The sequence below is a fragment of the Cavia porcellus genome, unplaced genomic scaffold (genome assembly GCF_034190915.1).
Source record: "Cavia porcellus strain 051 isolate PalLab524CR breed Dunkin Hartley unplaced genomic scaffold, mCavPor4.1 scaffold_2, whole genome shotgun sequence".
Taxonomy (NCBI): Eukaryota; Metazoa; Chordata; class Mammalia; order Rodentia; family Caviidae; genus Cavia; species Cavia porcellus.
The window spans coordinates 146,226,888-146,298,976 of record NW_026947485.1 but is presented as its reverse complement, the minus strand read 5'-3'; the positions used below and the strand labels follow the sequence as shown (position 1 = coordinate 146,298,976).

At 39.6% G+C, this 72,089-nt stretch overlaps 1 protein-coding gene across 10 annotated transcripts; it reads left to right on the top strand.

Moving 5' to 3' along the window:
* The first annotated feature begins 16,911 nt into the window (after positions 1 to 16,911).
* Macir (macrophage immunometabolism regulator) lies at positions 16,912 to 34,983 on the top strand. Of its 10 annotated transcripts, none has more exons than XM_063245490.1 (4): positions 16,912 to 17,062; positions 23,695 to 23,784; positions 29,869 to 30,041; positions 32,514 to 34,983. In XM_063245490.1, exons 3-4 carry the CDS (start codon positions 30,035 to 30,037, stop codon positions 33,158 to 33,160), a joined length of 654 nt encoding a protein of 217 aa, XP_063101560.1. In that variant the 5' UTR covers positions 16,912 to 17,062; positions 23,695 to 23,784; positions 29,869 to 30,034; the 3' UTR covers positions 33,161 to 34,983. The 10 variants fall into 10 exon arrangements, with proteins under 10 accessions (XP_063101560.1, XP_063101564.1, XP_063101565.1 ...); XM_063245492.1 differs by lacking the exon at positions 16,912 to 17,062 and adding an exon at positions 17,388 to 17,524; XM_063245491.1 differs by lacking the exon at positions 16,912 to 17,062 and adding an exon at positions 17,983 to 18,127.
* Positions 34,984 to 72,089: the final 37,106 nt, after the last annotated feature.

The following is a 72,089-nucleotide window of genomic DNA, read 5'->3' as shown; positions in this document are numbered from 1 at the left end:
CATCAGTGCAGACTCTGTTGTCTGCTGACACAGACCTGCAGTGAGGTTCCAGGTCTCTAACCTTTGACTGCACCTGGTTCCTTTGGCTCTGCACTGGTTACACAGATGGTCATTTTGGACTCTTTACAGTCTGATCTCATAGACGGCCATTGTGACTCTCCTGCTTCTGATCCTGTAGGTATACCTAATGAATCACTTTGTAGAATTATACATATACACATTGGTTCACTAACTTCATTGTTCCATGATTATGTTCATGCTTGTGTGGGAAAGATGACAATAGCCACATTTGTCTCCCCATGCAGATTCCCAAATGAAAACAAAATTTTACCAAACTCTTCTGTTTGCAAACTGAGGGGCCACTTTATTTCATAAACATCCTATTTCTCTAGAGATCTCTAATTGATAGAGATTTTAGTGCTGTTAGTGATTCTAGAGAAACAGAAAAGTGGGGATTAATTTCTCTAATCAGTGTAGAGGCTCCTGGACTTGGCTAATTCAATGAGACCAGAAGCTGCCATGGTCTCTTTCCCTGACAACACAGAGTACTGACAACCTCTTCTGGAAACTACTACTCAAAGCAATGCACAGCGTAGATCCATTTGGTTATCCTAATTTACCACTTGTGAGATGTAAAACATTTAGTAATGCTTTAGACAATACTTCTGAACATTTTTGTAAGAATGAGAAATACAGTGATGTTGGATGGTTGCTCTTAGCATCCCTGAACAAACTACTAAAGGAAAACAAGGAGCTCTAGAAATACAGAAACTACCAAAAGGCTTTTAAATGCCAAGTCAAAGAATAAAGCAAAATAAGAAGCTCAGAATTGCAAATTGCCAGCTCTAGACACTCATGAAGAATCTAAAGTTTTCTCAAGGTGTCCTGGAGGAAAATCTACTACTCTGAAGTTGCAGAAGTCCAAACAGCAGCCTTCATGGTTCAATCAGCAGAATTACAGTGCTTATCACTGCTTACTCAGCCTTAGTGACTATCTGAGGTTGAAGTGAAGGTGCTGATTGGAACAGGACAGGATCCTGTGAATTCAGACGGAGATGTGGGGGAGGAAGCAAGCGAGACTGGGGGCACGGAGCTCCTAAATCTTGAGAATTATTTTGCTAAAAGAAGGACTTTTCTCACTCTCAGTGCACAGACAGTCCCTGCGTGCTGTGGTTCTGGCCTCTCCTTCTACATCTGAGGCAGCTAATTCTGTGCTGCCTTTGGGAACAGTTACACTCCTGAGGTCCCATCCTCACCGCCCACTTTTCTCTCTAGAGGGCTCCTAACGGTAAGGTACACAGTATGACCCGTGAGGGGGTCCACCACACTGCCTAAAAGAGACTCCTTTTGTTTCCTAATTCTTACAAGCAGAAATCTGAGGAAAAAGCATGAGAATAGATTTTAAGGGAGTAGGATAATTGTGGAAGAAACAGATCAGGCTGAGTTTTTTGATATGGGCCAATTAAACAGAGATTCTAAATTTAATGTCACAGCTTATGTAGTTAAGAAAGGTGTTAATCGTTTATTCACTAGGTTGGCTGAAGTATAGATCAAAAGATGGCTTATTGTGAATGAACTGAAGACGCCTGATAGCCTTTGATTTATTATTAACGAGGCTATTCAAAGGCTCAGGGAGATGGAAAGCCTGGAGGTGAAACTCATTTCTCCACACTCGGAGGCTCCAGAAAAAGTACCCTGCCGTGAATACCTTGAGAAATAGATTGGTGAGGTGAGCACCAGCATCCTTAAAAAGCCCAGTCATTGTTCTTTCCTCTTTCTAAGCCTTATCTTGTGGACCACTGCCCCTCAATTAGGAAACTTAAATGTGATAGGATTAATTGGATCCCAGAATGACAAAGGCTAAGGGGCAGCGTTCAATTGCCAAAGGCAAGATGGATACATTTGCCATGATAGCAGAAGCAAAGCAGTGATGATATTGGTCTGATTCACGTAGGCTATGGTGTTGGCTAGTTAACAATAGTGTTCCCAGAAAGGAAGTAATGTGAAGCCTCCTCAGTTTTTACTGGATTTATATACACCTTTACTGCCCTACCTCTGGGCTGTCTTAACTCTCCAGTCTTGCGTCACAACTTAGTTCCCAGGGATCTTAACTACCCTTGTCTTTCACAAGGTATCACACTGTTCCACTACACTGATGGAATATGCTGATTGGACCAAGTGAGCAAAAAGGTAGCAAGCAATCTGAAATCATTTGTGTGCATGTGTATGTCAGAAAATGAGAAACAAGTTCAAACAAAATTCACAGTCCTAACTCAGTGAATTTTCCAAGAGTCGTGGCATGGGAATGAAGATATAGGACTTCTAAGGTGAAGGTAAATCATTGCGTCAGGCTCTCATATAACCAAAATGAGGTAACAACACATAGTGAGTCTTATTTGGATTTTGGAAGCATCACATGCTTTATTTGGATGTGTTACTTTGGCTCATTTACTGAGTGACTCCAAAAGCTGCTAGTTTTGGTGGGTCTTAGGACAAGAGATGGCTGGCTCTACAATGGATCCAGGCTGCCGTGCCACTGGTGCCATATGATCCAGCAAATTCTATGGTACTTCAGGTATCAGTGGCAAATAGGCATGAGATTTGGAGCCTGTTATGGTTGGTTCATTGTTTCAAGTTTAGAAGTTTAGAAGTTTAACTAAGAGACTCAGCAGGGAGCTAGGATCTTTACTTTGTAAGTATCTTCATTCTGTGCAAGAGGAGGGCACAGAGATTTTTTTGAGTGATGCATCTGCCCTGGGAGGTGGCCTGCATACAACATAAGGGTGGAAAAGAGGCTTGCTCCCCACTCCATCTTTTGCTTTGACTGTTTTTTCTGGCTGCTGCTTTGAAGTGCTCCCCAGTTCCATGTCACTCTGCCTTGGAACCAACTGATTATGGACTGAAACTTCCACAAAATGTGAGCTAAACACACCTTTCCTTCCTTCATTTTGGGTGTCAGGTATTTTGTCCCAGAAATGAGAGAAAAGTAACCAATACAGAGCCTCTGACAGGACCCCTTAGGTGAATAACAGTGGAGGCTTTTAGAATTTTGGAGCAAGGTTCTGCTACCATCTGGAGACACTCACCTTTTGAGAAACAGCTCCTGGCCTGAGTGGAAACTTAATGCTTGATCACAGGACACAGACATGGGACTAAATGTGCCTATCACGAACAGAGGCTATTTATGACTCACCATGTCATAAATCTGGATGTGCACAGCAACTGTCCATTATCAAGTGGAACTGTACGTACATGATCAGGCCTGAGCAGGTCTAGAAGATATAAGTTACATGAAGGAGTGCCCAAATGTCCATGATTTATATTCCTACTATACTGCCCCTTGTCCCCTAGCATGAACCCATTACCTCATGGGTGTACCCTTTGATGAGCTGAAGGAGGAAGAGAAGACCAGGGCTTGATTTATGGGTGATTCCTCATGTTATGCAAGCTCCACCTGGAAGTACATAAAGTGAAGGACTACAGCCCCTTTTCTGGGTTATCCCTGATGAACAGTGTTCTAGGAAATCTTTACAGTGAGCAGAACTCCAGGCAGCACACCTGATCATACACTTTGGTTAGAAGAAAAATAATGGCCAGATGTGTGACCACATACCAATTAGTGAGCTGTAACCAGTGTTCTAACTGGATGTCAGGGACTTGGAAGGAGCATAAATGCAAAATTGGTGAGCACAGTAAATGAGGAGGAGGTATGTGGATAGGCCTCTCCACGTGGGTAAAGGATGTGAAGATATTTGCCCCATATTATTGCTTCCCAAAAAGGCGACCTCAGCATGAGAGGACTCTAATAATCACATGGATAAGATGGCCTGTCTTGTGAATAGCAGTCAATTGATTTCCTCAGTCACCCCTATCACTGCTCATGAACAAAGTTGTCAAGGTGGCAAGGGTGGTGGTTATGCACAGGTTCAGCAACATTTGACTTGTGTTTACCAAAGCTGACCTGGCTGCTGAATACCTGGTCTGCTGACATCAGAAACCAACAATGAGTCCCATGTATGATGCCATTTCCTGGAGTGTTCATTCAGCCCACAACCTGGTGGGCAGCTGGCTATATTGGACCACTTCTGTCACAGAAAGGGCAATGCAATTCCTGTATGGATTTGGCTTCCTTGCACATAAATCAGGATTCTCCAGAGGGTTTTATATGCCCTGAATCAACATCAAAATTATGGTACTGTTTCTCTCATAGCTAGAATTCATGGATCCAGAAATCTTTGTGTACTTGAGAATTGTGCTGCTCACCATTATCCTAATGACCCACCTGCAATATTTTTGCTTTCTGTTCCCAAGACCTTATGCTCTGCTGGTCTAGAGTCTTAGATCCAAAGAAGGGAAATGATTGTACCAGGTGGCACAACAATAATTGAGCTAGAAATTAAGAGTCCCCCTTGTCATTTTGAACTCTTGGTGCCTTTAAGGCTAAAAAAAGGAGTTTAGGTACTTGTATGGCTGATAGATCCAGACCACCGAGGGAAAGTTGACTTTTACTCTAAAAGGAGTGAAACAAAGAACATATTTGGAGGGCAGGAGTTTTATTAGGTTACCGTCTAGTATTACCATACCCTGTTATTAAGGTGCGTGGAAAACTACAACACTCTGATCCAGACAGGATGACAAATATCCCAGAACCTTCAGGAATGAAGATGTTGATCAACTGATCAGGAAAAGAACAAGGACCAGGTGACTGTTGAAGACCAAAGGCCTACAGACTGCATAATACAAGAAGGTAGCTATAAATATCAACCATAACCATATGACCAGTTACAGAAATAAGATTTCTAATTATCATGAGTATTTTTTAATATTTTGGTAATGTACATGCTTATATTAATATATATATATACTGTATATATATTATATCTATAGTAACCATGTTTCTCTATTTTCTTTGTTTTATAACAAAACAGATTCATTTAATGTAAGTATGTAAGTATTGTTAAAATTGCATTATAATATTTAAGCTATGGATTATCAGAAGAGTAAGCATTGCCTAAAGAAATCTTTTGCCTTGTATTCTGGGGAGCTCCAGTCTTCACCATTACCTATGGACATTGGTCTTCAGTTTCATCAGCTTTCCAGTGAAAATGATCTAGTCTTTCAATTCAGACTCATAGTCCTGATTCTGTAATAAGACTGCAACCTTTGATTGCTGTCAAATCCTCTGGCTTTGCAGTGCACAGATGGCCATTTTTATATTCTTCCCCATTTGAACTCACAGACAACCATTATGACTCTTCTGCTTCTAACCCTGAAAGACTACCTAATAACTCCATCATGTAATTACATATATATTGTGTATTGATCCTGTTCCTCTGGAGAACTCTAACCAATATGATCACCTATTCCAAAAATCAGTTTGGATTGGGATGCTTGCTTTCCTTCAGGTAACCACCACGGTTAGGGAGAAACAGCCAGATATGCCCCCATGGGACTGAAGGCTGTCATTGGAGATGCTTGCTTCCCACAGGCTGCCAGCATGGATTGGGAGAATGAGACAAACACGCCCCTGTGGACATGCTGCCATCAGAGGAGTCCTGGTGTAGCCACACAGGCTAAAAGAAGAAGTAGCATCACTACCACATACCCATTGCCATTAGGGAGGCCTCAGTGTATCCGCCTGGGTCTGGAGCAGCTTTCCTCACACCCCAGTGTCTTCCTGCAGATCTGGGTCTGGAGAAACCCAGCTCCTGGCCCATTTCCTTGCACTGCAGCTAATGTGGGAAGCACCTGGGACCCCAGAATCGGTTTGTTGGGAGGAACCCAGGAGAATGTCAAGACAAAGGAGCAGAAGGCAGTCTCAGACCTCCAGCCCACAAAGAAAAGTCTGGGAGATATAGACATAGAAGAGAACGAAGTCACACACTTGAAGTCTCTGAAGGACAGCAACTGAAGTAAACAAATAACTTCATGAAGCGTAAAAGTAATGAGATCAGAAATAATATCTGAGGTGAAAGAAGACATCAGATACATAATGAATTGCTGATCTGAAGAAGACATTGATAAAAAAGAGAAGCATAGGAAAATGATGGAAACCTTAAATGAACAATATAGGAAGAAATTACAAAGCATAAAACAGATTCAAAAAGATATCCAGGAAATTAAAAACTCTATCAAAAGCTGGCAAAACCACTTGAAAGAGACTGATGATAAACCTTTAGATCTTGAAGATAGGATTGTAGTTAGCAATTGAGAAAGGAAAGATCTCTTCAAAATAACAAGTAACCAGGAAATAACAATTCAATGGCTACAAGATGATGCAAAGAAAAACAATTCAAGAATGATACATGTCAGTAAAAAAAGCAGGGATCCAAAAGATGACATAAAAAAGTTATCTACAGAATAAATAGCAGAAAACTTCCCAAACATGGGAAAAAGACCTGGCATGGAGATAAGCGAGGCATGCAGAAGTCCAGTTAGCCATAACCAAAATCAATATATCCTCAGATATATAATAATCAGGATTCCAGAAATTCAGCACAAGAATAGAGTATTAAAGGCTGTTAGAGAAAAGAAACAGATCACCTATAAAGAAAAACTCAGAATCATGGCAGACTTGTCAACACAAACCATCAAGTCAAAAAGTGTTTGGAGTGAAGTGTTTCAAATCCTGAAAGAAAGAAAAATGATGTACTGGGCAAAAACCTTTCAAAGTTGAGGGAAAAATAAGATACTTCCAAGCATAGAACAACTGAGAAATTCATGACCACTAAAACAATTCTACAGAGAGTGCTGAAGGATATTCTAGAGAGAGATAAAGATGACCATAGTTTGAGGAACACAGCAGAGGGAGATTGACAGACAGGGCAGACAACTGAAAGGAGGGGGAAAGTTGGGGGCCAACAGCAGAGCAGAGATGAGCCAATGCACACCGATTGTAACCATTAGTGTAGATGGCCTCAATTCACCAATAAAAAAGAAACACAGGAAAAGTGGATCAAAAACAAAATTCATCAATATGCTGTACAAAAGAAACACTTTTAACTCAAAAGGAAATTCATAGACGAAAACAGGAGTAGCTTGCCCATCATCTACAGAATGGATAAGAAAGATATGGTATTTTTATACAATGGAAAGCTACTCAGCTATAAAGAAGGATAATACAGAAACTCTTGTAGCTAAATGGATGCAGCTTGAGATTGTGTTCACGAGTGAAATGATTTGTACTCAGATGGGTGAACATTGTATCATATTCCTAGCATAAAAATGGAAGGAATTAATGGGATCCAAACTGTACAATAGATATTGTAAAAGTCTTGGAGGAGGAAACATCTAAAAAGGGAAGGTGATAACCACTGCTCAGTTCCTATTATCTTGTTTTGAATTCCTGCATCATTTTCATAGTTGTGTTGGGTTTGATTTTACTTGGTCTTCTTTTTTTTTGTTTTACTATGTCTGGTGGCATGGGCAGCTATTTTGAAGATAACAAATATATTACAGTAGCCATTGTTGATTTCCTATTATCTGATTTTGAAGTACTGTAATGCTTCATTGCTTTGTTTTGATTGGTTTTATTCCATTTTGTTTTGTTTGGTTTTATTATGTGTGACGGTATGGACAGCTATTTTGAAGAACATGAGAGATGTATGGTAGCCCTTGCTGATTTCCTGTTATCTTGTTTTGAAGTCCTGTGTCACTTCTATTGTTCTATTCTTATTGACTTTTACAATTTTGTTTGGTTTTGTTGCCTTTAAAAGATAAAAAATCAATTTGGCATATTTGTGTGATATGTCTGATTGTGTGTTGCTTCCTCCAGTCATATCACACTGTTTGATTATGATGATTATGTATAGGTCTTGAAATAGTAGTGACCTCTCCCACTTTATTTTTCTTCGTAAACATGGTAGGGGTTGTATCTTTCTAGAGTAATTCAAGATCTGACATATTTGGTAATCAAGCCTCCCAATTCATGAACAGGATATACCTGTAAAGTTTTAGATCTTTTAAAATTTCTTTCTATCAAAGCTTTGTAGTTTTCAGCACCCAAGTACCATCACTGATTAGATTTATACCTGAGTAATTATGTTTCTTGTAAGTTATTGGAGATGATAAAGTGTATTTGATTTTTGTATGCTTATCTTGTATCTTGCAACTTTACTGCTCAACAGCTCTATAATTCTTTTTAGATTTCTTCAGATTTTTATAAATAATCCTATCATCTGAAAATTGGAGCAATTTTATTTCTTCTATCCCAATCAACATCACTTCTTTTATTAGTATGTGAGTATAGTATACAATGTTCTCATTCCTGGTGGAGAATTGGTACATGTAAATAACACATCTTAGTTCCTTTTTTAATTCTCTTTCCCATATCTCCCTCCCCTTCCCTTCCATTTCTTGTTTTCCATCTTTCTTTTTTTCTTCCTTTATTTGTACATGTTTGCAGTACACAATGTGTATATTTCTTGTGTGGATTTGGTTACACACACACACACACACACACACACACACACACACACACACACTCCTTTTTACATCCCTTCTCCCTCTGGTCACTTCTCTTCCTCCATCTCTTGTTCCTCTTCTGATTTAAGAAAGATCTGTCCCCTACTTCCTATTGTATAATTTTCATTTTGCTCTTTATGCTTTGAGTTTCTCATACTGGAGACACCATGCAATATTTAAATGTGTGTCTGACTTATTTCACTTAATTTCACAAGGTGCAAACATTTTGCTACAAAGTTTATGATTCTTTACGACAGGGTTGTACTCCAGTGTGTGTAAATTCCACATTTTCTTTATCCATTCATCTGTTGACATTTTTATTTCGCTTTCTTGCTTTAGTGCACTGAGTAGGCTTTCCAATGCTATGTTAAGAATGAACAAGCAGTGCTTGCTTTTTCTCAGTTTTAAGGGAAAGCGTTTTACTCTTTTGTCATCAGTATTATTTTTATAGCTGTTTTTGGTGATTCTCTTCATCAAATGGAGATGCTTCTTTATTCTTATTTTTCTATGAGAGTTTTAATGTTATGAATGAATGTTAAACTTTGCAAAATTATCCCCTATATTATTTATAAAAGCATGTGATTTTCTGTTTTATTATATTATGAAAGTGAGTTATAAAAATTGATTTTTGCCTTATGAACTGGCTTTGTATTCCTGGAATAAACTCTACTTGATCATGCTATGTATGTCTTTGTTATATACTGATGAATCCTGTTTGCTAAAATTTTCAGTTTTAGACTTATATTCATGACAAATAGTGATATGTGTAAATCAATACTGAGCAGTATATCTTTTATATATTGTATTTTTTGACTTTGATAGCAGATTAATATTAGCTTTATAAAATGATTTGGGAAGTGTTCATATCACTTCTCTTCTTTGGAAAAGATTTTCAGAATTACTGTTAATTCTTTAGATGCATGGGAGAATTTTCCTTGGTTGATAGTTTCTAATGTAGTCTCCATATTGGTTATTTGGTTTTCTTCTTTCTTAGTTTTGATACAGTTTTGACAATTGTATTGATTTTTTTCTGAAAGCAATCTTTATGTTTTATTCATTTGCTCATTGTTTTCCTTTGTCAGTTTCATTGACTTCTGCACACTTTTTTATTATGCCTTTTATTTTTGTACCAGGGATGGAACTCAAGACTTCGCCTTCGCCAAGCAGGCACTTGGGCTGCTGAGCTAACCACCTGGCCCTATTCTGTCTTTTTTTCTCTGCTTGTTTTGTGTTTATTTTCTTCTCTTTCTTCCCCTCCTCCTACTCCTCTTCCTCCTCTCCACTTTCCCTCCCTTTTATCCCATCCCATTCCTTGCTACCTCTTTCTTCCTCTTCTTTTCCTTCCCCTTCTTTTTCCAATTTCTTAAAATAGGAATGTAGACTATTGACGTGAGATTTTTATTCTAATTATGCATTTATTCATACTAATTTTTCTCTCAGCACTGCTTCACATGTATCAAACATATTTGACATATCGCATTTTCAGTTGTAATTAAAATCCTAAATTTCTTTTGAAACACACTCTTTGAGTTATAGGTTACTTAGAAATTTGTTGTTTTGTTTCCAAGTATTTGGACATTTTCCTGCTGCCATTTTGTTACTGACTTCTGGCTATAGTAGTCAGATAAACAGCCTGTAAGATTTAAATTATTTTATATTTTTTGAAACTTGTCTTCATTTTTCCTTCAGTCTTGAAATATATTTTAGCTGAATATAGGATTCTAAAATAGTAGCTCTTTCCCTTCAGGATTTCAGATCTGTGCTACCATCATGGCGTCATGGCTTCTGATAAAACAGTCACGTCACTTGGTCATTCTTCTGTTACACATGAGCTATCACTCCTCTCCTACTGTTTTTAAGGTTTCTTCATTTCCTGTTTTCAGAAGTTTGAGCTCAATCTGTTTTGGTAAGTATTTTGATGGGTCTTTCCTCTTTGGGATTTCTCAGCTTTTTGAGTCTGTAGGTTTGTGTATTTTGGTAAGGATTCAGCCATTATTTCAAGTGCTTGTTCAATACTATCCCCTTTCTTATCAGTCAACACTATGATATGAAACCTATTTCATTTGTCCTAGTCTCAGGGGTCCCTAAGACTTCAGTGTGTGTATGTATGTATGTATGTACATATTTGTATTTCAGTGTTTCTCTGTTATTTACATTATGTAACTTCTACTGATTTGTATTCTAATTCCGCAATTAGTTTTTGACATCTCTATTATGCTGCTAAGCCCAGCTATTAAGATTTTTGTTCAGTATTATATTTTCAGTTCTAAAATTTTCTTTTATTCTTCCCAATGGTTTTATTCTTATATTTCCTATTTTTATTTCTTCATTGAATTTTTCTGGTTTTCTTTTTTTGTTCTTTTTCTTTCCTTACTTTTCTTGGGAGGGGGGTAGACAAGGGTTGGGGCATATCATCTTATTATGTTGCCCAGTATTTAAGGTCCTAAGACTTCAAGATCAGAAACTTTAAATAAGGTCCAGTTTCACAATCTAATATACAAAAGTTTCAAGTTTAAAATTACATAGCAAATGGGTAGCCAACTACTGCTAATTAAGTTTCTGATCTTGCTGACTTTTGTGGGCACCACTCTGGCAGAGGCAGGAAAAGTGCAAATGGCATTCAACATCCGGGTTATTTACTCAGTCTCTGTTGGCACAGCAGTGAGCAATCTCCTCCTTACTGCTGGGAGTGGGGTGGATAGGATCCTTTTGGTTCTCTACTACCTCTGCCTTGATATACGGAGCAGGAATGCTTTGTCATTGCTCTCAAGAGGTTTCTACTAACACTACTGGGCTTCAATTCAAGCCACCCTAAAGAGGAGCGAAATGAATGCCCACTACTGCCCCATGCAGTAGAAATACAGGCTCCATGTTGCTTCCACAGACATTGTACAGAGTTGGAAATTTTCTGTTCTTCACTTAATCTCTGATTATCTACTAGGTTGTAGGGTTACAGAGTCCACAGGCCAGCAAGGATAAAGCTCAGGTTTGCCAGTTGGTCACTACTGGTATACTTGCTGGCCACATTTTTTAAGACCAATCAATCATTTTTTCATGTTTTATTGGAATACAGTAATTATTGTCTAAAAGTTTCTGTCTCGCTGGTCTGACTTCTTTCCTTGTCCTTTGGCCAGAGAGGGAATCTGAAAGCGAGGGAAGAGGGTAGCTTTCTTTTTTACTGTCTGTATTCATTAGTGATTTTCAGGCTGCTATTTTCTCTGACATCACTACTGTGATGTATGAGGTGAAAGGAAAATCCAAGAAATTCACATCCGTGACATTTGAGGGAATTCTAATCCAGTGTTCCTCCCTACCTCATCCGTCTCCTTCTCATTACCTTTTCCATCTTATGTTTGTTTTCTATATAGTGTCTGAGTTTTGGATTTGTCTTTTGTGGGAGGAATAGGGAACAGTATGTCTACTCTATCTTCACAGAAAGAGAAATATCCTCATTTAACTTGGACAGAGCGAACTATTTTTGTCATAGTTTTTTTACAATAATTTGTTACAAACACATTGTTTTTTATTTTCTATTACATTTTGGGAGTCATTTTATGTCAGTTTGTTTGGAGCTTTTTATTCCCGTTTGCACAGTATTTTATCTTTCTTCATATTAGCCCAACATTTCATTAAGTAGATGTATCACTATGTCTCCAATCAGCCTCTTATTAATGAACTTTTAGGTTGTTGTTATCACAATAATGTTGCAACAATAATCGTGCACCTATTATCTGGTGCAATGATTTCAATAAAGGGTTTAGAACATTGCACATATCATTACCCTATGGTACAATAAAGCAATTCAACTGTACAAAGTATTCCTTTTTGGGGTCCATTAAAATTACTACATTTTGTTCTTTTCTTTGTGACAAGAAAAAGGACATTAAAGAACTTATATTAACTGAGCCTGAGATTTAGTCCCATTTCAGGCTTCTGGGACTTTTAAAGTCTTTAATTCTTTAAATAGTTGTGGTTTGACTCATAGACAGAGTTGATGCTCATCCTGACTTAGGTCCTGCCTGTTTTGGATTTTTTTAATGCCTAATTTGAAATCTCTCTGTGGTGGTGTGTGATATGTTTTATTGAAGAGAAGTTTGGAAGTGGATGGTGCTGACCTTTTAAAAAAAAAATTTTCCAGGGAAGAAATTGTAGATCAGTGCTGACACAAACACCATTTCCAACTTTGGTTAATACACTGCAGAATAAATCTGTATTAGAATTACAAACGAAACAAAACAAAACAAAACAACACATATCTAGACATGTTTTCTTGAAGATATTTGGGAACTTTTTGGAAGGGGCCAGAGATCTTGGCATGTATTGATTAAGAACAACTAATATTGATATTTTGTGAATTTCATTTACGTCCGTGATAGAAACATGGCAACTTGGAAACGACAGTGTATTCTCGGGTGTTATGAGGGGAAATTAACCAAATTCTTCTCAGATGAGCATGGGACTGAATTTTTCAGGTTTCCAAGTCAGCTGCTTGGAGTTTTAGCCCTTGTTTCCCATATGAAACACTTGTAGAAAGTCACAGAAAGAATAATATAATATTATGACACCAAATGTGTCTTCTGCCTTTGTATTCCCAGTACCAGGTGCCAGGTATGACACACAGTAAGTCAAAATTAAAAGGGATCCTGAAGACTATGGAACTCTCTCTGTTGCTGAGGGAAGACATTGTCCTAGTCCCAATGTTTCCGCTCAATGAGATTCTCTCTTCCCTGGGGAAGGATCGAGTAAGATATTAGAGACAGACCAGAGAAGACATCACCAATGCAGTACCTCTAGTAAGATGCTTACCTGGAGGTTAGACGTACTCTATGCCTTCATGGATCCTGCAGTCTAGTGGGGAGACAGCCTACTTTAGCACCTTGTGGGAAGTGTTAGGGTAATGAAGGCACTGACAGTGATGGAAATCAGCATACCCTTCCCTCCCTCCGGGAAGGGGTGACACCTGCCCGAGACTGAGGAATGGGTAGGCATGGTGCAAGGCAGGAGTGAGGAATGCTATATGATTACAGGATGATCACAGACAGGCTGAGTGATGACAAGCGGCATGTGAGTGTGGAATTGTACATGGCCCAGTGGCAGGCGAAGGGCACTCTGTGCCTCCCTCCTCGGTGCCCACTGGTATTTCCAGTGTCCTGCTTAACAGCTCCATATGGATGTGCCGCAGCCACAAAATCCATCATGTTCCAAAGTCTAGCTCAGTGTACCCATTGTCTCCTACGGTTGGATAATATTTTGAGACGTTAATTTATAATTCTTTTTTCATTTTGTACTTACTTTTTTGTTGCCTCAGGAGAAATATATGGCAGGGTGAAAAGGAGTTCTTTCCTTACTGTCAAAACCTTATGCCCTAGACAGGAGACAGAAGAGCCGGTCAAAGAAGATGTTTGCTGAAAAAAGCAGAAGAAAGAAGAAGCCTAACTCTAAGAAGAGCTGCTCTTGTTATCTGGAAAGAAAAGCATGTCCAGTGAGACCCTAAGTACAGATGACTGAGGACGGTGAAGCTTAGCAGGATGCTCTTGAGACTCGGTTTTCTTCAGACTCTAGTAGAAGAGTTGGAACAGGAAAGAGCTCAAAGTAGAGAGCAAGTGTGCACAGCAGGGCCATCTCCTCTGCGGCGACTGGACACCAAGGACTTGCCCCCACTTCCTGTCACCACCACTCACTCAGGGCAGGGAACAGCATATGCTTTTGTAACTTTGTCCCTACTCAAAGAATGTGGCAAAACCTTAAGAAAGACAAAGACCTTGAAAGTGAAACAAAATGATGTGCTAACTGCTGCAAGCTCACACTGAGGGTTTCCCTCTGTTCTCTTTTGTGTCTCCAGGGCTGAGTGACCTTTGCACCTTCTTCCTCTGGCTTTCCTAGCAGTGGCTTGCTGGTGGGAAACACAACACTGGCACAGAGGTAGAGGGCAGGAGGAGCCAAGGGGAGGAGAATCTAGGCAGGGTACTCCCCCGATTTTTCCCAGGTGCTTTGGCAGCTGGCCCTGCTTCCTGGCCCTCGCTCTGGCAGCCTGCACTCTGCCTCCTCACTTACCTCCCCAGGTAGAAACTGAGGTGGCTGATTTCTGGGTTACTTCACTATGTCCCAGTTAGTTTCTGAGGTTTTTCATCTCTGCCTTACCAATTCCCTGCATTCAATGATCTGTGTGTCTTTTAAATAGTCTCCATTTTCGTGGTTAGACTCTGTGCGAAGGCTCTGTGTGAAATAAGTTAGTTTCTAGGAAAGGTGATATTGTGTTTCTTCCACACCTACCTTGGTAGTTTGTTTCTTGGTGTTAGGTTGTTACCAAGTTTGCCTATCCTGTTCTCTCAAGCTGGTTGTCTGCTAGGCGACAGTATTTATGTTGATATATAATCCTATACAGACCACTAACATTTTAAAGTGATTGTTTTGGGGAAAGGATACATTGAGACAAAGATAAAACCACAAAAGATGCATTTGCGATGCAACACTGGAATTCCTAGGTTCAGAATGCCTTTCAAATCACAAGTTCAATTCTACTTCCATGAAGTATGTCATTTTTAATAGAGTGAAAATAGATTATCAATGAGCACAAAAAACCTCTGGGAAGGACTTTGACACCATTTCCACCTCTTGAATCCCCTGTACCCACAGCCCTTGCAGCCTACACCCAATGTGATTAAGACAGTACCAAGTCAGAACCCATGGGTGGCACATATGCACCCCCGAATGGGTCACATAAAGCTATTACCACCTATTACCAAGTGGTGAAGTGGTTTATTGGGTGTTCTTTGGGACACTCAAGGATGGACCCATGTTTGGTTGGGTGAAGAGTTGGGAGATGGATGCATGAAGCACCTCCTAGAAAGGAAGGTAATTTGGAAACAATATTTTCTCAAGAGGACCAGCCTTGAGCCTGATGAACTAAGTGGGCAAATCAGAACGTTATTGCTTTTGGCCGAAGATCACTGGCAAACTTTCAGAACAAAGGGCAAGTACAAGGCATTCTTCTAAAAAGGTTGTAAGGGCAGGAGGACAAATGATATTCAGTTTCTGAAAATAAACTATATAATGGTTTACAGGTGCTCTTACAAGAAGGATCATCAGAACAACTGTGTCAAAAAGATCAAAATCTGAAGTAACTGTATTCTTCCCAAGTACAGATAAAAAAAAAAAAAAAAAAAAGACCAAAAGAAGGGGAAAATCCTTTCCCTTATTCAAAGTATGTTGTTCTAGGTTCCTTATTTGATAAATTATATGAAAAATTAAATTGGAAAAAAAGTAAATGATGTTGTTCAAAATTGTTTGGAGAATCTTCACGAAAATTTCATCTTTCCTTTACTCTCCTACATATTTAAGGGTACATGAAAAGCAGTAGGATAAAATTTTCTGTAGCGGAAAACTGCCAGGAATCATCCCTTGGACTGAAGTGGTGGTCGTGGTGGTGTTGTATTTATTGACTTTTGTATTGTCAAGAACATATCCAATTTGAATCAAGAATTGTTTAAATTTGTGTTGATGTCCACCGAATTTATACTTTTTATGTTCATATAAAGCATTAAAAAAACAAAATGAAACAACAAACTGTTGGCTTGACACTGCTAAATTTACATGTATAAATGCTAAGGTTCTCTGGGCGTATTCACACCCATCTCTGCCAATCAATGACTAGCTATGTGACCTTGAAGTTCCTTACATTTTTTGCAGTAAAAAAAACATGGATCACCATGTTGAGAGATAAATTTGGCAATGCATGCAAAAAGGCCTGGCACACAGTAATATCTGAATCAATGTCAGTAAACCGTTTATCCCTGAGCTTAATCAGGTTGGCAGAAATGTATACGAATTGAGGGGGAAAAAAAGATATTGATGAAAGAAACAATTTCTTACAAGATTGTAAAAGATCAAAGAAAACAATTTCTTGCAAGAATAGAAAAGATCAAGCCTGTAGATTCAAAACTAGGTAATCCAATCAAAATGTGAATTTGAACTTCACCTTCCGCACACATTCACTGAAAATTTAGTAAGACTGACACTACAATTTGTAAATTCATGGGCAGACTCCAGTCTTCTCTACGCCTGCTCAGTGCCTTCAAGCACAGACTGGAAAATGACACACAGGAGCACACCACTGCGCTGGGGAAGCCTGCCTGCGCCTCCCCAGGCCTGCAAACCCGAGCTCTGCAGTTGCAGTGCAGGGTCTGGGCTGGGGAGGGTGTGTTTACCCTCCACCCCGGCCCCCCCCTCCGCAGCCCCCTGGGCCCTGCCAACTTCTCAGGCCTCCAGGCGCCTCCACCGCCCGCTGCCCGCCGCCCGCCCTTCCTCCCGGGGCGTGAGCCGGGCGCGGGAGGCGGGCCCAGCGCTGACGGGCTGCGCCTCTGCAGCGCGAGGGAGGCGCGGGAAGGCGGGCGGCGGCGGCGGAGGCGGAGAGGAGGTGGAGGAGGCGGGGACTGCGCCGGGCGGTAGCTGGCGCCCAGAGCGGTGGGAGAGGAGCGGGTACCCGCGGGCTCGGTTGCGGCCTCTGCCCGCATCTCGGCGCCGCAGCCCCGCGCCTCTCCGCCCTTGTCTGGGGTCAGCGGCCCGGGCCCGGAGGAGGCGGTGGAGCGCTGAGCCGCTGGTAGGTTGCACGGGGACCGCGGCTCCGTCTGCAACCTTTTGTGCCGCAGAATAGGTGGTAGTGATGGGTGGGGGTGGAGAAGGTGCCCCTTTCCCGAGCCGGGTGCCAGTGCCGATCCGGCGCCTCCCTTTCCTCTTCGCCTCGTGTCCGGGCGAGGCGCGCGGTGGCGGCAGCCCCGGCCGGGCAGGCTTCGGGATGCGAGCTGCTGCGGCCTCAGTGTCCCTGGCCTCGGCCGCTGGGTCCCGCCCGCGCTGGGGGCTGCGGGCTGGGACCTGGGTGGGGCGCGCAGGGTGGGCAGAGCCCGCAGCGCCCTGACACGGGGTGGGGCCGGAGCCGCCGCGAGTGTGCGGCGCGTGTGAGTGCGGGGGCGTGCGCCCTGGGCGCGCGCGGCGTGCGCTCGGCGGGAAGGTGCGGGACTCAGGTCCGGATCGCCTCGCCCGGGGCCGCGGCGTGGAAGTCGGGGTGCGTTGGCGCGCGGCGCGGGCCCGCGGGCCCCGGGGCTTGGGGGTGCATTGAGAAGTAGCTTTTCCTGGGCCTGCTGCGCCCTTGGCCAGAGGCCCGCCCAGGAGCAGGATGCAAGTGCCCGGGCCAGATAGCGCCCGCCCGGGCCGGTCTCCGTGGCCTTATCGCGCTCGCCGCGTCCGACCGCGGTGCAGCCTGGTGGCCCGGCCGTCGGCGTGGCTGGCCGTTCGGGCTGGCGGTGGCCGCGCGCGTGTGCGGATCGGGCTCTAGGCCGGCCCGAAGCGAAAGCGGCAGATGTGGCCGAGCATCGCCGCCCTTGCCCCACCTGTCGCGGGTGGAGTTGGGGCTGCTGGGAAGCGCAGAGAGAGGGTTTCGAGGAGGGCAGCACTAAGACCTGAAGTAGCGGCCCCATTGTGAAGCTGCCAAACTCTAGTGGAATCCGCAAATCTGTGCAGGAAGAAGCCTAGAACGCAGAGAACAGTGGCCCCGTCCTTTTCCCTCCAGAGCATTCCGCATCCTCAGGGACTCCCAGCTTCTCTACCCACGCCGCCCAGCACCGGCTGGGTCGGAGATCTGTGCAAGCGTGTGCGTGGATTTCTGCAAGTGAGTGTCTGTGGCCGTGGTGCACAGGGGGAACCGGTGCTGGGGCTTGTTAGTCTTTTGGAGAGGAGGAAGAATGGAGGCAGCCGCCTTTTACAGTGAGCTTGCCACTCCTGTCCAGAGAACAGTTCTTGCGCTACATTTCTGCCTTTAGTGAAACTCCTCATTTTATATTGTTTTCTCAAAAAGCTGCCATTCAGTTTAGATTTTTAGAACATTTTTTTTTTTCTAATCTCGTGGAACAGGGAAGACCCTTCCCAAAGTTTATTTTCCCCGCTCATCTGAAAATACAGTATGGGTTATTACTGCAGAAGCTTTGGCTGCTTCATTAATATAAGGCCAAGATTTATGCCTACATTGTGATGTTTAAGGAATGTTTCACATAGTTTGGTATTATGTAACTGTGTACTATATAAACTTTAAAATGAGCAGGGTCTAATATAAAGAAAAAGCAGTGACCTTTCAATGTGGTAAGAACCGATGATGTCCAGCATATTTTCGCGAAAGTTTTGGGTTACTTAATTGCAAATGAAATTGTTAATACTAGTTCAGGCTAGAACATAGTTTTATTGACTTTGCGTAATGAATTTGTATATTATTTTCTCTGTGCATTTTTGTATATTTTGGAGAGCTGTTTTAATGATAATTCTTTAAAAGCAGAGTAGTGGGAATAATAAAGCTTTATGCATGTGATTTAAATTTCCTTGCTGATTTGTAGCCTGAGGTGGTAAGTCAGTTCTCTTCCAGCTGAGAGAAGCTTGAATTCTGTCACCAGCTTGTCAAAATGAGTACCTGATTTTAAGCTTTCTTTGGAAGGTTAGTCATTTCCACCGTGTACACCTGTACTGTTGTGTTTTGCTTCCTAAGAAGTAAATTTCTCATAAAAACTGCGTGTAGACCTTCAGTTCCGGTTACCGTCAGTCATATTTGCAGTGAAACTGGAGTATTTTTTCTAAAAGTAGAAGGGCAACTTCGTATGAGACTATATTAGTAACTTAGGTTTAATTTCTAATAGCAGAAGTGGAAAGAAATGAATGCTGCGCTTTTTAAGGGGTTACTATTAAAAGATCTGATGCTCGAAAGAGAAACACGTTATTTTCTTACTGAGCCAGTTATGGGTTGTCTCTTACCGTGTTGGTGAGGTTATTGGTTTGTAAGACCAAAGATGGTTTTGGAAAGGTCATACCCTACCTAATTCTTTCACAAAACTATTGATGATTTAATTTTTACAATTTGCAAATGATGAAGCAAGATTATTGGAAAGTAACTTGTACAAAGAGAATGAGGTACAGTTAAGCTTTCTTTTCTTCATTGTGTGTGGTACCTCCACATTAAACCGTTTTATTTCTGCCCAGTGTTTTGTTAATTGAGAGATGTTTTGGTTCACCTCTCTAACTTGTTTTTAGAGTAGACTTTGAGACTAGTGATGACTAGTTTGAATGGAATAAAAAAAATCTATTTTTTCCAAGTCCTTTTTAAAATTATTGGTCTCCTTAAAATGTCTCTCAGAAATACTGTCTGCTCTCTTTCTGTCTGTCTGACTCTCTCTCTAATCATGTTTTGGGAATAAGAATTCAAAGTTACAACTTCTACTTTACTAATTTACTTAACTTACCTTCCTATCCTTAATGATTAGTGGGATTGATTTACCGAAACTCAGAAGGACTATGTACTGGCTTTCATGTTTATAACTTTACAGTTTATTCCGTGATAAATCTTGCTAATATGTTCCTTGTTATTTTGCTGGTGTACCTGCTGAAACCTTAGATTTAAAGATATGTGTGTGTGTGTGTGTGTGTGTGTGTGTGTATTTTATGTGGACCTAAACATTTCTAAATGGAGTTTTCTATAGTTTACAAAGACCGTGCCCTCTTCTGGGCTTCCCCTCTGGCCTGGTCTTAAACATTTTGCATTTGTCCCAGTGCCTGTACATTGTCTAGACATTTGCTGTGACTCAAGAAACCTTGTTGAATGATTGGCTGGTGAACAGTTGAGCAGTTGAGTAGATACAGCCAAAAAAAAGTATTCCTGAAATCAGTGTGCAAACCATTATGTAACAGAAGTCTGTTTCTTCCATTTAAGATATTCATTGCTTTTCCATGATTATATATTACTTTTGAGTAGGACAACAGTACAGTTGCCATCTGGGGACATTTTTGTGAGTTAATGGGGGTACTGTAAATAGTTATTTCAGGGTATTGACTGAACTGTGACTAAGGTCACCCTACTTTGAAGGACTTTTCTTTAATGTTGATAGTGTGTATGGTCTTTCCACACACTTACTAGTTAAGGTTTGCAAATTTTGTTATTTGTGGAAGCCTAATTTGCAATCAGTTGGTGGGTGTCTTTTGCTGAGTAACCCAGAGAGGCCCATAGGTAGCTCATGGCTGACCTTAATTTTGTTTTTCTTGTTTGCAGGGTAATGTCCTTGGGCCTTCTGTTTGATTAGCTTCTTGGAGCTTAAACTTTGTATTCTGTAGCGTCCACTGTATTTACTTCCTCTGGGTTGCTGTGTGTCATATAGAATGTGTCTAAGAGTTGCATGGGATCCCTGTGCTGCTGAGTGAAGAGGAAATCCATTGGTGGGTCCCAGCCCCAGCCAGCCTGAAGACTTAGTCAGTTGCAAGCATTAGACACTTGCAGATTTTCAGCTGTTCAGAATGGGTGTTCATCTTGGAAAGCTACATGTTTTGGGTGGCTTTTACATTATAGTCTTTACCTGCTGTTTATGGGAGCTGGAAGGGAGGTAAAACCCTTCTTATAATTTTGTAGTAGCTTTGTCTACAGGTAGGTTTTTAAAGCATTTTTAATGCAGTTTCTTGTTTCATTCTTTATTTTGTTCCCTTGTTTTCATCACTTTTGCCCATGCGCAGACAGGAGCATTCAGTTCAGGTGCACACAAGCAGTAAGCCACATGTCAGCAGCGGGTAAAAGTCGGAAATGGAACAGAGCTCCTGCTCCATGGGTCTGCCTTCTGTTGCCCTGGCCTCTGTTTGTATTCTATTTTTGACTTGGCACTGGCATAACAGAGATAATCAGTTACTACACTTTGTTTACTGTGAAATTGCCGACCATTTCCTGGACCGCCCATCAGCTCCAGTGCAAGAGTTGGATAATTACTTCAAGGCTCCACTGCCTTCAAATCCAGGTGGAGGTTTTAAGCTTGATTTCTTTCTTTTGGTGTTGGAAAAAAAGTTCAAAAGTATAAATGGTGTTCCAGGGAATTCAAAAGTTTGACAAGAAAAATGCAGCATCGAATACATGGAATAAAATATGAAGGTTTAAATGGAGTTAGGACTTTTAAAATTGTATTTACAACTAAGACATTCAGATGTTTCAAAGGTTTCTTGATTTTTAAACCAAGTTATGTAAAGTCTGAGATTTCTCACTGTGTCATAGATGTCCTGAAAAATAAAGGTAGACATCTGTATTTGGTTCCCAGCTGTATAATCACCAACTATTAGTTGAAACTTTTCCTTTGCCTTATAATTTATGATTTAAAACATAACTTAGAAGCCTGTAGGAGACAGTCTATGAATTAGCAGGATTTTATATAAAACTTTCTAGTCGGTACCTTAAAATCCTAGTTATTTTTAAATTGGAAATAATCTCAGAAATACTAGCAAAATCTTAACTTCCTGCATCCATTTCGCAAATGAGAAAATAAAACTTTTAAATAAAGTGCTTCCCCAGGTATTTAAAGTAGGATTCCATTTACAGGTACTAACTAGTGTATTTTTCAAAAACATGATGCTATTAAGACTGTGCTTATCACTGACCATAGACCAAATGAATATAAAGACAAATAATAAGTTTGACCCAGACCATTTAGGGTTCAGATTCTTGCCCTGTTTCTCAAATGGTATCATTTGGGTGAATATTTGAAATGGTGGTAAAAATACTTTCCTTATGGAGTAAAGGTGAAATGACTGTGTATAGCAGATACTAAAAAATATCAGTTTTTGTTCACTCCCATTTTCCCTGAAAAATCTGCTTGTTTAAGATACCAATGTGAGGGGCTGGGGATTTAGCTCAGCGGCATAAGTACCTGCCTTGCAAGCAGGCAGTCGTGAGTTCGATCCCTGGTACCGATAAAAATGAAAAAAATAAAAATAAAAAGATACCAATGTGAGCTTTAGAACAATAGTATTGGGAATATTTTTGAGGACAACTTTATGAAATACAAAAAAACCCCAGGTGATAGTTTTTGTTACATTGTAGTACATTTTATGATACAACCAGAGACTTTGTTGTTGAAGAAAAAACTACTTTTCATTATCTAGATTTTTTGGTTAGCCAATTTAAAAGTCGTTAATGGTGCAATAAATGGAAAGGGGCCATGTCTGTTATACACACTGAAAGTTCTGAGGGCTGGTAACCATGCTAGTTTCTCTGAAGATCATTGTGCTATGCATGATCTCCTAGTTTCTCAAGCTGGGGGAGCAGATACCTTTAACTTAGTAAATTGTCAATTTCCTTTTGCTGAAACTCAGAAAGATGTGACAGATGTCTTGCTTTTTAGAAAGGCTTTAGTTTGAGAACTTATTGCATGGCACTCTTGCCATTTTTTTTTTTTTTTTTTAGGTTCTGTGCATCTCTGTAGCTAAAATCAACCCCTTCAGCTCATTTGAGCTTTGCCCCCTCCATAAATTGACCACCACAATGGAATACTCAACAGCCCAAGCTCTTTACAAGTAGAGAAAAGCTTTGGAGAGTTTTCTTGGTTTCAACAAATTAACCCAATTAACTGGGGAGGCTGGAGATAAAGATAGATTCTCTTGCACATTAATTCCCCAGGTAAGCAGGCAAGGCACAGAGAAGATGCCAGAAACCTTAAATAAGGTGGCAGCTAAAGAGAAGTATTTTTCTGCCTTTTAAATAATATTTTCCAAGAACCTTTCGATTGTTTTCCTCCCAGCAGTCTTACAAAGAATTTTTATTGTTACTCTCTTACTGGTTCAAATGAGTAGACACCAAAAATTAATTGCATAATAATAATAATATCACGTCTGAAGAGGGCTTTGCGGTATGCAGAACACGTCCACCTACCTCATCTCATTTGATCCACATAACAGTTGTATTAGGGAGGAAGGAGGGAATTATTGACCTTATTTTAGAGACTGCTATTTATGCAAGGTCAGGAAGCAGAGACCTTGGCAAGTCTTGAGCAAAGATCTGTCCTTTTTTTTCCAGCCACATCATTCTTTTTTTCCATAAAATAGTGTGAACCTGTTGAATTCAGAAGAGGACTAGATGGCAGAACCATCACTGAAGTCCCTTCTCTTTCTTTTCCTCTGTTTAGCCTAGTTAGATATTCTTAGTCTCTACATACAATTCAAGAAACAGAATATAGCGGCACAGTGTGGTGAGATGTTTGAGGGTTCATTTAGCTGAGTGCACTCAAAATTAATTTTTAATTAAATTAATTAATTTTGTATTCTTTATAACCTATACCAGGTATCAGTACCTCCTGCTGGTTTCATCCTGTTTTGCAGTTACAGTTGATATAATTGCCTTATAGATTCTGTTATTTGTTAAATTACTCGTTTATTTTTGTATTTCATGTTTAGTATCTGGAGTAGAACAGAAAAATTATTATGCTTGTGCCCCCTTGGGACCCTTTGGAGATTGTATGGTGACATCTTCTGGGACATAGTCTGGTGAGTTATATTTTGCTTTTTGTGTGTTGTTAGCTAGTTACATGAAACATACAATGCATTTTAAGAATTGCATAAATTTGGTGCGTATGAAATGTCAATGTATCATTGCAGGTATATTTAGTATGAGATTTTTAGTAGTTAAAACTAAAATCATGATTGCAATATAGTAACTTTTTGAAGTATTTGACTTTTTGAATATATATTTTTTAAAATTTCTGTATGGTAAAGGAGTTTGTATACAATAACACTGTAGGATATATAGTAATTAGAGAAGTTGCTCTAACTTGGGAAATTTTAGTAAAAATATTAATCTCCAAAATTTGGTGAAATAATTTGCAGAAAGTTCTAATTGTGTGTAATACATAAAGCAAGGCCAACAGGTGGCTGAATGGAGAATCATTTTCATTTAGTTGAATAGCAAATTGCTGAGAGAGCGACATTCCTTTTATCCTCCTATGAATTTAATCTGTTAAACATATGCAGTGCTGTTGCTTCCTTTAGCTGTCTTTATTTTCAGGGTGTCACGTGTCTGTGGTGACAGAGTTGTCTGCATGACCTCAAGTCTTTGAAAGGAACGTAATTAATAACGGTCTTTGTAACACTTTTGCATTTTAAAAACTATATTATTGTGAGTCCTGCTTTGATATGTCAGTCTACGTGGCCAATACCTTTGTAAGTCCTTGCTTTGAATGACGTAGAGAGGTCACGGTCCTTGGAAAATGCAGCTTCATGCTAAGCATTTTCTAAATTAATGTCCAACAGCAGAATGATTCATGATTCGAAGGAGTGATGGACAAAATAAATGCTGCTATTGTTAAGTAGATGGTGCTTCTCAGCTTTATAAAAAATGCATTTTAGAACACTGAAAAAATGGAAACACTGCTAAAACTTCTGGTTTAGGGAAAAACAGCAGCAAGTTTGAAAGCAGCCTCAAGTGTAAAAGCACATTTAGGGGATTCGGTAAGAAACCGTGTAGCTGAGTGACTAACTCACCTAAAGCTAGGAGCAGCTGGTGGAAATTGCGGGAATGTGTGTGGCAGTCTAAATCTGTCTACATCTGTGTTCATTTATATTTGTATGCATAGGTTCTGTTTGTAAGCAAAATGCCATTCTAGCAGAGCAGTAAAAGGGGAAGTGAATCAACTTGAGAGAAAGTCAGCTGCCTGTCCTAGAAGGTGGTCACATATACAGTGGTAACCATTAGGATTCCTCTGACTCTTCAGACTATGCAGGCCAAAAAATTGTAAAGTTGAGACTATGTTACAAAGACTTTATTTTTGACATCAGGCTTGTTGAAGTCCAGCACGTCTGTATATAGTAAAATTCAACCTGGCATTGAACCCCAGATTGCTGCCTGGAGCGACCCACTTTTTAATTTTTTATCTTGAGACAGGGTCTCTTTAGGTTGCTAAATTGCCCAGGTTGACCTTGCACCGGATCCACCTGAGTGCTTGGATTACAGACCTGTGCCACCACGCCAGCCAGAGTTGGTTCTGAGGTATATAGTTTGATGTGTTTGGACCAGTGTATCCAGTCATGTACTGACTGATAGAGTCAGTATATCCAGTATTCACATCAACCCCAGATCCCCTCTGTAATCTGTTTCCTCTCACCACGTCAGGTCCCGGCAATCGTTGGTTGATAGTTTGCTTTGTCTAGAATGTCACATAAATGGAGTCACTAGCATTTTTCTGCCTGTTTCTTTTGCTTGGTATATTCCTACTTTGTACCTCTTTATTGCTGAATGGTACTCCATTGTGTGGATGGACCACGGTTTGTTCATTTGTTTCCCTGAGATCGGTGTTTGGCTTGCTTCAGGTTTATGGTCACTAGGAATCACACTGTTACAAGCAGTCATCTTCAGGTCTTTCTGTGAACATATATTTTTATTTTTCTTGGGTAAATACAGGAGTGGAGTGGCTGGTTTATTTAATAAGTATGTATTCAACTGTGTAAGTTGCCAAATTGTTTACCAAAGAAGCTGCACCTGCACAGGCTTGTGAGTAGCTAATAGGCTGAAGTGTGTGCAGATGAAGTTTCTTAAATTTCATTCAGCACAGATTTATTTTTATTTTATATCCAGTTTTAATAAGTTTGGTTAGTAAATATTTTCATCTCACTGTGGTTTAGAAACACTAAATTAAAAAGCCTTAGGGGTAAGTGGTTAGTGGTTATAGGGCGACAAATTATGTTCACCAACATAACTAAACAAGAGTAGGAACTTAAAAGAGTGAAATTCCTCTTGATAAATTCTGTCTGGCAAGTTTCCAAGCCTCTATGCATATTAAAATCAGTTGGAGTTCTTTTAAAAATTTCTAAACCCAAGCTCCACCCTAGTTCAGTTAAATTACAAATCTGGAGTGGAACGCAGATAATCTGTATTTTATGAAGCTCCTTGAATAATTGCGTTGTATAGACAAGTTTGGAGCTGTGTACTGGAATCACAATACAGTGAAATAAAAGGAGCACTGGACGTGGAGCCAGGAGACTGGGGTTTAGTTAAGGTCACTAAGTACCTGTGGACTCAGGCACACCCTTGCCTTTCTGGCTTTAGTGTCTTCTATTCAGGTAGGTGAACTTCCAAGAAAATTCTGGCATTGAAACTAGGTGATTCTAGCCATCAGTAATACATTAGAGACCCCATCTCATAAAAAGTTAATTATCAGTTATGCATTAACCCTAACTCCATCTCATAAAAAAGATGTTCTATTCTGAAAGGTTCATTTGAGGTGCTTCTTAGAAAAGATTGTGTTAACATGAGGATGTTTTTCTTTTGGATATTTGAGGTGATTACATTGTATCTCTTTTCACCTATGTGGTAATATGAGTGAGGAATAGAAAATTTAAATACAGTTAAAGCATATAAACAGTGCTTTGCTTACTGGAGGTAAGTTTTTTTTTAAAAATCAACTTGGTTTTTAAAACATTTGCAGATCTCAGTACTTTCTAAAAAAGAAGACCTTGTATCGCAGTTGTGAAACATATCAGCTATTCTCAGAGCTGGCCTAAAGAGCTGAGGTAGCGAACGTTATATTTTCAGAATATCATTTTTGATGCCAAATGTGTGGGAGGCTCGGCCTCTAAGAGAGCGTTAGAGCTGTGTACATGGCACGTAGGCTGTAGCCTCTGACTGTTTGGTGGATGGAGATCTGTGTGTGCTGGGGTTTGGGCCTGTTTGCTTTAGTCGCAGGCATAATATTCACATTGGGGTATTGCATACCCTGGTACTTTAAAAGTGCACATTGTGTTTTTCATATATATGTGTGTTATTTTCCCTTTTCTTGAAGGAAATGCGACATTTAGTTTGTAAATTTCTTTCAAGAGATAGTGAAGTCTTACAGGTGAAAAATGCAGAGACTTGAGGTCAAAGAATGGGTGTGATGCTTTTTTCATTTATCTTTTCCTTTTGAGAAAATTAGACACAGTGTCCTGGCCACATCATCTTTTTTTGTTTGTTTGTTTGTTTTGTTTTGTCTTTTTATCCGTACTGGGGATCGAACTCATGACTGCCTGCTTGCAAAGCAGGTGCTTATGCCGCTGAGCTAAATCCCCAGCCCCCACATCATCTTTTCTTTTCAGAAAAAAGATGTTTGGAAACAGTACAAATAGCCTGCTAATGAATGTGTAGATTATACTTTTTAAAAACATTTACATTAATTTTTAGTTATTGGAATTGTAAATTCATTCTCTTTGTAAAAGTGGAAATCTTTTACATAAAACTGTGATGCACCGCTATAAAAATTTAAAAAGCGTATATTGTCTCGCTTACCATTTATGCTTTTGGAATTCCTTGTGGAAATGTTCCTATGGGTGTACGCACGCGCGTGTGTCATGGTGAGAAGTGGACACCCACTCTTTTTTATAAATACATAGAAAGGATACATCACAGTAGGGGTTTCCTCTAGATGTGTCTTGCGCTAGTAGGAGCTGGAGAGGGATTTTGTCATTTTCAGTATGTCATTATGAATCACTTGAATTGGGTGTCTTTCAGTGTGTGTGTTATGTTTATAGACCTCAAAAACAGAAAAAAGAATAAGCAATCACTGAAGCAGGTTAATGAGTAGAAAAGGGTAGAAGTTATCTGACCAGGAAAAGTGGTTAATCGAGTGTTTTTGGACCCTGAGAACTCCCTGAGCTCGCTCTCTGCATTTAGAGAACTCAGCGAGCAGGGGAGAGCCGCAGTTCTGGTGCGCACTACAACCTGTTGCTTGGAGTTGCCCCTGACTTAGACATCTAGCCTGGGAGTTGACTGTGGATAATTTCTAGAAGTATTCGCGCTCTGTAACCTTATCTTTCATGGAACCTTGCCTGCCTTCGTCTCAGCAGATTCTGCTTATCATGAAAAGGGCATTGTTTCACTTCAAATTGGCTTTTCTGCTTGTATTTTCTTTTGTATACTTCCATGTACAGAATATGTGCTGCTTCTATTGCTATTACATTAACACTTGTCAGAAATTTTCTGTTTCCAGTCTTTAGCATTAAACTCTGCCTCAGTAGAAACATGAAGGTCGTGTATTCTGATTTTTAGTGGTCTGGAATATACAGGGTAACATTCGACCTGATTCCTTGATTTCCTGTGTATGAATGCAGTGGTAATCATGGTATGCACACACCTGCCAGTAGTGTTTTTAAAGGGGCTTTGTCATCCTTTACCTTGGCAGTATGCTTTTTTAAAAAATTTTTAAAATTTTTTATTGGTACCAGGGATGGAACTCACGACTGCCTGCTTGCAAGGCAGGCGCTTATGCCACTGAGCTAAATCCCCAGCCCCAGCAATATGCTTTTTTGATACAGGCTTATTTTAGAACATGAAATAAAACGTTGACTCATGAATAGTATTGCTAAGTCCATAAGCAGTTTTTTTGGTGGTAAAACCTGGGGAATATGCTGCTAAAACACACGTCATCTCACTTTTGTAGTCACTGTAACTGAATTTCCTAATGAATACATTGTAATTAAAAAAATAGATTTGGTCTACTTAGCAGGAAAGCCCATGCTTAGCATGCATGAGTGCCTTCCCCTCAAAACGAGAGAAAACATAACAAAGGTTTAAAAAAACACTGTAGGAAAATGCTAGGCATCCTCCTTTCATACTGTGCTGGCCCCGTGCAGTGTTGCTTACCATAGTTCGTCTGCTTGGGAGCAGGGTTGCTTGCTGACTTTGAAACTGTTCACTCTTTAGTGTCATTTTTGGCAGAATCCTAGAATTTGAAGGCAAGTAGGCTACCTCTTCAAATGTGGCAGTGCCTAAGTGGATTCTGTTCAAAAAATAACCTGAGAAAGTTGATTCTGTCTTTCTCGGGGTTTTGCCCTAATATTTAAATTCTCGGGCCAAGAAATTCTCAGGAATTTAATGACAGAAAATGTTCCCTTTGCAGTCACCATGACGAACGGGAGGTGGCTTCAGTGGAAATGTTTGCCAGTGAGCCTCTTTCTTGTGGAACTGGGCCTCTGTATGTTTCCTAGTGCCACATGGGAGGTGTCCTTTAGAAGGGCAGTGTGTAAGTGAGAAGGATTCTTCTGAAAGATGTAAGCAGTTTCTGAGAGTCCAGGGTCCACCATCCATGCTCCTACATGAGTTCTTTAAGGAACAGACCTGAAGCCGTCTGGTCCAGGTAGCAGGACCATAGAGAGATTGGGGAAGCCTTCAAAAAGCTGTTCTGAGAACGCACTATTGTTTGGAGCTAAAGTAGTGGTGTTTGATGACTAAACAGTGCAAATAATGTTCCAGCTCTTAAAATTCCTTGTCAGAAGTTTGGCAGGGAGCAGCCGTGCATGTAATATTGAAAAGTAGCCTTTCCTGTTTCAGTGCAGTGAGTCTGTCTTTCAGAAATTTTACCTAGAACTATTGGCCTGTTTTGCATTGGCCTGACTCGCTAGGTTACATGTGCAAGATAGAACTTAACAGACAGCATGATTTCTTTAATTTTCTGTTTGAATGTGTTTTCTACAGTGTGTGTCTGCTTCAGTAAAATATGGTAACTTTCTTACACCAAGCTGCTTGGTTAAAATTGCCAGAACACTTAAACCATATCTGTTTTTTTCTATTTAACAACCTAAGTTGAATCATTCTCTTCCATGTAGATGTCTCAAGATGTGGGTAGTTTTGCCAAGAAGGTGTGGCCCAGTTGCTTGCCGAAAAACTTTACAAATGGTAGTTACTCATCTCCCGATAATGTGTGTTTCATGGAGCTTCGAATTTTGACCTTTATATAATCTGCACCTACTTTTCTGGTATTACAGGTACTTAATGCTAGGTAATGTATCGTTTCTGCCTGTTTCTGTAAACCTTTGTGTTCTGCCACCCTTTATTTTCAACCCTAAGAGATTCTAAAAGTCCCTGGTGGTTGGCTTGGGACGGCAGGGTTTGTAAAAAGTGGGAATAGACCTGTGGTGCTTCTGTTTGCATGGACTTCCATCTCCTTCTTCAGTGTGGTACACGTTAGCTTGCCTTGCACCTGTTGTCCCTTCTTAGACAAAAAGAATGACTTTTAGCTTGGTGTTGGTATGAATTTCTACTCCACTCAGAAAGAGTGAAGTCTGAGTTCATGTAACGTGGTTGGTGAAAATCCATGGTTTTTTGTGGAATGCTGGACTTGGGAGGGACCCAGCCCATTGTCCCAGTGTGGACCAATTGCTTGAGTGTCACTGTTGGTGGCTTTGCTGACTAGTGCTGAGTCTGTCCATAGCCCTCGTTCCTTCTGTCTTAGACACTCCTCTCCTTGTCCTTCAGAGTGAAGTGTCAAGGAAAGCAGTTCCTGTTTGTAGCTGGCCATCAGGCTTTGTAACTTACAGGCCTTCAATCTGTTCTCTTGTACTCTTTCTAGGCTGGAGAATTAGTTGAGAAAGGCAGGTTTATTTTATCATTTGGATTAGGATAAACATTTGTTTGTGTAGCAGGGAAGTTTGATGATGCTTCACATAATTTTCTGACGTTCGTTACCTGAGAAATCTTAAATGCACACCAAAGTAGCTGGAAGGCAGTATTCTGATCCTGTCTCTAAAGAAACAAATGTGCAGTGCAATATAAATTTATTTTTAATTTAGTAAAATATAAAGTAAGTTACTTTAAATCTAGAAAGGTTGTGAAACAAGGATAGTTTGGCTAAGTCAGAATTGGAAATAGAGGAAGGTTCAGAGTAAATAGTGATCCCTGCCTATATTGATCCCTTTGACATTTGCTTTATCTCAGGAATCATTATGAATGTTTGTTTTTCTGTTGTGTGGTAGACAAGGAGTGTAGTAAGGGCAGTATGGTATCTGGTATCTTCACCCTGTCCTTTGAAAGTAGAGCATGTATGTGAAAGAATATGGTTCTATTTTTTTTTTTTTAATGTTCTTAGTGTTCTAGTTGTTTGGGTTTTAAATGAATATCAAAGCTTCAGGAAATGCTAGCAAATAGTTATATTTTTAATAAAAGGATTTATAAGAATTATGTGATATAATTGCTTTTCTGTAAACTTTTCATCATAAAATCAGTTATTTGACATTTGTACTAGCAATCTGAGATAGTTACCTATATAACCTACTTGCAGTTGAAGATCAGTGAAAATAAATGAAAATAAATAAATGCTTTCAGAAATGATATTGTCACTGTTCCTCTTTATTGTTATTATTTTTTGTTTTGAGACAGCATCTCTCTATATAGTACAGGCTGGTCTTGAACTCACTATGCAGCCTACGTTGGCCTTGATCTTGCAGTGATCCTCCTGCCTTAGCCTCCCGAGTTCTGGGATTGCAGGTGTGCACCACCGTGCCTGGCTCATGTTTTGTTTTCTAAAGTTTGTTTTATCTGCAACTTTCTAGGATCCTAATTGTTACTTGTGGTTCTCATTGAAGTGGTTTTCCAGACCATGTAATATGGTAATTGTGATGAACAATGTTAGCTTTCATTGTGAATCATCCTGCCAAGTGTTAAAGAATCCAAAAGAATGATGTAGGCTTTGCAAAATAGGTCATGATGTGTTTTATGATCAACCATATAATAACACTTCATATTTTATTTTATTAATACTAAATACATGATGTATCGGGATAGGATGAACCTTTTTAAAATTTTATTTTGAAAGTAGTAAAATGGGATAAGATGAACTTTTAAGCTGCAAAATAATTTTCTTTAAATAATTCATTAGGCATATAGAAAGCGGATTGTTTACAAGGTTTGAGGGAAACCTTTTTCAAAGACTCTTATATACCTAACAAGTAATGTTTTAGGTTTAAATTGGATTCTTTGAAAAAACTGATCAGCTTAATCAGTTGTATTATACACTCCTTAAACACAGTTGAAAAGATTTATAGTTATAAAGAGTTGAACATTTATTATAAGTTAAATGAGACAAATATGGAAGATGCACATGTGCAAGTTTGCGTGCTTGCTTTTATTTGCTTAATGTTCAGATCTACATTTGGTTTGCTTAATATTGCTTCAAGGAATAAACTTTATGTCATTGAGTGGAGCGCTGCATTTAGAGAGGTACTGTTTTCTGTTGCTTCTCCGTTGGAACTTTTTGTAATACTGTAGACTTTCATTTAACCTGCCTGTGAGTTCTTGATGGCAGAGAGGTAGTGGTCATTTCATACCTGCTCTGCAATGCTTAGTAAACATAGATAATAATATGCCCATTGCGTGTCAGCTGTATTCCACGCCCCAGGACTGCTAAAAACCTCTGGCCCAGGCCCAAGGTTCTGTGAATTCTATACTCTTCTAATCTGAGTCTGTTTACTTTTAGGAGTGTGCAGATTGGTGCCTAAAATGGAAGTAGATATAAATGGCGAGTCCAGAAGTACGCTGACCACCCTGCCTTTGCCAGTGGCTGAGGTCAGCTCCCCGGGAAAAGCAGAGGCGGAGAAGCCCCGCTGCTCTAGCACGCCCTGCTCTCCCATGCGTCGGACTGTGTCAGGCTACCAGATCCTCCACATGGACTCTAACTATTTGGTCGGCTTCACGACCGGCGAGGAACTCCTGAAGTTAGCCCAGAAGTGCACGGGAGCTGAAGACAGCAAGGCAGAAGCCGTGCCTGCCTTGCGCTCTAAACAGCTGGATGCAGGACTGGGGCGTTCCTCTCGCTTGTATAAGACCAGAAGTAGGTACTACCAGCCATACGAGATTCCCGCTGTCAATGGCCGGAGACGAAGGCGGATGCCCAGCTCAGGAGACAAGTGCACTAAATCCTTACCTTATGAACCATATAAGGCCCTCCATGGGCCCCTGCCTCTGTGTCTTCTTAAAGGTAAGAGGGCTCACTCCAAATCCCTGGACTACCTCAATCTAGATAAAATGAACATCAAGGAGCCAGCTGACACGGAAGTGCTACAGTACCAGCTTCAGCACCTAACCCTCCGAGGGGACCGAGTATTTGCTAGGAATAACACATGAGTGACTTGTCCTGCTAGAACACTTTGGGTCAGCCTACATGTGGCTAGAGAAAATCCACTGTTGTTCTCTGTACATGACTCTTCACATTCTAGATGGTTATATCGGCTAAGTGTTCCTGGAACATAAAAATTGGATCAAATTTTGAATACAGGAATGAAATCACAGGTACCTGGGAGGGGGGATATCATCCTAGAGCACGTAACTGCAATGGAAACAGAATGCTGACTGCTAAGTTTGTATAGCTCTTTAGCTAGGAAAAAAGCTCTGGTACGGGAATTTCATCTTTAATGATTCTGACACTCAAATTGGGAATGTTACCTGCTTGGTTGTTGCTGACTTGGTATGATTCATTAGAAATTTATATCCTAAGTACACAAGTACTTTTCGAATCTCTGTATTTTACTATAAAATGTATGTAATGATTTGTTTTATGAAATTTAGAACTTGAACATTGCTGAATTGGACCACTTTTTATTTTTAAATATTAAGTTTAAATATTTTGTAACTGGTTTTGCACTGAAAAAAGTTAACATTTCAGATTAAGAGAATAATTGTCTTCACTTGCCTCAATAATATTGAGCAATGAATTTTTTTTAATTCCATATGGAAGGTTATTGATCTCTATGGCTGTAAAATATTTCTTTATAGCATTATTAAAGTATGTCTTAATAAAATTAAATTTGGGATACAAAGTATTTATTTTACAATGGGCAGGGGGAAGCTTTTCCGTAAAGTTTCCAATATGAAGTTTTCATAAGTTGAAAAAGTTTCCTTAGTCTTATTTTCTATTTTAAAATCCATCTGGAACTTTAAAATGGAAAGGATTCTTTTAATTGTGGATTATAGGCATAATGATGTTTGCATCTGAATTTGCTATAAGTGAACAGAACTTTAATAGAGGATCTCATGATTTCTACTATTGAATGCTTGAACTATGTATGAAGTAATACTTTTCAGCATGGCTTTGGGTCATTCCGGTTTCAGTTCTGTGCAACACAGCACTCATTGAATTTCCAGTGTAGGATTAGGGTGGAAGCCTAAGGTGCTTCTACAGTTTTAATGGGTTAATCCTGGATTACATAGCAATTTATGTCAATTGCACTGGTTTAATTTGTTGCTAAAGAAATAATGCCCTGGCTTTAGTAACAAATACAATTCAACTATTCTTGAATATATTTTGAAAAAAATGTATGTAACTTACCTTTTGTAAACATTTCTATTTCTTTTTTTTTGTCCTTTTTTTGACTTCTGAAGGTGCAATTTATTATTGATTTGGCATTTCTGGCAATATAGAATTGCATATTTTATGTTTCATTTTGGGATCTGAGAGTTTCTTAGGTGTTAGCAACCTTGCCTATAAAATAAGAACACCTTTTAATTAATTAATGAGTGGGTCATTCCTGGTACAGTTATGATTTTCCTTTAGCCAGAATCAATGGCAAACTATTTAGAGCAGAATAACTATTAGAAAACCCTAGGAACTCTTAATCAATGTTTATTATACTTTCACTAAGGCAAACCATGTGAAAGAGATTTGGAAAGTTGGCCTGGGTCATACTGGGTTGATCAGATTTCTTGGAGAGCTGGAGATTTCCAGCTGTTGTATATTTTACAGTAAATTGCACCTTTGTAACATAGTGTATTGACGAATGATCACTAAGATTAACTATATCTATACAATTACTAGTTTGACAAGAAATAGAATCCTATCAGATGCCAAAGAGTTGGGATTTTTACATTTAATGATTATACACCATTATTTATTGATAATTTACTGATGGAACTGTATTATTTCTAACTATGAAATAAAAGGGTGATGTAAACACTTATTGTTATGTGGTGTTTTGAGGAGGCTAGTTATGTTCATGCTTACATCGAGGAACTTATTTTAAGGCCCTAATTGTCTAAAACAAAAGCCAGAAACATTTACCTTTGATTCGAATTGGCATTTCAAGGTAAAGGACGTATTCGTGGCAGTGAAGTGTGTTTGTCTGTCGCGAAACACAACTGTTTACCTCTGAGATCTGTCCTAGCCCAGGTGCCTAAATTTCTTGAGCTAAATAAAAATATATAACTTTTTGTTTTGTTTTTTATTTTTATTTAAAAGCAAGAGAAAGTGCGGCAAAATGAGGGTGGAGAACATGAGTTACGGTATTTTTGCACTTTTCTGAGGAGTTATTGGTAGATGATTTTAAATTTGATTTCTTAGAAAGAAAGCTTCAGAACTCTCGATCAGTTTTTGAAATATTTCTTGCCCAGCTTTTTCATCAGTTTAGTCTTACTTTCTCTGCACTTCATGGAATTGTACTTCTGTAGAAGAAAAAAAAAATTATTTAACAAAAGAAAGAAAAAAATAGAAAAGAAGGGTACAGAATTCAACAAAAAATTTAACACTTAAATCGCTGGTTGATACATTACATATTGTCATCTCAGAAATAATTGTTCAGGTTACAAAATCAAAGCATAAAAAGTGGATAGGACACTCAAACATTGACAGTGCAAACCCTTCTTTTCAGTGATCCAACAAAAATTTAGTAATATGGTCGTCTGTCTTACACACATCCTTTAGAGCACTTTCCTTGTGGAAGAAAACATTTTTTTTAAAAAAGGATAACCTGGATCTCTGATGTCTTTCAGCTGAGAATATTCCTGTAACATAGTTTCTATTTTGAAACCGTTTTTAAGCATTCAAGTTAATATTCCATATTAAACAGGGCATACTTTGGGCCAGAATATAGCTAATGGTGCTATCCGATAGTATTTGCAATAGTCCATTTAACTGCATTTGTTTTGAAATGTCTGCCTGTTAGAGGCTCACATGATGCATAAGTAGCCACGGAGCGTCCTCTGTGCCCAGTCCGTGTGCAGCTTCTCAGCGCCCTTTTGACTTCCACGCAGCTCCGCTTACAGTCATCAACGCACAGGAAAAGCTCTGAACTCTGTTTCTCACGTGTGACATGCCTATCTGTGGTCACTGCCATTGTCCTTCCTGACATTTACTTACTTGGGGTTTGAAGGCCAAGTGGCTTTTCACTGAGGAAGGAGTATTTCTTGGAATCTTGAGAAAAGCAATCCATTTTACATATTTTTCTCATTACTTTTTTCTTCTGTAGACGGGCTATTACTCCATTATAACCACTGAACTTTTTGTAAGGAGACTTTTAAATGATTCTGGCCTAAGTGGTTTGTTCTCAATCAGAGGACACAAGAGGAGAGGCTGTTGCAGTGTATAAACAGGGTGAATGCTCTGGAAGAGCTGGGGTGGGGAGAGAACGTGGGGGTGCATCTCTGTAATGCAGAGTACAGCAAGTATTAACCGAAATTGCCTTTTTAAACAATGTAATTTGATTAGGGAAATGGAATTGATGAGGAAGATTGCCTTGGAAATATGATAAATGTGATTGCAAAGCGAGAAGTGGAGGCTGTTGGCCCTTAATGATGCACTTCTCTTTGTAATGTGGTTCTTTAGATAAGAATTATGCAATGGACTGCTTTGATACTTCACATTAGAAAAAACATTAAGGATTTTTCTGGCTGAGAAGAGTAGAGACAATCCAAAAAAGAATGGGTTTGACTAGTTTTACTGAGTTTGCCAAGCCCCCAAAATGGCTTTAACGGGAGATATGTTAAATTTCTATTTTTGCCATTGTAAAGTGGATTTGTGCAAGGTTTTCCTAAAGGGTTTCAGAGAGAAGGTCTGAAACCAAATCTGAGTGTTGTCAGCCCTGATCTTGGGGTCATGTTTAATGTACAGAGCTGTAGGAGGGCACAGGATGGGACAAGGGAGCCCACTGTGCTGGAAGAGAAGCTGCACAGGGAGTGGATCCTTAAGTGATCCTGGCTGGAGTCCCTTCTGGGAAGAAGAGCTTTGATGCTTTTGCTTTTGTGGAAAAGTTACTGGCATGTTAAAAGTTCTCTCTGAATGCTCTCAGAAAGGTTCCTCACTGTGCGCCCATAGAAAGGGGAGGGAGTGCTGGGTCCATAATGTTCACCTTTAGCTTCACTCGCCAGGAAGAGTATTCTTTATCACACTTTTATATAAAGGCTTCCACATGGAAATGTATATTTGGAAGACTTTGAATCCTATACTGCTGGTCTAATGCTACAGTAAGAGGCAGGAACTTATGTAACGAAAAGTTTTTAAACTTAGTGGAATTCAGATCTGAGCTAAGTTAGTGGAGCCGGGATGGTGAGTATTGAGCGTGCCATACCCCAGGTTCCTCATCTGTGTATGTGACAGACTTCATTAATCCACCAGAGCAGTCTGGCTTAGTGTCCAAATGCAAGCTCATTATCTTTCTTAGCCCAGACACGAGGGAACTGTAAGAATTGACTGGTGTTCTGTGGGAGATAAAACATGTTCACCTGCCACAATCTTACACCCTCTCAGTGAGGGAAAGTGTGTACTGAAAAGTGGTTTCAACACTTGAGGAGGAAGCCATTCTAGACTCTGTCTTCTGTCCCAAGAGCACACAAAGAATGAATGGTTCCATCATCATCACCCACAGGCATGACTGCGAACATCCTGGCACTCGGAACAGAAGATTTAAGACAGTTTCCACCATCAGGGACATGACTGTTAATCAAAGAGATGGGTAAAGCAGCAGAAGACACATGCTAAGTCAACAGCAATTCAAAGACAGGAGCTTAAATCCTATGGGGCTGAAATCTGAGAAAGAAATCTTCGTAGTTTTCTCTGGGAAGCCTAGCCAGCCTACTGAATGTTGCGCTTACATTTCTGATCTGTGTCAAAGTTGATAAAGTTACTTTTTTCTCAGAAGTGCTTGCATAGGGACATCTAGGGGAACAAAGATATGGGGAAGGCAGAATCTAAATGCTGGACTCAGGGATGCGTCAGGGCATGCCAACAATGTTTTATTTGTTGTCTCTACATGTCTTTAGTTGTCTGCTAAAATACTCTGACCTATTTTCTAGAAGAAATGATTAAGGTGCAAGGATAGTTAGAAACTGAACATTGGATCTAAAGGTTGGGAAAGCAAGAGCTATGAATAGATAGGTAGAGAGATAGTTGATAGTTTAGTGATATTCCCCTTGTATTGCTACTCCATTTATTCTGGAGCAGAGTGGATTGCACATGACAAAGAGATTTATTTAATTATTTAACTTAAACATTTAAAGATGTGCATTCTTTATATATTTTGTATTAGAAGTGAAATTATGAAAAAAAAAAAAAAAAGAAGTGAAATTATGTAGGAAATGTTTTGCTTGACAAACTTCATAAGATTACCATTTGGAATATGTTATTTCAAGAATATTGGTATCAAATTTTCCTAGCATTATATATATAAATATGAAACATTCTAATATATATGAAATTTATATGTATGTACTAGTCATATACATTGCTAATCTAGTAAGATTTTAATGCAGTTCTAAGAATTTTGTAGGGGGATAGGCTGTGTATGTGAATGAATTACTGCTTACTGGTAGGGAACATCAGGTAATGCAGTTCAAAAGGATACTTACTTACTAAACATGACAGGTTGACTTTTTTTCTTTTAAAGAGAAAAAGATGTAGCATATTACCCTTGGTATAAAGTTACCTAATTACTCTCCTCTCCTCCAGAAATTCAATTCTTAAATGTTTGTTGGGTATTCTCTTAAAGTGAAATGATGCATGTTGTTTTAGTTTTCTCACGTTGCTGAGATAAAATACCTGACACTCAAGGTAAAAAGGGGAAAGGTTTATTTAGCTCACAGTTTATAGAGATCAATCCATAATGGGCTGGCTCCAAGGCAGAGTAGCACATGGCAGAGGGGCCGCATTTCATGGCAGTGGAAGACAATAAAAGCATCAAAGAAGGAGGGTCAAACTTTTTTGTTTTCCTTATGTTTTATGCAGGCTACCCATCCTAGCATGGGTGTAGCATTTTTAATCCTAGCACAACTATCAGTAGATAGCAAATCAATAGACTGATTACTAATCACACACCTTTGGTCCCAGCCCCACACACTACACACAGCCACTCTGAAAAGCCTACCCACCCCACTGCATGAAGCTTTAGGGGGACATCTAGACACAAACCATAGCATTCCACCTCTAGCTCCCTGAGGACTCATGTATATTCCTTTATATAAAAAAACAGTCCATTTCTAAGAGTTTCTAAAGTCCTAACAGTTTCAGCATTGCTGAAAAGTCTTCAGTCCAAAATCATCTCTGAAATTCAAGGCAAACTTTTAGCTGTGAGCCTCTGTACAAATGAAAAGAAAGTCAAACGCTTCCAGCATTCAATTGCTTGAGATACTTCTGTTCCAAAGTTACAAATGGGGATTCAAAGGAATGGGACCAAAGCAAGTCTCAAATCCAGCAGGACAAACATTAAATCCCACAGTTCCACTTTCAGCATGCCTGGCAATCTGTGGAACTCCAGAAGATTTGGGTGGCTCCACCTCTGCAGAACAGCAGATATTTGTAGCTCCCACAGCTTCTCTCAGGCTAGTTCTGCTACCTACTTAAGTTCTCCTCAGACAATCCACTCTCCTGGCTTCTCCAAACTGCTGACGTTTCCGGTGCACCTTTGGCTTTACACACTGCCCTTGCAGGTACATACTGCCTGGCCTTCCAGGCCTTTTTTTGAAATCTGGGTAGAAGCCTTCCTGATCCTGCAACTCACATTCTGCATCCATCTAAACCCAGTGCCACATGGATGATGCCAAGGTCTGTCATCAGCTGGAGCAGCAGTCAGACTTTTTTTCTGGTTGTAGGGGTCGAGTGCCTGGATGGTTGCACACTCTGTACCCAATCCAGAGGAACAAATTCCCGGGGCCACCTTCTGGAACATGGTGTTCTGCAGGTTTCTTCTCAAAGCAGTCTCTTTCGCTTTTGCAATTTTACAGCTGCAAAGAGTAGAGTCCTGCTACTTGTGATACACTCAAGGCATCTTTTCCATTCTGTTCCTTCTCAACAATCAAGATCTCTGCTAGAGCTTCCTTTCTGGTCAAACTCACAACGTTTTAAATTATTCTTCTGAGTTCTTTGCTTTTATTTCTCAACACAGATCTGGCTAAACCCCTCTTAACAGTAGCCATGCCACTGCCTCAACGTTAGAGTGCCTTGAAATTTTTTGTGCAAGATAAATTAGCCTGATACCTTTAATCTTAGTCTCAGGCAAAGTCTCAGGATGTGAGCAAAAACTTTTTACTGTGGTATAACACACATGATCTGGAGGCCAACAGCCAAAACAGTCTTTCTTTCCAGCAGAAACCTCCAGAGGCTGGTCTTCGCCAGGAGCATTTCTGTTGGCCTTCTGGTCTTCTGAGGTCTAACCAGAATCTCCCATACAGTACAGCCTAACGCATTCCAGCTCTGCCTTTTCAGCTGACATCTCCAAACCTTACTAAACTCTTCCCACAAGCTATTCCCAAAGGCTACTGGACCACATGGTCAGATACAGTCATGGGAGTGACCCCATTTCGCTGGTCCCAAATTCTGTCTTAGTAACTTTTCTCTCTTGTTGCTTTTGCTATCTTCTGCTGTTGCTGTAAACTGTGACACCTCTGCCACGTGTTGCCCTGCTTTGGAACAAGCTGAGTATGGCCTGCAATGTATAAATTCTGAGCTAAATAAACCTTTCTCACTTTAGTTTTAGGTGTTGAATATTTGTCTCAGTAATGAGAGAAAAATAAGACAGACTGCTGGGGTTATTGTTTTTCTTCAGAGCATTTTAAATCTTTAGGGGGTTTTTGAGGAATTTTCTGACTAATATTGATACTTGAGAAAATAACCTATAGAAAATGTTACTTTCCCCAGTGGACCAGCTGACAGTATAAAACCATAGGAAATGTGACAAATGACAGTGACTCTTTATTTGTGCCAGGCTGTAAAAGCTTCCTCATTTGTGTTATGCTGGGAGTATAGTTCAACTAACAATGAGTTGAGGATCTCTTAAAGTACCGACAAGCAGATGTTGTGACATTAGGAGTGTATAAGTAGACAGCTCTAAAAGCTGATGGGATTTTACAGAAAAGTCTATGAAAACAAGTTCTTGTTTGAAATGGAACCATTAGGACAAAACTGTTACCATTCATCCGTAGGAGCTGACGTTCTTAGAAGCATTGGATTCCACTTTTACATACTCAACCACCAAGTATTTCCTGTGCTGTGTGCCAGCCTCTAGTAAGGATTGGAACCCAGGACAGCATGATGCAGAAGCCATGATCAAGAGAAAACAGTTCACATTTTAAAATTCTTTTGTTGAGCATCCAGAGGAGAAAAGTCCCTGCTTAATCTTATACTTGGGGACTTCACCAGGAAAATTACCCTTGAGGGAGGAGCTGTTTGCCAAGTGGGTGTGAGAGGTGAATGACCACATAGGAATATAGAGATGGAAACAACTTCAGGTTTTATACATTCTCTTCCTCCTAATAAAACCAAGATAGACAGAAGTGTGTCATATATCTCTATAAAACCCTCCAGGAAAGAAAATCATGTTGAATCACTACAACTATAAATTGGCTCACATCTGGTGAAAACTTAGCAGTGAAATTTCCAATTACAGTTTTTCACTACCAAAAAAATTTTGCAGTCAGTATGTCTCCAGATTTAACAATCAAAAGGATGTAAAGTAATGTTGCCACCCTCGAGGAATCTCTTCTCTTGTGGGTCTTTGAGGATCCAGACTGCACAAACAGTGGCATTTCTGTCTGGAAGACAAATAAGACTTGGGGTACTGAGTAGCCAGCTTGGGCCCATGTGGGAGTCAGAGGTGCTCCCCTGAGAAGTTACTTCGTGATAGAACCAGCCTGAAAAGCCAGCCTGGTTTCTCTACTGCTCCTCCTCTTTCCCACTACAGAACACAACCCCAGGTCTGCAAGCTCCCAATCATCTTCAACATCCTCTCTTTTAATAGTAGACAATGTTCTGGGAAACACAAGATACAGTTTTTTATGACTGTTATTAGTAGACCCCTACCTTGGGTTTGGTTTTTGTGACCACTGTAACTGCTTCCAGAATTCTCTCCCGTGCTCTTTCTAGGATTATGTGCTGGGGGAAGAGGAAAGAAGAAGGTGAAGTGTGTGGATATTGTTATTACTCGTAATCTTGGGTAGTTCTTAAAGGCCAACAGCTTATTTCTTAATTAACTTCACTTTACTTTAAGGAGCTGGTTATAAAACAAAAGAAATATGGAAAGAGCGTTAAAGTTAGGCTTTCCACATGCAGTGTCCTATACAGTGACCATTTTGACATAATCATTTTTATGCTCATATATTGTACTCCAACTCACTACTTTAAAAATAACAATACACAGTGTATTAATTGTTGTATTTTGTATTATTTTTTATTCTAATATTTTGTTATACAATTTTGTTTTACTTTTCCCCCATAAAATAACACACAGACACACACACACACTCAGTAAAGTCTCACCCTTATCTCACAACTATTTTCAAGATAAGGCTACTCAACATATCTTCTAATTTCATTTTCTTTTTAAAATAAGAAAATAATTTGTAATTTATAGTACCTTCAAGCATAAAATATAACATATATATAATATTAAAACATGTATAACATAGTATTGAGAAATAAATTGTAGTCATTGGTAGTATAACAACAATCTAGAAGTCCAGTTTACCTTTTTCTTATTCTCTTCCCAGCTGCTTTTTAAAAGTTCTAGGTAGTAAAAATAAAAGCACTGCACCTCAAGTGTAAGTAGCTTAGACGCTTTAAAGTAGGGGCTGTGAGATTGTATGTCATCACTCACATTCAGTAAGCTAAAACTGTGTTTTCTGAAGCGGGCTGTTGACATCCTACCAAGTACAAAGGCAATCCAGTTGGTTGTGAAAAGAACATGCTATCTGCTTATAAGATTTATTTTATGCTTTAAAATTTTATTTGTGCTATAAATTATCTATTTAGTTGGCTAGTAGTAATAAATGTAGTATACAACATAAGTTACTATAAATATATTTCAATATTAATTTAATCTTTTTAAACTTTGTTTTTGAGACAAGGTCCCAGACAGTTCTTGAACTTATGCATTGTTGTGATCCTCATACCTCAGCCTCCTGCGTAGTTGGTACTGTAAACATTTTGTTATTATTCTCAATATTATTATTTTAATCTCGTACCCATAAGATTTTGGAGTCCACTGATTTATATGGCTGTTCATAACAATAAACATAAACATAACAGTTTTAACAATCAATGTGAAAATTCCCATTGAGTTCAGCTTCTTAAAATTTTCTTCTGAAATGGTTAAGAGGCTCCAAATTTAGAAAGATTTTAAAAATGACCACTTTTAGGTTTTTAGGGGCAATTTTCAAAGTTCTTATTTTATACATGAGGAGTGGTCAAAAATGCAGAGCGCTTAAATCTTTTTAAATTACAAAAAACATTGTCATTAATCTCCTTGAAAACCCTCTCCTTCATATTGAACAATACCCCCCTCCACTCTTACAAGTGTTTTAACATTGTGCTGTGGTGGCTGCCTCAGTTCATTCAAAATCTTTGCTTAGATCCAGTGGGAAAGGTGGAGAAGGACACACCACTATTTTTTTAGCCTGTCTTTCTGTTGGATGGCATGGGTAGTTACGTTCTCTATATTTTTGACCACACCTTTTAGACACTCATTAAAGAAACGTTCAGAACTGCTCCAGAAAGTAGCAAGAACAATCAGATACCTGGGTTTAAAGTGAAGAGAAAAGTTTTGAGGGAGATTAACAGCAATGTTTCTTTTACTGAAATGTTTTTATTTAGATATTCACTATATATTTTAATCACCCCTTGTGTCTTTGCTAGCAATTTTACACCTGATGTAATCACTCTGTATTGCATTTTTTTGTTATTAATTTGGGCTTTGATATAACTTGGATAATAAAAAGTACTCGCTCAGATCTTACCTATTTCATTAGGTTTCTCAGGTTTGCATCTGTTAATCTTTTAATGTGCACTCATTTTTCTGGTTTGGAATTTTGAATTGTGCGGTGAAACATTTGCTGACTACCCATTAGTGAATGCACAGTGTGTGAGACTGTGTTCCTGGCAATGGTTTTTAGTCATGTTTTTCAAAGTGTAATATCTTTTTTTTTTTTAACTATGCAAAACTTTACTTATCTTGCTTCTTTTAGGCAGCCATGTCTGATCTTTGAATACCTGTTTTTGGAGGTTTAATCTTACTTTTTTGGTGTGTGACACCTACACAGAATCTGTCTTTCCAGAGTTTGAATCTCTTGTACTGACACATAAATGGGTCAAATATTTAGTATCATATGCTCTGAATATTATACTATACTGTGTGTTACGGCATGTTTCTAGATGTCCCCCCAAATCTTACGTGCTTGTAGTGGGGAGTTTTTGGAGGTAGCTGTGGTGTACTAATATGGATTAAGGGTGTGTGAGAACTAAATGAGTCCCCTGACTGGTTTAGCATAGTTCTGGGTATGGATGATGAAGTCTCAGCCTGGGTGTGGGTGGCACCAACCAATACTGTTGTAGCCCGAGTGGAGTAGACGAGAGAGACTCCCTGTTTGCTGCTTCCTGCCTGCCCTGCCATGGACTGCTTCTCCTCTCCTGTGCCCCTCTGCCATGCTACCCTGTCTTGGAGCCAGCTGACTATGGACTGAAACTATAAACTGTGAGCTAGGATAAACCCTTCCTCTTTGAACTTTTAGAGTTGGTTATTTTGTCTCAGCAATGAGAAAAGTAACTAAGAAAGTAAGTATGTCTAGCAAATAGAATCCTCCTCATTTTTTTTTTTTTACTTGCCTTCTCCTTTATGTCTGTCTCTAGGTGCTGCTATAGCTTCTAAAGATAGAGGTGATCCCAATTTCTCTAGGCCCAAACTGCTTACTCAAGCACAGTGCACAGGATGCTGGGTTAGACGTAGTCCATGGAGCTTCCTCCGTGGGATCCCACACATTGGCTCTCTCGCTTTGGGTCCAGACTGCTCCCATCAAATGATGCAATGCATAATGTACCTTCCCACAGCCATCATTTGTGATAGCTGCATTTGCTACAGTAAGGCACAGTTAACTTATTGGATGTACGTATATTACTTTTAATTGTGGAGGGGTCCATTTTCAACATTTCCCTACTTTCCTTATGGAGAAGAAAAGAAAAAAAATCTTAGGCTAGCTACCATAACCAATACATACATATCCTACCTCTCTCCATTGCACTTGTTTTCCTGTAATCACGAAGCCTGGTGCAGTTTCTAGTGGTTCTGTTTTGTTCTGCTTTGTTTTGTTTTGAGATTGCCTTTATTTTTCCTAGAATAACTTTAGAACCCAGAGGCTAAATTTTCAATTATTTCCAATGCAGTTTTTTTTTTAGTTAAATAATGTCCTTATTTGTCACGTAACCACTATGTAGACTGATACGACAAAAAAAATTCAACTTGTCTGCATTTTTCCTATAGAAAAATACCAACATCTTTGAATTTTTTCCTCTCAATTCCCTTGGGACTGATGCAGCTCACTTTTTCATAGTTTCTTAAATAAAAACAATTTTTATGCATAACTCTAGAATTTTTTATTCTGTGATGAAATCTCAAAATGACATTAATTCTTCCCTTCAAGACTGTATGATGCATCTAAAAGATGCAGAAATGGCAAGAAAAAAATTAAAAGTCAGTATTTATTTGGTTGCACATGGAAAAGACAAAGTGATATGGTTTACACTTGCACTCATTATGCTTCTGTCAGACCCAGTTTCAATGCAAAACATCAGGAACAACGAAAAATTAGGGAGGAGGATTGTGTGAGTGCTTTGGACAGTTCTGCAATTAGAGACATTTTCACAAACCTTTTCTACCCAAGTGGAAAGCAGCATTCAATTCATGCTAATTCCATGATGCAAACAACTCTCTATGCTGTTGATTTCTCCATCAAAACCCTGTGCTAACAAGTTTATTTATGTAGGCTGTGTAATACATTTCTACCCATTCCCAGACTTTGTACTGATGTACCTGGGGAGTACTGTTGGCTCTTCTCAAGACCTGCTGCCAATAGGTGCCATCCCTTTGCTCAGCTTATTGGCACTTTGTTTTGAAATCCATTACTGTTATAGAGTCTCCGTACATACCATATCTTAAATTCAAACAGCTTAGGATTATTTGACATTACACTTGGCACCTACCGTATGCACAGAATGTTTTGGGAATTAAACCAAATTAGACAGTAGACAGCTCTTAAAAATTGCTCTTAGTGACCAAAAAACGTATGCATTTTCCCCGAGTTAATTATTGTATGCTTTTTGTTTTGTGTAAATATAAACAAGCTGTCAAGCAACTGGGATGTCACAACATTTTTGACTCTTCGGTAATAGTTGTAGTATGCTGTCATTGATGTAGTTTCAAGAAAGAAACTTTGAAATTACCATTTTAAAAATAAAGAATCTTTACAAAAAAATTACCTTCTCTTAATAGTTGAAGAACTGTGTGGCTAGACAACCTTAGCGCAATCGAGTCTGCTTATAGAAGGGGGTTTGGAGTTAACTGTTCTGGGTTTGTTCAGTCTTGCAACACTGATAGTGTCAGAAATGACAGGAACAATACAAACAATACAGACACTCAGAAAATATTCAAGTTGTTTCAGTAACACTCATCTCCTTTCTTTTGTTAATTATCACCTGATTTAGATTTCAAAATACCTTCCAATTGTAGACTTCCAAGCTTGTCTAGAGTTCTCAGAGCTGTTGGCTCTAAGTGGATGCATATTTTAAGTTAACAGTGCTTTTGTGACTACCTCAGAATTGTTACAATGACTGTTATTTCTGTGGGTCACAAAAAACAACTCTACTGATCTATGCAAAAATTAGAGTACGGTGGTAGGTTGTGCGGCACGTTATAAAACTCTGACCTCATCCTGTAATTTTTTTCTGTCTCATGCAATCTTTGCAAAAGCTCACTTGCGTACTAGCGGACAATTATCCTAGGATGACTTAAAATCTCTTTACTTGCTCTGGGTTGCTCGAGTAGCTTGAATTGCTTCTTGTAATCATTCAAAGACTAGAGAGTCCTATCCACAATTACCAAACTAGGGCTGTGGGAGAAAACCTCCCAGGAAAGAGCAATGTGAATTTAGGAAAGCGGTTATCTTTGTTCCGGGTGAGGTTTGGCCATTCTGCACTGTGAAAGTTGGTCATCACACTGAAAGCTGTGTGGCAGCAAAGTGCTGGGTCACCCTGAAACAAAACTGAATACACAGTGGAAAGAACAAGCACCTTTGAGTCCCATAAAACCTGGGTTTCATTTCTGGCTTTGAACCCCGATGTTGATATTGTGCTTTTACTTGTATGACCTTCAGCCTTCAAGATTCAGTTTTTAAATTTGCCATTGAAGATGTAAGCTAAGATTACTCATAATTGCTTAACATAATGTCTGATGTGTGGTGCAATAGGTATTTTTTCTAAACCTTATCCAAGATAAAGAAACCAACATTTACTCATCTTTGACATGTAGTAAAGAACATTTTATTTTATTTTTTAAAAATGCTGTGGCATGCCACAGACCATGAAAACCCAGTTTAAAACAAAGTTAGACCTTTTTTTCTGCTCAAGGAACAAGTTACTCTTTCTAGATAGATTTTATATTTGGTGGTGTACAGTAGGGTGATATGACCATTGTCAACACTGAATCGAGTTTCCAAGAACAATGCCAAGCAATTGTGCACTTGCTCCTAGCTGAATTTTGAAGTAATTTTCTTCTTCCTCATATTTATGATCCATTTTAATGGTGAAAGCAATTTGTAAATATAAATATGACCAAGCCTATTAAGTTAAAATAGCCTGTAGCCCTCTGATTTAAGTTTCCTTAAAAACAAACGAAAACATCTCCATTCTTCCATGACTAAACTTCAAAGCATCATTTAAACAGATTGCAAAAGTAATGAAATTACATAATTTATAAATACACATTTTCAAAAGCCTTTCTAATTGCTTCCAGGCTTAGATCTAAGGTTAGTTACAACCAGTTAAACTTTCCAGTTTGCTTTTCAAATGTCTTTGGATATGTAGTGATGATTAAATATATATATCCTCTTTGGGATCAGATAGTTAAATTGAAAATTAACTTACAAGCTAATTGTTAGGATGAAACTGACGATTCACCTTGGTTTCAGGTATTACCTTTTAAATAGGGCAGAGTAGTGCTTTCAGTTACTAACTATTGCTCACATTTTGGTGTAACTTTGGTCTTACGTTTTCCAACTTGTCGCCTCTCTCTTGTTAAGCCATTAAATGGAAGCGGTGTAAGGCCCTAGAGACTGTTGTTTCATAATTGTATCAACTTATGGGTACAGTTTGGGAAATATACATACATATATAAAAGTCACACAATACTGGAGATCATGGAAACTAGCTTTCCTGTACTTTTCTGGGTTAATTTTATGGACCTTTGGGGTAATGGGTCTGTTTGTGGTGTGATACCCTAATCACATGAGATGTAGCACTCTATGAGTCTGTGCCCTGAAATTTTGAGAGCAGCAGGTTTCTTTAAGATATTTACCTGGGACTTCTTTTTCTTTTTTCCCTTTGGTGACACAAGGGAAAACAGAACTATTATTATAACCTAATTTACACATGTTTTTAAAAAATGTCCTTTTAGATCTATTCTGTCACAAGGGAGCGTGTTCATGTGAAAGAGAAAGTTAAATATAGTAGATAATCTCGACACAGGGCCCAGGCTGAAGGCCTTTAAGTACAGATAGCTATTTTCTAATCTCAGTTCCCTAAATGGGGGCTGTAAGCAGAGGAACCATGGTCAGCTGGAATGAGTGAGGGAGGCCAGCAGCGACCTTTGCCTCAGGGGAAAGACATCCTTCTGCTTCTGGCTTTTCACAGCTTATGTATTTGTGTTTTTAATGTATGACCGAACCTGAAAGTTCATCTCTAATCTTGATCCACAGGGAAACAGCAGAAACCCTACCCAGCCAAATGATACAAATTTAAATTTCCTGTGGAGGAAAGGTCAGTAATGTTCTGTTCGCTGGGGACAATCTCAGCACGGCAAGCAATCCGTCTGATTAAAATTCCTGTTGAGAGCTTGTGATTTGTCTGATTGGAAAACTAAGTAGGCCCTTAATCACCTAGAGAAGATGACATCATCGGGGCTTATAAACTGTACAACAGATGAATAGCCCCTCTCAAATGTAAACTTCATTTGAAAATCAAAAAACAGAAACATAGGGCCACATTTCACAGCAACTATTTATAGGTCTGTGATGTAAGGCCTCCAGTTTCCTATGACTCCCATTGTTCTCCGGAAATAAAGACCCATTTAACTCAAGAGGACTGACCACGATCTTGTGATGCACCAGCGTGAATTGTTCAGTGTGTGAGACCGGGGGAGTCGGGGACCAGCTCCTCTGCACGGCAGGCGAGCTGGCTAGCAGGGGCCGCCTGTGCCCACGGTGGCTACCTGTTAGCACGCTATTACTGTTGAGAAAATAACACTTCTGTGGTGGCGGAGGCTTCTCAGTGAACTACAAAAGCTCTTTTGTAAGATGAACACACTGCCAGCATATTTAGTTGATGAATGAGGCCACTACGTTTCCCCTCCCCCAGCCTAGCACTCTTGTTTTCTAGACGTGGGAGTTTTGTGTCTGGAGCACAACCACCCAGTTAGAACCTCCCTAAGAAGTCCAAGGATGAATTATCCTGCTGTAAAATAACCTGAGCCGGGCACCATCATTACTGGAAACCAACACAATGGGGTGGCTGCATGGCGTTCTTATTTATGTTTTAACATTAAGATTTCACTCGACACTGTTTTCCTTCTTCACTTCTACGTGCTCTGTGTCATGTGTTGTGCTTTTTCGCCCTATAAACGGCAAGAAAGTTAATACAAAATAAAAGCCACACATACTAATTAGGTGCGTTTGCAAACTAACTTTGTAAAGACAGGTGGTCCTGTCTTCCCGGGCTGTGCCAGGGTCTGCACTCTGAGGAGACACCCAATGACTGTCCGAGCTGCTGTGGTGTTTAACACTGCTTAGGAGAAGGGCTTTCTTTTCAGGACCCTGATTGCCAAATGTGCGGCCCTGAGCTTTAGCTTTTCCTATGAAATGGCAATAAATTGTGCATGAAGGGGAAACACTGAGGAAGATGCAGCTTTATTAAATTGAATTTAGTGGATGGTTAATTCTGCTTATGCTGAAATATTGTTCTGAAGCAGGCACATTGGTTGTAGGGAAGTCTTTGATGCCTTTGGCACAGAGCTATGACATTTAGCTATTGGGCCGGGGAGAGATGTTGTGAACAGAGCCTAGGCCTGAGGGCTGAATCCCTGAGTGGGCTCACTCTAGGGCATTTGTGCTTAAAATTATGAGTTTATAGATTTCCCAAATAGTAAATACATGCTTTTTATTCAAGTGGATGACAAGGGCTACTGGTCAGATGAGTACATTTAAAACATATATCTGCAGTTATATTTTGATGTCATGTGTTATAAGGAAAATGAACTTAGTGTACGTTTCAGATAAATCACTGACATAAGTGACAAGGGGGGACATTGACTAATGTTTAGCGGTTGTAACAAGCCAGGTTACACTTACTTGAAGCACTTATTTTTGCATGCACACCTGGTGTTGGAGGCTATGAACACAGGAACATAACCTCATGGACTGAAAGCTTGATAAAGTTATGTGGACAATAAACTACGAAAACTGGGGAGAAGAACTTTAACATCTTTTCTTCTTGGCTTTGCTGGGTACCATGCAGAATCTCACACTACCAAACGCTGACAAGGTGGGTGAACCTTGAGAAGGTAGAAGTTGGTACAGGTTTGGTGTCCTGAGCCATAATCTGAATTTTAATTCCGAGTCCCTTTGGCTCACTTTCACGACCTTGATGTGAAGTTATTTCACACGAGTACTTAATGGCTTTTCATTAGTGATTGTTCATATTTTACAGTGCAAGGAAAAAAATCAAAGCCAACTTATCTGGTCAGCGCTTGTGCTGTGCCTTGCCTGCTGACACTAAGAATGGATGGCTGTGTGCAGGCCACAGGCCCTGTCATACAGTGTCCACTTCCAGTGTCCCTCAGGCTGTGCAGAGGTCATCAAGGACAGCAGGCTTTTTTTCAAGAAGGCTTCAGATGGGAATTTACTTACTTATTTAGATCCATTTGGAGATACGTCCAGTTTTGAAGTGGCTGTCCTTTGTCAAACATCAACAAAGATAAAACAAAACTGATTTAGAGTCATCTTCACTGAACTGTCAGAGTGATCCTACCTCTCTATCATGTTATGTGATTTTCTACAATGCATTCTAGAAGATTCTAGAGAAATCACATCTCATAGCTAACAAAGACTATCCAACAATATGAAGCGAATATAATTGACTGAATTTCCTGTAGATGGAGAACTTTTTTGAATATTTAAAATTTTTGTCAATTTCAGTATTTTAAAATCACTGGTTCGTTGTGTCAGGAATAGCTTTCCTTGCCACCCTTTCTAAAATTACAAACCACACAAACTTTCCTCGTGTATTTTCTTTGCTTTATTTTTTTCTGTTAACTATTATAACTTGCTAACATATTCAGTGTCTTACTTATGTTTACTTTGTTTCTTTCTGTTAGAATATACATTTCACAATGGTAGGGATTTTTGTCTGTTGTGTTGTGTCACCATTACTGAGAGAACAGTACCTGGTACACAGTTGATATTGAATAAATATTTGTTAAATGCCTAAATAAGTAATTTTAAAGTGATTTACCTTTATTCATTCAACAGACCTTTTTTAAGCTGACTCTGGGTGTTTGTGTCCCGTAAAAATACCACTGTTGGTTCATTAGCATATCCATTTAGTTAACATTTGTTGTTGAAGGAATCTGTGATTTTCAGTACTTGTTGGGTATATTATTGAACAACTCATTGTTTTCAAAAGGGTCCTACTGGCTGTTAAGAATCGGCATGTATTAAAGCAATTTCTATAAGGTGCAGTTTAAATAGTAAACTATTTAGTATTTCTCTAAATAAATCCTGCTTCTTAAATAACGGGAAAGACCCAAGGAAATTTCAAGTCTTACAAATCATGATGCACTTAGGCAGATCACATCATGCCATTTGACACTTGCCACCTCTGAGAGACCAGCAGGGTGCTGATGTTGGGAACATGCACCTGCCCTTGAGAGCCAGCTCTGCCACCACTAACTGCACCACTCTGGGTGTGACCCTAAGCCTGTGGTATCTTAGTGTCTCCACTGGAGGAGTGGGGCCGGCAGCTGGGAGGATCAGATGTGATCATACAGGTAAAGTGCCCAGAACCGCGCCTGGCACATTATACTGACGTAAGCATTGGGGTAGGTCCTACCTTACTCAAAACAGTTTCTACACTGTTCTTGCTTCCAGATTTACTTGAATTTGGAAATAGTGTCCATAATATTTTTCTTACATGAGAAACCATGGCAAACCTGAATAGAAAAATATACCATGTATTAACATTGTTTTTTGGATGCTCCATGCTTACTTAAAAAAAAAAAAAAAACAGTGCCACATTATCAGATTCTTTAACATTTCTGCCTCACTGAGGGAGAAGTGATGATTATTAAATGTTGTCTAATTGTCTTAGCCCAGTGTTGCTGTCTCTCTCCAGGGGAGTCAGGCATTATGCACACTGTGTTCTGTGTACCCGAAAGGAAAACCACAGGATAGAGGTTTGTGAGTCCAAGAAAGATTTGCTCGCAGGGGCACTGCACCCTGAGGACTGCTGTCTGCCATGGAGCTCCTGGTGGGGGGAAAGCTCCCAGGCCTCAGTGTTCCTGGCGACGTGATCTTGAATGAGTCCTCTCGAGTTAGAGGAGAGTGAAGAACACATGCCCTGTAGGCAGAGCCTCATGTAACATCACACTGCTATTAACTGGATATTTGGGATCAAATTGCTGAATCTCTCTCAAAGTCTTAATTTTTCACCTGCCCCTTAGCCAGGAAAAAATTTTTCTTATAATGCAAAAATAAACTTTAAGTTACTTTGCAGGGTCCCTGGTTCACAGAGTGCACACAAAATATTGCTATAATGCTGAGAAATGTAAGCACCTACTTTACAAGATTGAGGGACTAAATGAGGTATATAAAGTTATTATTTTGCTAAGTCGAATATTTCACTTCAAGAAACATACATGCACAGAGACTGTCATATGTTTCTGATTGTCCGAAGGTAGGGCAGTTTGGTGACACCGAGTTGAATGTCAGACAGTGACAGCTGAGGGGACAGAGGCTGCCGTGGCCGCTTCCTTCATTTGTTTAAGTGCTGGATCCTGGCTGCGCATGGCCGCTTCCTGCCATTTATAGATGCGGGACTTGACCCCACCAAGGCTTCATGATGCTTATAGATCACAAGGTGATTTAATAACTAAGTGGAAGTAAGTTTCCACTTCTGGAATCTTGGGCCCCTACTAGGCTGAAATTTGTGGAAAATCTTAATTTGGCTGAGGACAGGTTTTATTTTTATTTTTTTTAACAATGAATCTTGGCATACATCAGGGCCTGTCCCTTTCTGGATTAGAACATATAAATGAATCCATAGGCTTGAAGCTCTCTGCAGCCCCATTCCATTCCTTTTCTTGGCCAGGCCCAGCCACAGCCACTGCACCTTTTCCCATGTGGGAGGCACTGGTCTTGCTGGTAGACAGTGTCTAGTGAGTCTTCAGTGACTTCCTGTGATACTGCTCGTCCAGGACTGGTTGCATAGATGCCCCTCAGTGTCAGGCAGTCAACGGAAATGTGTGCGTCTGCTGGGGTGACCTGAAGGCAGTCAACCCCGAGACAGCCCACCTGTCCCAGCTCTAGCTCGGGCTGACAGCTGCTATCAGATCCTTTTATTGGACCATTTTGAAAAGAAGTCTGAAATCAAGATTTTGTGTGCAGTCTTCTGGCCTCAAAATTGGCAATTCAAATTTTTAAATAAAACTGGTTTGGCTACCGAGAATGGTCCCCCGCCATCCTCACCCCTGGCTAAGCAGAAATCCAGCTAATCCCTTGCTGTTGAAGAGAGAGAGGGGTATAGACACAGAACGTGCTCAAGGTTGGTTTGAATCTGTTTTACCACTGCTCTCCTGTGATGCTGGAGATGTTTCTTCAGCTCACTTGGGAAAGGCCTTTCATGATGCCAGACGTGAGAACTGAACAGAGAATGTAGACCCCGCTCATGGCACACAGCGGGCACTGAGACCACCCCAGCTCCTTGTCCCCTGGCTGCTGTCATCTCGGGTTTTGCAGAATGGCACATCTAACTTTGAATCTGCATACCCACTGCCTTCTCAGAGTACAGTGAAAATGTTGAGCTGAAGACTCGGCCTACCGTCTTGGCTCTTTCTTGCTTCCTCTCCTCAGGCCCAGTACTAAAAACGCTCCCCTGAGGAAGGATATTGCGTGTGACTGATGCAAAGAGGCTTTTTGAGCAAGCTAATACTTATGGTATTAAGACACAAATCAGCAATTAAAGACACTTGTGTAGGGCCTTACATGGCAGCAATTCACTGGGGAAAAGCAATGCTATAATCTTAAGCAATATTTTAGCTAAAACAACACATATATATCAGAACAACCCAGAAATGCCAGCAAATTCAGATGTTCCATTTTATCTTTAGACATATTTCAACACTTACGCCAAAAGCCCCACCATATTTTACAGTTTTGTCTGGAAAAAATTAAAGTATTCTTTATTGAATTTGAATGAACTTTGAAGGAATTCTCCATGTTGTTTTGAATTATGCAAATTTTTAGGGAGACAGATGACAGAGAAAGCCTACCTCCTGCCTTGATGTCTCTTGTGGTGACAGAGAGGCATGGGAAGTGAGCTTCTGTCTGTTGAATCTGTTATCATCCAATTAGAAATTATTTGATTTGTAATAATTCTTAGGTTCATGAACAAAAGAAGGAACACTACTAGGGAAAGAATGAAGTCAGGGGTGACCAAAATAACTGTACTCCAAACTGTACTGACACAGGAGGTGGTAGAGTATTCCCTCTCTCTCTCTCTCTCTCTTTCTCTGTCTCTCTGTCTCTCTCTCCTCCTCACCCCCACCTTACCTGATGACATACAATGGATTTCCATCTCTTAGAGATTGATTTGACCTTACCGAAGGAGCATTAGTCTTAAGACATCCAATTTATGATCATGGTGAGTGGACACTGGGGGTGAATATGTGAGGCAAATATCAACTACTCTAGGCAGATAAAAGTTTTAGGGAAAATGGTCCCATGATAAATAACTTTTATATATTTCCTATTTTTTTTTTCATAGCTTAGGAAGTGGTCTAAAAGTTGTGTAATGTCACTGTTGCTAAGGAAACTTGCTTTTTAGTGAAGAGCAATTTTTCCAAAGCAGATGCATTTCCTTTCTAACTAATGAGTGTGTAAATGATACCTCTATTGCTTTTTGCCTTGATATTTTGGAAACAACTTGAACTATTTGCTTAGGACAGCAGATGTCTGCTTTATAAAATTGAAGCAGATAGACTCCTAGCATGCTTTATTTATATGCAACTTGTGCTGCATATTTCTTAAGCACATTTGCTGTTTGGCACTTTCTTGTTACGAAACACTTTATACCTGTTAATGGCAGAAATAATAGCTCAGATTTAAAGAAAGGTCCTCTGAAGAGGTTTGGTGGTGTTTGGTCACATTGTGCTTTTCATTCCCACAAGTCTAACTGTGGAGTGGGGAACTTCGCTGATTTGGACTGGGAAGCAGGCTGGAAGCCGGGCTGCATAATAGCAAACTGAACATTGTTATGCAAAGTTGGTGGGAGCAAGACTATTTCAGAGGCAATAACATTTTCTTCCAGTTCACTGATCCACTAATTTCTATTCATTTTAAACTGCTCTTTATTTTTCAGAGGGAAAAAAAAGGCTATTTTCTACCACTTGCACTGTTCTAATCTTTAGCATTGAAGAAAATCTGCCAGGATAACAAGGAGATATAGTTACTCTTCTGCTCTTTGGGACTTCTGACAATGGGTCCAAACACGTGCAGACAAAGAATGGCATTATTTTCATAAAAGGTAGAGCCACAAACCCTTCTAATTATGCTCTCAGATTTTAGAAGGAGAGAAAAGTATAGATTTAAGGAATTAGAAAAAAGGAACAGCCAGAAGATGAGGGCAGCAGTGTGGAGAACATAAAGGATTATTTGAGTAAACAACATCTCACACTTTTTAAAAAGTATATGTCTCCTTGAAAAAGCCTCTGAACATTTGTAAATTTTTAGGCTTTTATACATACTGCTAAAGAAAGAGAATTAATCAGCTTATTAGTGTGAATTTACAAGACTTCTCTCTATGTGATATGCAAGATTATATGTGTTTTTCTTTTCAAAAATCGTTTCCTCAATTTTTCTTAGTTTTGTAATTCTCAGCCATGGTCCTTAAATTGATGGGAGCTCTATCAACATTGGAGTATATTATGTGAATAGTTTTAGACTGCGTTAATTACATTTGAAGCTTTAAGTTTTTTAAAAGTAAATAACATAGTGTAATAAAATATAATTACAAGCTCAATGGATATCCTGGTTGTAGCATCTGTGAGGGACAGTGGAAAGGAATACATCTTATACAAGAAGGAGTCTAACAAGCAGTGTAAGAGCCTAATTTTTTTAACAGGTTACTTTTGGTTATAGTAGGGACTTTCTTTGTGGGTTTGGTGAGGTCATTACCTTTTTCAATCTGTGTAGTAAGAAGATGAATTCCTCCTTACTGGATTTTTAAAAATTTGTTTTAATTATATAGCTGAATAAAGTTTCTAATGGTGTGTGTATGTGTGTATATGTGTGTGTGTGTGTGTGTGTGTGTGTGTGTGTGTGTACTGAGACAAAATCCAGGATCTCACACTCAGCCAAAATTTTCTACCCTTGATAGATGTCTTATTTATTTATTTTAATCTAATCTCCAGATTTTATTTCAGTTTCGTCAGTTTTTCCATTCCTGCCATCTTTCTGTTCCAGGATTCAGAGGAAAGCACCACCATGCCTTGGGCCCCTGTCTTCACCCCTGCTGGGCTTTGGCCAGTTTCTCAGTCCTAGCCTCCCTGTCCACCCAAGTCTTTGCTAGTGTGGAGGAACACTGGCCTGGTGTCTGTTAGAATATCCCAGATCAGGAATTATCTGACTTGATTTTTCATGATTAGACTGAGATTATGGGTTTTGGAAAGTCTACCATCGATGTGAAGTTTCCTTCCTGCCGTGTCCTACTGGGGATTAGTGAGACACAAGTGCCACCACTGGGTGCCAGGACGCTGACCTTGGTAAAAGTGCAACCTGCCAAGTTTCAACACTGTAAAGTTGCTATTTTCTTTTATTCTTTAGGAATCAGTCTCTTCTATTTAGCTTCCACTCAAAGGAATGGGATGGGAATTGACATTTATTTTCTGAAAAGGAGTGGTGAGATGATCTAAATACACTACCTACAATTCTTCTGTAAGGAAGTTTTATCTTTTCTACCCAATTTATTTATCTATGCAATAACATTTTTATTGCCATGGCCTTCTAATATCAGCATAGATTCCTACATTTATTTTATGCTTTGAATTAAAACCTAATACTGCTTTATTCTGAATACCTGTGACAATGGAGATCTCTTGCAGCTTGGTGTCTGTGCTCATCCCTGACCCATTGTTGTGCTGCCCGGGTTTCAGCCCTTCCTTACTTTCTGGCACTGTAGCATGCTCTGCCCTACATTAAAAGCTTTAAGGCACCTATATTTTCATCCCTGTTAGAGTCTGTTGTAACCAGTGCAAACATGTTCAAGCCTATGTTGATGTTCTGAATGTCACAGACCATGGCAACCATGATCTCATTTAGGTATTTTAGCTCATGGATATTTGTTTGGAATGGATATTTAACTGTGTTGTAGACCGCACTGGGGGCCTCATCACCCCAGATTCATATGTTGAAATCTGGAACCCCAGTACCTCAGTATTTAGGAATAACAACTTAAAAGAAGTAATCCATGCTAAATGAGATCATAAGTTAGATCTTTTTATTAGCCAGCTTGAGCTATTATGACAAAATACTGTACACTGGGTGTTTTAAAATTGATAGATGTTTATTTCTCACAATTTGGGAGAGTAAGGAGTTCAAGCACACTGCTAGCAATTTCAGGTCTTGGTGAGTCCCTTTCTCTGGCTTGCAGACATCTGCCTTTTTGCTATATCTTCACATCGTGGGAAAGCAGTGTGTTCTGGTCTTTTATCAAAGGCCACTAATCGCATCATAGGGGCCCTGTCCTCATGAACTCATGCAAGCCACCAAATACTGTCACATTGGGAGTTAGGGCTTCCACATGAATTTTAGGGGGATGAAAACATTCAGTCTAGAACAGGCCTAATCCAACATGGCCGGTGTCCTTATAACCAGGATTTAAGACACAGATATACATGAGAAACTGGAGATTGTGTGACAGTGATTGTCTACAAGCCATGGAGAGAGACCTCGGGAGAAACCAAATGTGTCAGCAGCACCTGGATCTTAGACTTTAGTTATCCAAAACTATGAAAAAGTAAATTTCTATTGTTTCAACCACTCAGTCTGTATTACTTTGTTAGGGCAGCCTAAACAAATAATGCAAGTTATGCCTTCTTATCACGAGGTACGTGTAACAGTACAAAAGCTCACGCAGGCTCATGCGGGAGAAAATACTGTAATGTAATAAAATACTGAAATGGTGGTGATAAATAATGACCCAAAAAGAGTGGAGGAGGATATGGGGTGGGAGTTAAGGAAGAGAGGGCTGGGCAAGTTTGCTTTCACTGAGGAAGTGAGGTTTGGTCTTGATGTTGAGAAAACCCTAAGGCCAGAGCACACAGGCCAGGGCAGACAGCTAAGAGGCTCTCAAGGCAGATGAGCATGTTACTAAAAAAACCTCATCATGTGTTCCCAGTAACTGAATTTTTTGGTTGATATTTTGACTCAGATGTCATTAAACACTCTCATAAAACAGGCTTTCAAACTGTTCCCAGATCTTTGCATGTCCTAAAGAACTCCCTTGCTGAGGCCTGGGAGGCCCTAGGAGGCCCTAGGAGGCTGAGCCTTCATCAACCTTTCATCTTGAAATTATCTTCTTCAGAGAATGCTTTTATTTGTATAAAGCATTTTATTTGTGTAAAGCATCTGCTTTCTTGTGGTTAAAACACAACACCCAGTACCCACAGGTGAAAGGAGGAAGGGTTTATTTTGGCTCACTGTTTTTAGAGCTTCCAGTCCCTAGTCAACAGGCTACAGGGCTACAGTGTAGGAACAACTGTTCATCACACGGTAGACAGGAAGCAGAGAGAGCCAGTCAAGCAAGGAGCCAAAAAGGCAGATTTGACCTCGCAGGTCTGCCCACAGTGGCTGCCCCTCCTGGCCAGGCCCACCTCCTAACAGCAAGTCTACTAAAAATGCCCGTATGATCCGATTACCTTCCAAAGGTCCCATCAATCATCCCCTGAAGCTTTTGGGATGCCAGCTAGATAGAATCCACAACAAAAGGTTTTGCTTAAACTGAAGATTTTACTCAAAAAATGTTTGAGAAATCACTGTTCTACCATGATTTTTAAAGATACATGATCACCCATTACATGGATGCAACTCACTATGTTGAACCAGTGACCCATAACTGAACACTTAGGTTGCTTTTAAGATTTCACTAATGAACAACTAGGATGAGTTAATAATCTCAGACCTTTTGTGTAGCTGATTCTTTGCTCAGAATTCCTCAGGGATTCTTTCCACATACAACTGAGTTCACTCCTAGGAATAGATTAGTTGGGTCAAGTGATGTATTACTTACAATGCTGCATGACAAATCTCTCCACAGTTTAATGGCTTAAAAAATCCTATACTAGGTCAGGGATTCAGGGGAGTCTTGGAGGGGCCTTTCATGAAGGTGCTCTCAGGTAGTGTCTGTGGCTACCATCACTGGAGGCTGGACCAAGGCTGAATGACCCTCTTCATGGTGGCTCACAGAGACGGCTGGGTTGGGGCTCACCATGGATAGAAGCACATGATTCTCTTCATTGGGCTGCTCGAGTGTCCTCACACTTGGCACCTACTTTCTGCAAAATAAATTATCACAGAAAGCAAGACAGTGGATGATTTCCACTGCAAGTCACAAGAGTCCTTACAAGTAAAAGATGGAACAGGAGAATCAGAGTCAGAGAAGGACATGTGACTGTGTGATGGTAAGAGCAGGTGGCACAGTGCTTGCTGGTGGACTGTGCGGACACAAGACAAGGAGTGCGGCAGCCTCTCGGAGCTGGAAGAGGTAAGCGGACAGATTCAGAAAGCCTATGTCCCTTGACACCTCGCTTTTAGCCCACTGTGACTTGCTTTGCATTTATGGTCCCTAGAACTTCGGGATAGTAATTTGCTTTGTTATCAAGGTTGTGGAAATTTATTGCACACTGACAGAATCACACAGACATCATTCCTGATGTAGGAATGGCAGAAGGGGAAGCGGGAAGGGAGAAGCTTTTAGAGTAGTCTTGGGTGCTGTCTGCCACAGAGTATGCCTGCTCCCAAGTCTTTTAGATCTCTGTATTGTCAAAGAAACTGTAGAAAGCAGACATGAATCACCACCACCAGAAATTTAAATAAATACAGACAGATTCAAGGAGGTAAGAGAGAGTGTCTTTCAAATGCTCGGTTTTTCATGTATTAGTTTGCAGAGTAGCATATAAAGGGGAAATAAGTTTTTTTTTTTTTTAATGTCTCAGCATCTTTCCTTCTGACACAGTGAGATAGTACACAGAAAACAGGAGGTCGAGGCTGACAATCCAAAGGCCTACTTTATCTTCCCATCACACTGAGTTCATACTTCCTTTAATAAAAATACATTCCCAGTTTCAATTCCATAAATAGATGTTACCCTGTAGAGCCAAGACATTTTAAACTACAGTTGCATTTTGTCTTCTGCAAGTGTTATCCTGTGATTTGTCTTTAACCAAGTGAACATTTTTATTATACTGTTCCAAAAGGAGAAGCTTGAAATAAAGACACATATGTGTTTAAGAAGAAACAAGTGATTTCCATAGCAGCTAGATGAACTTATTCTTGCAAAAGGCAAAGTCTCTGCTGGAGAACATTTAACAGTGCCTGCCGCTGGCTCTCTGTTGGCCATGCCTAATAGCTGATGCACTTCTGTAATTCTGACATTACAACCTCGGGTGGCAGTGAATGAGGGAAGACTTGTCTTTCCTACAGAGCATCTATTGCCCAACCGAGAAATGCAGAGCAGGGGTCTTTATCATTCTTGAAGTTAGTTTTTACTCCTGGAAGATATAAAGTGCATTAAAAATAATTAAACCAAAAAAAGGACATATCCTAGTAAGCAGATGCTATTTCTAGCAAGCAAGTCATGTCCATCAGTGTGCTCTCCCAGGCTTTCTCAACTGCATGCATATAATTTCTCAGTCAAAGGGGATTTAGAGACCATTTAGTTTCCCTGATTGTATAAATGAAGCATGTGAGGCCTGGAAGCTTGAAAACTGAGGATACATGAGCTCTAGGCCACGCATAGTAGGAGAGTAAGGAACACTATGTTTATTTATCACTCAGTTGACCTCAAGATTTCCCTTTATTCTTTGCGCTTTCTCTCTTCCCTTGTAATCAAACAGGAGCCTTTCATTTGAAAGTCATAGAAACTGTAACCTAAAGTCATTTACATCAACACAGTATTTATTGAGTAATTTAAGTAAAACTCCACAGGTAGATTTGACTCTAGGAAGATTTGAGATTCAGGTACCTAGTGTCTTCTTTAAGGCAAGATTTTTCTCTTTGCTCTTGTTCTTTACCTGTGCCAGGTTCATTTGCAAATACATTCTGCCCTGACAGTGATATTAGCCTGTCTTTCTCCAGGTTCATGATCAGTAAGAGAGAATACTTGCCTTCTTCCATTCAACCAGCAAATTTCTTTGCATCGTGTTGTCTTTAAAAGATTGGCTCATGTGTTCACTTTAAATCATGTGGTGGCCAAGATGTTGCACTGCTGTGTTTTGGCATGCAGAACTTAGCTGTATACCATAGCCTGGAGCTGGCAGTGCACGCTACTACTCTGAATCACAGAGAGGCTGTGCATGGAAGGAAATTCTGGGTACTGTTACTAAAAGCAGTTACACATAGTTTTCTGTATTCCCTTTTACAGTGTTTCCTTTTTAATTCATCTACTGTGCCTGTGCTATGTGCCAGGTAAGCAATCAGGTTACCATTTTGTGCTGCTGCAATAGACTGCTTGAGATGGGATAATTTATAAAGACAGAAACTGGTTTTCCAACAGTTATGAAAAGTAGGAAGTCACAAACCAAAGCCCTGGAAGGGTTGTTCCCTGGTTTTGAAATAGTGTCTTATTGCTGTGTCCTTAGATGGCAGAAGAGCAGAACCCACTTCTTTGAAACACTTTTACAGTGACATCAGTCACAAAGTATCTCCCTTCAGGCTCCACCATCCTATACTGTTCCACAGAAGATTAACTTCCAGCATGTGAATGTGGACCCACAACAGCCTCTGAAATGTGGAATGCACAGTCTGAAGTAGTGAGTGTGTTTACAGATGGATTACATACATTTTTTAAAAATTAGCATTAATCTATTAGAGAGATATACTGAAATATTCACAGATATAAATTGATGTGATGCTTGGCATATTCTGTGAGGAGAGGGTAGGGTAGTGGGGAGAAGTGCAAGTGGGCTAAAATTGGAATAAAATAGTTGATGAACTTGGTTGATGGATATACAGGAATCCATTATACTGTTGCCTCTATTTCTCTGTGTGTTTAAAATATCCTATTATACAAATATCCTATAATATAAAATTTAAGAAAGCAATCTGGTAAACAAATATTTTACTGGATAAGTACTATGAAAGAAAAATGATACATATAAATATATTTATATGTAAATTAATATAAATGTATATTTAAAATATGCATATATGATATGTAATATTATATATTTAGATATATAATATTCAGAAGGATTTAACCAAATTTAAAGAATCAGAGAAAATTTCTAATGCAGTGATGTTTTTAATAACCTGAAATATGGCTAATATTGAGATATGAGGAAGACAGATGTATCAGGATAAGACAGATGTTGCCCTGGGCATTCTCTATCCTTTCTTGTAGATGCACCACTCATATAAGACCTTCCTTGTCCTAGGATTGAGGAGTGAGTCTGAGAGACAAAAGGCCTTAGAGATCGCTATAGGAATTGCTCATGAATGAACACACGAAGCGTAGGGAATGTGGAACAAACTAGCTTAAGGTAGGTGAGGTGGCTGGGTGGCTGGGGGTGGGTGGAATTATGAGTGCGAAGGTCTGCTCTGTGCCGGGTGTGAGGTGCTGTGCTGTGGGTGTACCGAGATGAATGAGAATTGGTCCCCACCCTTAGTCTGCCTATGGTCTGTGTGGTAGATAAACAGACATCCAACAAAAGGGCATTCTTAAATAGTGATAATGTTAGGCTGCCTTTGTAGAGGAAGTGGAGATAAACTCAGAACATTTACTGATGGAAGAGAGAGAGGAGAGGGAAAAGGAAGAGGGTATTGGGAGGAGCTTCCTGGAGGAGTAGTTATGTAACTGATCCTCAAGAACAGGTGAATTCCCACCAGGGATGAGGGCAAGGAAGGGCCCTGCAGGCAGAAGGAACTGCGCAGAGCATCCCCTGGCCTATCTTTTGCTCAGAATTTCCTTTTATGTAATTGTCTCATTGTTCCAGCTTTGGAGGAGAGGAGGCGCCTCCTGTCACCTTTCTGGGATTCAGTGAATCCTCAGAATGAAGCCCTTTGGTCGGGCCTTTCCAGGCCTTCCTGCTGTTGCTCACTATTTCCAGAGCTGTTCTTCCCCTGGGCTTCCTGAGGCTGCTGTTTGATGCCTGGGGATGGGGGCGGCTGTGATCATGCTAAGGTGCAAGTCCATAGTGATGACAGTCTGGTTACTGGCTTAAGGTTCAGATTGCTGAGAACCAGAATGTGTCTCCAGATATTGAAAGACAGGTAGGTGAGCCACAGAGAAGCCTTCATTGTGTGATAGCTGCAGCTATCACATGAAATGACATTGTCACCCTGTTTCTTCTCTCTACTTTCTGAGCTTTTAAAGAAACATGCTTGAGACAGTATCTCTTTAAAAGTGGGAGGAACTGTAGGACAGAAATTTTCTTTTTCTGGTGTAGTGCTACAAGTCTATTTCTTTTGCATAAATATTGAGATTGCTACTTAAGATCCTGTTACTCTTAAGTAAACCAATGGATTGAATGCATGTCTTCCAAGAGTCATTAAAGAGCTATCTATGTTTAAAACGTTGAGTTTTCCTTGTCCTCATTTAATTTATACATAGTGGAAGTGCAGGTGAGGTCTTGCCACACTGAATATTTTTGAGCCTCTTACTATTTACAGTCCTGATTTATAAGCAAGCAGTTATGAAGGATGTATATCTGCTAGAGAAAATGAGAGGTAGTCTGTCACCTTTTACCAAAATGCCGAGGAGAGTTTGTAGACAGACCGGGTGCTGTTGGTCACAGGAGATAAGTGAAAAGGCCTTCGGTCCCCTGTTATACCCTTTCTGATTTCTGGTTTCCCAGCAAGTTTAACAAGCCTTCTTCCTACAGGTTCAGGCAGCCGTAGGCCAAAGGGGCTCACCACCAGCTGTTTCAGTCCTTGCTTAGTCCCTTGGTCACGGTCTCTATCAGTTAGTAGCCTGCAAATCTGTAGCTGTGTCCAGCAGGTTAAGGAATTGTTTACCATGCTGGTTTATGTTACTGAATTTCCTTATTTTTGCTGAGCTTATATCCTTTTAAACTTGAGAGCCAATAACAATGTCAAAATATTTGATTTCTCAGAAATAAATCAAGTTGTTTTCTGGACCAAAATATTCATTTTTATCAAAGGCGATTTTTTTCTCTTTAATTTTCCATATTACTTACCAATTTTCCTATGCTTTTTGTTTCAGGCCCCATTTCTGCAATGGTCCTAAGGCTTTTCTGGAAATTCCAGTTTATTCATATCCATCCTGGTAGTGATGCTCTCTGGGGAAGAGTTCAAGAGTGAAATTTTTGATTTAGTCACTTCAGAAATGGGTCATACCCATACTGTTACCAAGGGAGTTTTCTATGCATTTCAAATCAAGATATTTATAGCCGGTTAATGAGAGGATACAGATTCCACGAAGACATCGTGTATTTATTAATCTACTCATCCATTTATCAAATGATAAGTCTTGTGCTAAGTGCTGTGAGGACCATGGACATGAAGTAGGCACTGTCTACGTCCTTAAGGTGCTTTCAATTTAATGGTACAGTTAGACAAAAACAGAGTACAGTGGCTTTAACAAGCACTAAAGACAAAAAAGAGATTCCTTCTTCTGGGTGGGCTTTAGGGTAGCTTGATGGATGTACCCCTTAAACTAAGGTTGGGGAATGGTTTCAGATGACAGTGGGATGGGGAAACAATTACGGGCCAGCAGTATTGGGAGCCATGTGGTATGATTTGCCTGAAACATAAGTTGAAATGATGATGGTGCTAACAATGAAAGCAATTATTTACTGAGTACTACGTGCATAAACTCTTTCTAATCTACACAGTCCACAGATATTGGCATCATTAGCTTCTTTACAGGGAAAAATATCATCTCAGGGAAATCGTGTGACTTGCCCATAGTTGTGTAGCTGCTCAGCGTTGGTGCTGGGAATGAAGTGCATATCTGTGCACCTTGAAAGCCTGCATTCTTACTGTGTGCCATAGTCCTTAGCCTGTGTAGTTGGAGGAGAAAATCATAAATAATTTTTGGGGGCCAGACTGGAAAAACTGACTTCCAGATACAGATTGTATAGGGGAAGAAACAGAAGAAAACTCAGCCAAATGGTCCTATTTCAAAAATGGTTATATTTCTTTAAATGAACCTTGTAACCCTAAGTTACAGTTCTAAATGATGGGTACAGGCAGGGAAAGGAATAAGTTTTTGTTTCTTTGTTTATTTCTTTTTTTATTATTTTATTTTATTTTGAGACAGAGTCTCTCTATGTAGTGCAGACTTGCCTTGAACTGATGATGTAGTTTGAAGCTGGCCTCAAACTCGTGACAATCCTCCTGCTTCTGCTTCCCGAGAGCTAGATTACAGGTGTATGCCATCACACCTGGCAAGTTTTAACTGGAAAAAACCTTTTAAAATATGATATTTCTCTGGTAAAAGAATGAACTTAGCTAACTACAGTAAAAATGACAATGATGACAATGAACAGGTGTCACCAACTGATGCAACAGTAGGCCAAAAATTATATCATTTTTGATGCTCATGAGCACATGTAGCAAAATATGTATGTTATCATCTTGATACCCTAGAAAGATTAGAGATGTAAAGCCAGAAAGAAGTTGTTTCAAGTCCTCCCTACAGTGTATTCTGGTTATCCAAGCAGGTTAATACTGAAGACCCTCTAAGTTCTCATTTATAACATGAGAACGCATTCCTATGTTACAGAGTTGTTGTGAATATTATAACAGCATAATTCAGTAATAAAACTAAAATTCTCCAACAAAAGCAGCTTGCTTACATAAAACACAAAAATAACATGGCAAAAATATGAGTAGTCATAGTACCAAAGTTTAGCCTACTTTAGTGAAGGCTGCTCTTTCACAAAAAGAACTGTATACCAAAATAGTCTACAGAGTATATAACTATAAATTTAAATATACTTTGAGAAATGAGACGGTATATATATTTTGCATATATATATGTTCAGTGGTGGTGCTGGGTATATATATATATATATATATATATATATATATACACACACACACACACAAAATATACGTAAAATCATTGGTTGTAGAGCCTCATGAAAAATACAACTCATTCATACTATGTTGAAAGATGATTTTATATCCATTTATTAATGGAGTTCTGTCTGGCTTTTTAATGACGGTTTTTAATTTTCTGAGAAAAAATTGGTACATCAAAAGTAGGTCATGCCGTGCATAGATTCTTTTTCTAGCATGTTGTGCGCTCACAAAGTAGACTGTGAATTCAGCCTTCTCTGGATGAAAGATGGAGAACACTGGTATCCACAACGAGCATCAGAGATATTACAGGCATATTTATTGAAAGTATTACTCCGGTTGTTTTAAAGGCAATATTCTTATTTTAAAACAGTGCCTACCAGACTTTGTTTTGCTAACAGACTCTTCTAATTGAGACCCTCACGTGGAAAGCTCCCAGGGGAATCCTGAAACTGTGGAAAGTAGTGAGGAATTGCACGTGGTGCTAGATAATATCATCTTTCTGAATCCCTGGTCTCTAATATCTTAATTGATCTCAAACCTTATCCCAGGACATAGAACCTTGATTAACTTATCCAAAGAAATAATTGAAACAACTTATAGCTATATGCAATTATCTTTGTCTTTAGGATATATTTATGTTCATTTTGTAAGTATTCAGTAACTATTTCTGAACCCATGGTGAAGACTTCTGTCAAACAGTGTTACTACACGCATAAAGAAGAAAATAAAAGCAAAAAGCAAACATTTCCAAGGGTGGGAGAGTTATTTTTAGCTGGATGTGATGGTACACACTTGTAACCCCAGCATTTGAAGCTGAGGCAGGCAGATTGCTGGGAGTTTGAGACCAGTTTGGGCTACATAGTAAGTTCAAGGCTAGCCTGAACTTTATAGTGAAACTGTATCTCAGAAAAACAAAAACAAACAAATAAGTCTATTACTGAAAATTAAACCCATTTTGCAAAATATTTCATCAATACTGCCCTCGAAGTAATCTCTGCATAGGTTAATACTTGTAAGATTTTCAAAAAAATTTCAATAAACACATTTAATGGACTGATTAGTATACCCAAGCCTTGCAATCTAATTTTGAGTAATTTATTTTAACATAGATCATACAATAGCTACTATATCATTCATTGTTCTTGTTTTCTTAGTGTTTAGGTATTCGTGAGACCTAAAAATAATTATATGACTTGTTTTCAAAACTACTGTGAATGTTTAAATTTTTAAAAATGTATTTGGTAAAAGATACACTGCCAAAGGGGGGGGGGGAGAGATACATTGCCAGTAATCCCCTCAAACACTCCCCTCACTACCAGTGCATTCAGCTCTTTGTTCTTGCCATTCTCTGAGGCAGCTCTGGAAGTTCTCACAATGAGTGCCTTTCGCTGCTCTGTCCTCAGTGTCTTGAAGTGATTCCAAACGTTTTGAATTTGGGGAGCAGCCAGGAGTCGCATGGTGACAAGTGCAGTAAGTAAGGGGGAGAAGGACACACCGTTGTTTCACAAGCCTGCCTTTCCCTTGGGTGGCACTCACCATGGCATTTACTATATTCTTCATCACACCTTGTAAAGATACTCATTAAAAATCCCCTTCAAAATACTGTCCGATATTTTGTCCCTGCTATTGCCTCTATGAGGTCTGATCAAAAGCGTGAGGAATGCTACTTGCCATGTGCTGCTTCTGCCTTTTACGTTATCATCTAAGCTAATATATGGGTTCATGGTGTCTTTAAGCAATTTTGGATGTGATGGACATGGAAGAAAAACATAAAGAAGTCTTGGAAACACAAATATGGAAAACCTTGCATAGCTCTGACTGTGTGCTGAAGTTACTGTCTTTTTAGAAATAGTTTTAAAATTATGATTTCCTTGTCTCCTTTTACTTATCTTTATTTCTTTGATCCTACCTCATTCACCCCCTCTCTGCTGCTAAGCCTTTGATCCCTCAAGGAACACAGGGGTCCTTCTGCAGGTCCTTCTAAAATAGATTTTTAAAAAATTCTCGGGATTTGATGTGAGATTTTGTTACAAGTATATATACGTGTTCAGTCTACCCAAACTGCAAAAGCATTAAAATATTTTTTGCATTAATATTACTGGAAAGAAATATATCAGAATATAACTGCTTACTTTGGAGAAATGGAATTTTGGGTGACTTGTTTTGTACTTTGTCCTTTTACACTTTTATTAATTCAGTTAAGTCTTCACTGAAGGCCACATACAACAAGAAGCAAAAATTAAAATGACTTCTCTCATCATCAAACTACCAATTTAGTAGGGAAGATGTATTAATCAAAAATTATTCAAATGTAAAATTACAGCCATGGCAAGTATTAGGAAGGGAGGTTACTGAGAGCACACAACGGGGAACGTGGCATAATTTGGGGTTTAATTCACAGAGGAGCTGACAGGTTCCCTGAACGTGGAAGAATGGGTAGACATTAATCGGGTAGTTGCAGGGGGGCTGGGGGAGCATTTCTTTGCTAGGGATCAGCTCCGGAAAGCCTACAGTGAGGAGTAAGGCAAGTTTGGAGAAGTGAAAGGACGCTGAGCATAGCGGCACTGGGTGAAGTTTTGGCAAGAGTGATATAAAATTAGTGTTTTAAAAGCTTCACTTTTCTGCATCATAGAGATGAGACTGGAAGAAAGAAAAGCCAGATCAAGGAGCCCAGGTAGGGCGCCCCCTAGCGGAGGATGGTAGCAGTACAGTGACCGTATTGCACTAGCTTAGGAAGACAAGGTGGTGATAGACCGAGCATCAAGTGGGTGGGTCTAGCCATATTCCGGAGGTAATATTGAAATGGGCTTGATGACAGGTGCGTGTGGGGGTGAAGGGGGAAGAAAAACCAAAGATGACCATGAAGCTTTCAGCTTGAGCCACTGGTGGGAAGGATGGTGCCAGTCAGTGATGTGGGAATGAGGGGAGAAGACCTGGCTTCGGGGGAGACGGTGTTTAGTTGGGACTTTCAATTGAATATAATAATAGACAATTGGCAAAGGAGGTCCTAAATTCAAAAAAGTCTGAGTTTATCACTCCCACCCCCTAGTGCCTGGCATATTATAGCATCCAGGAAAGATGTGTAAAATGAACCAGTGAACTGGAGAAGTCAACTTGGGGGTCATTGGCTTATTGTTGGTAACTGAAGTTTTGCTGAATAAAGGTTTTGAAGACCAGAGTATAGAAGAGAAGACAGGATTATAGTAAAAATAATGACAAAAGCCCTTCATCTAAAAAGCACTGCTGTTTTATGCAGTAGTGGGGTTTGAACCCAGTCTTGCACATGTTAGATAAGCACTCTAGCACTGAATGGGGTCCTGAGCCCTTCTTGGTTGGTTTGAAGAGAGAAGAGGCCCCAGAAAAGTGGGATAATAACAAGAGGAGAGATTTTCATGCAAACTAGGAGGGAAAGGTCTCTCATGCCAAAACAGGATGGTCAGCCGCGTAAAATAAGTGTATTTGGATTTTGAAAAAGTTTCCATGGCTTTAGCAAATGTTAATTTGTAGTAAATGGAGAGATAAGGAAAAAGAATGGTAGCTAATTTCCTGTGATGTGGGGTAAACAGAAGTTTTATTGCTATTTTTCACTTTTGTTAAATGGTACTGAGAAGGTTAGATTAAGATTGAGAGACAATTAAAAACAAAAGGAAGGAAAGAGCCTATTATATAAATTCCTATGAAAGCCTAATGCTATAATCAATGCTAGACGAATATTTTTGAGAAAAAATAAGGGAAGATCAAAGAAAAGGGTGATTTCTAGAGAAGAGAAGGACAGTTTCTCTTCTCAAACAGGAGGCAAAGGGTGAAGAAGAAACTGCATATGTACAGCAAAACAATCTCTGCTTTTTATGAAGTAGAAGGACCCATTATCTTCTGGGGGGCAGAGCGGAGGGAAGTGAAAGCTGGAGGCCGAGGGCTCTGCACTGTGCCAGTTCAGTGAGCACCAAGTGGCTGTGAGGCATCAGGGGGAGGCGGGGACGAAGTGACACATTCAGAGTTGGTCGTAAGCACTCACAGTAAGGTTGGCCTGTTCTGGTGGTTCCCCCAGCAGTGCTCAGCCACTCAGGGAAGGAATAGGGCCAGCAAACAGCTGTGTTCATTCAGAGGTGGGACTTTATCACAGCAGTGAGATTTAATGATAGAAAAGAAAGGAAGTTTAGAATATCTGCAGCCAGGCATGGTGCAGCACATTTGTAATTCGAGCATTGGAAAGGCTGAGGCAGGAGGATTGCCATGAGTTTAAGGGCAGCCTGAATTATATAGTGACGCTCTGTCTCAACAAGCAAACAAACACAGCAGAAGAAGAAGAAGAAGAAGAAGAAGAAGAAGAAGAAGAAGAAGAAGAAGAAGAAGAAGAAGAAGAAGAAGAAGAGGAAGAAGAAGAAGAAGAGGAGGAGGAGGAGGAGGAGGAGGAGGAAGAAGAGAAGAAGAAGAAGAAGAAGAAGTAGAAGAAGAAGAAGAAAGAAAGAAAGAAGGAAAGAAAAGGAAAGAAAAGGAAAGGAAAGGAAAGGAAAGAAAAGAAAAGAAAAGAAAAGAAAAGAAAAGAAAAGAAAAAAAAAGAATCTGCAAAAAATTTTTTTTTAGTGGGACCATGGAACCTAACTTGGATAGCAAGACATGAGAAGTGGTACCCTGCATGAACTGGCGTGCACTGAACACAGAGGGGCCAGCCGACTGGTGCTCTCAAGAAGTTGAATACCCATCACATTTTGAAGGAGGTGAATAAACAAGCTTGAGCTAGAAATATTTTTTTTGTCAAAGAATAGGATTCCTGAGTAACTAACTTTGAGGTAGTTAACAGGTAGTAATGAGGCATTTTTCTATATTTTCTAATATCTCTACATGACGTGTGTGTGCTATGGCTTGTGTCTCAATGCCCCCCTCACCCCTAAAACCTCATGTGATCATGTGGGTGGGCTTTTCAGAGATGACTGAATCTAGAGTTTGTGAGTGGTTCATTGTGTAGTCTGGGATCGCCTGTTTACTATGTAAAGCAGGGAAAGAGGCTTGCTTTTCCCCTAAGCTCTTGTTGCTTTTGATGTCTTCTATCGTCATGAACTGTTGTCCCCCTACCGTGCCAACCTGCCTTGGAGTCAGCTATGGCCTGAAACCTCTACACACTGTGAGGTCTCTACATTTGCTTTTTCTCCTCTACCGTTGGGTGTCAGGTATTTTGCCTCAGCAATAAGAAAAACTTAACTAAGACAGTATGTCTTACTTTTGTAAT